The following is a 64,810-nucleotide window of genomic DNA, read 5'->3' as shown; positions in this document are numbered from 1 at the left end:
TATGGAAGGGCTCTGTTGGACTTGGGGCATAGAGCAACTGAGGGTATTAACATCTATTCCCTGCTCACCAGACTTACTACTAAGGCAACTTTGGGCAAGTCTGCTTCATCAGTGAAATGGAGATAGGATTTTTCTGCCTCATAGGCAAGAACAAAATTAATGCCTATAAACTGCCTGAATAGCCAGGAGTTTTATATTAAGTATTTTTATATTAAGTATTAATATAAAGATTTTTAAACAGGTGAAAGACAAACTTCCAGTAACAAATCCTGAGCTATTACCCACACCATACATAAAATCCCTCTGGAAACAAAGTATGACTCCATTTAATTACTTCCCTAACTCGAGTTTTCTTATTATTTCCTGCCCTGCAGAGTATACGTGCAATTCTGTACCCTTTCCTAAACAATAAGCAAACCAAAAAACTGCTATGACTGAACAACTGAACAAGCAGTGGTCAAATGTAGGATAAGGGCTTGTTTGTGCTCAGGAGCACGGGAGGCATAAAGAAAAGAAATAATTAAAACAAACCAGGTTAGAAATGAAGGCACTTATTAACATAGAAGATTACTTATAAGTAACTTATTTCCTCCTCCTTTAGTTCACAAAGGCAAGCAAAAGAGATTTTCTTGGAATATGGAATAAGGTCAATGAGTTAACTCATAAATGCACTTTGCAAGACCTTTCCAAAAATAATGAAACGCATAAAAGTAAAGATTTGTTGGTGGAGGAAAAAAAAATTAAAGAATCACCCAGGCTGTCATAACTGATATGAAGCAGAAAATATGGAATGTGACTAATTTGTTATAGCACGATGTAAGCCTTTATATGCAGGAATAGAAAGCTGAAACAACCCATAGAGCATCAACACAGGCTAAAAAGGAAAAGAGCATCCAGAAGACAGTTACAGAGCTAAGGAAGACAAACAGGAAACACTGTATGCCTAAGTGTGCACTTGCAGCCCAGAAAGCCAGCCGTATCCTGGGCTATGAGGTTGGTGAGGCACTGGCACAGGTTGCCCAGAGAAGCTGTGGATGTCCCATCCCTGGACGTGTTCAGGGCCAGGTTGGATGGGGCTTTGGGCAGCCTGGTCCAGTGGGAGGTGTCCCTGCACATGGCAGGGGGGCTGGAACTGTGTGGGAAAGGAATTTGCAGGTGACTTTGCGCTGTTTCACACGTCCCTGAATTAGAGATAATGAGGAAACAAGCGGTAGAAACAGAAACTTGAGCAAGGTCGAGATAAAGTAAATTGGCTACAGTGTTAAAGATGAGCTTTGCGCAGTGGCCAATTGCTGGCTGGCTCGAGGCGCATGTCTGAGGGTCTCTAACCAATTGTATGACAGATTCGGGCCGGCAGACAGTGCGTGGGGCTACGGAGAAAGTATATGTAGTAGTGAAAAAAGGGCAATAAACGTCTCCTGTTCAAGAGCCATCAGGAGTCCATGTCTTGCATCCCTTCAGAACTGGATGGGCTTTGAAGTCCCTTCCAACCCAAACCATTCTATAATAAATCTTAGGTTAAAATACTTGGTACGTTCATCCCATGTGAGAGGTTAAAAAAAAGAAAAAAACAGTTTAATGCAGAATAACAAAAGACTATAGGATAAGGGAAGGGTTCAGAGCATTAGTACTTCCACAGCTGTATTCACAATACACGTGTATTACAATAATTAGCAGTTTGATAGTACTGACCTTAGTGAAATACTGAAGAAATCCACTGCACAGTCAATTGCTTTGGTATTAATGTGTGCTAAGTAAATGCAAAAATCTACTGTGAAAGAAGCTACAAATACACAGTAATTTAGGAAACTCCCTCAGTCCTTCAAAGGAGGCAGAGATGGAGGGCATTACAGAGGCAAATAGCTGATATCAATGGAGACCTTGGGCATCCTTAAATTTCAGTGTGAACTTCAATTCCACTGTAACTAGTTCTTACATCACAGTTTTTGTGTGAAGAGGAGAAAGCTGTGTAGGATGTGAATAATTTGTTTCCTATCTCATTATATTTATACAGTAAATTTTATGGTGACATTTTTTTTTCTGTAGTTTCATAATGCCTACTGTGAAGAGTCCAGGAACTAATGAATATAAAATTCAAAGTTATTCCTATCAGCCTACATAACATTAGGAAGGGTTAACCAACACAAGAACATAACTGCTCTCCCATGAAAAATAAAGAATTTACAGTTATTTCTTAAACAAGCCCTTACTCATATTTCATAGACAACACAAAACAATATACATATACAGTACTGAAGATCCTAAACCCAAATTCTGTAATAAGAACACTTGGAGGCCTGTCAGATTCTCTTACTTGTATGTGCTATAAAGCTCATTAAAAAAATACAGCAATTCACTGAAACGTATGTTTCTTTTAAACTTCAATGAAAGCATGAAACTACATAGACCATGACAGGTGACAAGTTATAAGCTGCTCTCACTTTTGTAAGCATTTTCTTTCACACACTTACATATTGTTGAGTAACAATTACTAAACTTACACCTATGAAAATAAAAACCTGACAAATTTATGCTGTGAACACTAAATCTACAGTACTCCTTTGTCTATAAAATCACATTTTAAAGTGCCAAACACCTGTAAAACAAAACCATTTTCTATAGTTAATAAAATAATAAAAATTCCAAACTTCCCTTAATGTGTGCTCCAGTAAGTTAGTCTTGTACACAATCAAGGATAAATTCTAAGGCAAATCATTGTGAACACTATGCTCTCCAGAAAAAATACAAACAAAATTGCACTATAATAGATGTGTGGACATGGCATGAAGGGACACGCTTTAGTGACTGGAGTCAGTAGCTCAGGTTGATGGTTGGACCTCATCTTGAAGGTAATTTCCAACCTAGATGATGCCATGGTTCTATATAAACTGTTCTGCAACCTACATAATATATACTAATTTTTACCAGGAACTTTGGAATTTCTAAAATTTATATTATCTATTTACAGAAAACATGGAAAAAATTCCATATGAATTATAACTTCATGCATGTATGATAGCTTTCACATAATTTGGTTCCCTGAAGTTCAGTAAAGTTTAGCAACAGACAGTTTACAAGTGACAAAACTGAGACTGAAATACAGTCACTGATGCTCAAATGCTAATTACCAAGTTCTGCCAACCTGGACAGTGCAGCCGATGTTCTACTCCAGAACTTTCCTTTCATTGGTTCAAAAACTGCCCCTCTTTTAAGCCAGATAGGTAACTTAACCCCACTGCAGAGAGCAACTTAATCTAGGGAGAAGAATGAATTGGAATAAAAAGATTTGATAAATGTTATGGGGAAAGAAAGATGCATCTGTCCCCTTGATTGGTCCAAAGTACACTCTTGCATCAAATCTTAAGTTGTAACCCTTTTTCATATCTTACCATACAACTTTGGCTGCAACATGAAAATATCAGTGATAACCATAGCAGGCCATCTTTCTATTTCTTTATTTCAAGGTACATCTGTTTGTCTAGTTCATACCTCCATACCTAACCCAGGACACAATACATCATACAGCAGCTAGGAATTCAAAAATGAAAGCTATCACACTCACAATGAAATCTCATAACTTGCCAACAATAGGTGTGTATATAGGTTGAAGGGCTTTGCTGACATATCAGCTTGAGCACTAGAAACAGTACAGTTAGTGCAGCTCAGCACTCGTGCCAACATAGCTACATTATTCCCTGCTCTATTTTATAACACACCTAATATGTCATATGCTAGCCACCAACTCATTAAGCAAAATTTAAGGCACACTTTTGTCTGCGCTTTGATTACAAGCTCCTTGGTAGAGCAATTCTTCCTAAAACGTGCACAATGTTTGCCAGACATTTGATTACTTTCATAAATTAGTATTTTTAGCAGAAGGCAATACATCCTGTGTGATTTTTCAATTTTTTGTACATTCTTCCTGATTACACAGTTCTATCGTCAAATTTACATTTCTTTAAGTTGAATAAATCATTCATTCTGTACGAAAGAACACAAAATAAGATGCATCTAAGGGACACAACAACAAAAAGCACCGTAACTGTGTGAACAATGAACTGTAAAGCAATTAGTATTTTTAAAGTGCTACTGTTAAATACATAAAATGAAAGAGAAGGCAAATGATTCAATAATGAATTGAATATGGAAGTAAGAGAAAAGATCTTACTAAATTCCAACAATCTTTTAAATTCGCAATGAAGAAGAATGACTGGTAGTACACTGTAATCCTGTCATTAAATAAAGAAAATTGTAGTTTGTACCATAATCCTCTTAAATTCATCACAGGACCACACAGAGACTGACACAATAAATATCCCAAATACAGTAGCAGATGCTGTTATTCTTTAGTCCAATACTGAAAATAAACAATTTTGATTTGAAGATATTAATTCAGAGGGCCACCTTTCATTTCTCTCTATACCACTATGACATGGAAGTCCATAGGCCACTAAAAATTTAGTGCTTCACCATAGAATAAGCAAATTACAGCTTGCTACACCACTGCTTCAGTCATGACTTTTTCATTCTGTGTTCTCAGCTGCTTGGGGCCTAAAAACGCATTCCACCCTTGTTGAGTGCTCAAACTCATTTTCATTACTTGCAAGCAATAGCCAAACAGAACAACAGCTTAAGATTTCCATAAAAATTTCAATTATGACAAGAAATATCAAGTTCTGTGATGATCTGATCAATAACTTAAAAAACCACAATATTTTTATTTAAAATGAAAAAGTGACAGTGTATCATAATTCTAAATCTTCCAACTTTAAAACTGCAATTTGGTCAACCAATTGCTGATTAGGTTCCATTAAACGTGAATACAGTATTACATTTAAATTACCTCACATAGACAATTAACAAAGACAGAGAACCGCTTATCTCAAACCAGCCACGTGGCCAATATTATTAAAATGCCCAAGTAAGTCTTCTAGCGTGTCACATTTGGGGTGCAGCTTCTCAGCAGTTTGCCAGGAGCCGCTGTCCTTCATTGACTGATAAAGCCATCTGACAATGGCCCGTAACACCTTTTATGATGAATTCAAGTGCTCACGAAAATGTGCATTTCTAGCCATCTGCAAGCAGACAATATGCCTTCAGCTCCTTTGGTTTTAATAATGTTCCCTTTGGAAAGTGAATCAGTTGGAGACTGTTCCAATAAAATGTTAAGTGATAGTCTAGACCGTAAACCATTGTCTATACAGTTTGTGACAATGTCCTTGTTTTTCTTTCTTCCACACTTTTTTTCCAAACACCACGTAGTGAAGGCAGTTTGATTTTATCCATATTCTTACTGTAAACATTAAGAAATATACCAAGAACAACCAGCAAGCCTGACCACACATACCTAAAGGGGAGGGAAAGGAGGGAAAAAAGTTACCATTAGCACTTTAGTTGTAGTAATTACATATCAATATTTGTGAATTAGATAAAGTTCCAACCCTAATGAGAGGAGGTTAAGAAAAACAGCAACACTTTAGTAGACTTGGAGAAAGAATTTGCTTGACTCTTTATTTCTTCTGTCCTTCAACCCTTTATTTTCCTCTCCAGGCTGGAGAGTTAAGGTGCATTGATATTTAAAACAAAATAAACAGTACCTGTTCTTTCTTGTAGGAAAAAAGCAGCCCTAAGGGGTTTTAGAATGTATTTCCTTCCTACATTTATGAGAACTACTCTCTCTATTACTGGTCCAAAACACATTTTCACTCAATGCCTTATGTCTATACCTCCCAATGTGCATTTTTAATTTAGCTCTCCATTGTTTTAAGCCTCAACATTCTTAGCTAGAATAAATTGTTTTTGGGCATTTGGCTGTAAGCTTTGTTCTGAAGTCTCAAGTTTACATATAGCAATAAAATTAAATGCTATTTTGTTTCAGATCAGAAATATTTAGGATCAATGAAATAACTCAGCTGCATGCCTCAGTGTAAGGCCAAGTCTTCCTACAGAAAGTACCCAAACAATTTATTAAGTGTCTTAAGCACTAGATATTACCTAAGATTTTTCTTAAAAAGCAAGAACAAAAAATACCAACACACGAAAGAGTTTGTCTTCCAGACCTTTAAAAAATTGAAACTATTTTCTCTAGCATGATTAGCATCAACAAGCCAGTCAATATTTACAACAGATTGCCAACATTTGTAGAAGACAGAAGACAAAAACCATTAAAGCCTGAATATAATTAATTACTGGTGTTGTATTTCCATGATCAACATGATAATTTTTATAAAACACAAAATCCCATTTAAAACAATAAATACTCACTGGAATGTGAATGGTTTTGCAAAGAACAAAAAAGAAAGCACAATGGTCGTTGCTTTTCTTCCTGTTGTTACTGCAGAGGAAAAGAGGCATTTACTTTTTTTAATAAATTCTCTTAAAACATAAGAATATCAGACAGTCTTTGATATTAGTAGATATTCTTATTATCCAGTTACGGGTCTGGCTACAATGATTTACCATCCTTGGTGCAAACAAACTGCAGGCACATTCCTACAGTACGGAATAATGCTAGGACCATGTTATGTGAAACAAGCATGTTGTATCAGCTCCAGTCAGGTATCTGTAGCAGGTAAACTCCCAGAATAAGACTTGCTGTTTGATAACTTCACTCTAACCTGCCCACAATACCTGAAAACAATGAACAATCCCTACAAATAACTTATTGTATAAACTAAACGCAGTAGTCTGTTACAGCAGGAAAAAAGCGGCATCAAATCCACGGGTGTTTGGACACACCACATCTCTTGCCATTCCTACTTCACTTTATTACAGTTCAGTGGTCTAGTACGTTGCTTTGGGTCTTTTTAAAAAAAAAAAAAAACAAACAAGTGGAATGAAACCAGCATTTTGTAATCCTGTAACTTTGGTTATTTAGCAGTGCAGAGAAATACAAGTTTGGCTAGAAACCTAAAAGACCAACGACTCTAGACTTCAATGGCTTAGTAAGCTTTCCTAGAATTATTAAAAGGCCTTCTTCTATGTGTGATCTCATCACTAGCAAGAATCAAGGTAGTAAGAGCTGAGGACACAATTCTGTTACCAAAATGGAATTAGACTATTTGCTTGGGTTACTTTCAAATTAACTATAAATTTCAACTATTACTTGAACAATTTCAATGCTATTTGCTATGAACAGTAAAATGCTGCTAGTAAATTGTATACTGGGAAACATACATAGTTTATCATTGAAACATGCAATCAGTAACTGAGTAAAAGTGTTATGAAAACATTGAAAAAAGTAACAAGCAGCCAGGTGTACAAATTCAGCTACAGAGAAGGGACCTGGGAAGGTGTTACATGACAGCACAGGCTTCTCATTTAATAAAGACCATAGTACAATTGTCTGGACCAGAAGAAAACCATGCCTTTTTTTTTTATTAACAGAAAATATTTTGCTTATCAGTACTCTTTACTATAACAGGCTAAAAAACCTTGTTCATATAACTATACCCACATGAGTATTAGTGTAACACCAAAACAAAAGGAAACAGTGACTACTGATGTATTTTCATGCCTTTTTTTGGACAGTAAAGCAAGTTTTATTCTCCCCAACCCTCTCCCACAAAAAAAAAATCTTATCTGAAAAACATGTTTAGTACTAGAATAAACAGCCTTCACCATTGCTTTGTCTGCCCCAGTCTCAACCTCTTGATAATAATTTCTATACATTAAGAAATTTATGCACATCAAATAAAATGATTTTCTATTACATGAAAAATTAAGGTAGAATGAAAAAGGAAATTGAGTTTTAATTAGAAAACATTTTACAGATGAATAATTTAAAAAATGGTAAAATCCAGTTTTTCTAATTACAATTATTTCTGTTCTTTCAAAACAGTTATTAATTAAAATATTTATGTAACCATTTCCTTCTAAATTAAGTGTCTTTTATTCTTTTTCCCAATTAAGTCTGATAATTTCTCATTCTGTTAACAGAAATACAATTTTCATTAAATTCCTTCACTCCACTACACCCAACAAGGAGGAAGGTGTGTGTGTGTGGGGCAGCAGTAATGAATGTGGTGTTCTTCCAAGGCACGATAAACATTTTCACATTGCTACAGGCAAGACAGAAAGGGCTCATGTGTTGGGATTGTCAAGGTCAGGCACAAGGAAATCTGGGAAGAATCTTCTATTCCACAACACTTTTAAGCAATTTTTAGCACAGGTAGTTTTTTTTTTTTAAAGAGTTATTTCAATACATGAAACAACCCCTCATCTGGGCCAGCTTCCAGCCAGTAGATCTCTTGAACTTTAAAACAAACATAAAACAGAAGTGCTGCAGAGGTAAGAATTAATAGGAAACCAGACCATGCAATTTTCAAGTCCAGAAAACAACTGTCTATATTTTCCTCTTCGCTAATGCAAATGAAGTGGACATTACCTGGCAGAAACCAGCTTTTGGGGGAAGAAGGAAGAGAGGAAAGTAGTTCCATGGCATCTTGCTACACCTCCCCACCCCAGTCCCTTGTGACTGATGTTTGTAGTTTAAAGAAAAGGTATCCTGAGGAAGGAATGAGCCTGTTGTAACTGTTCTTGACAGACTACAGTAACAACTACACACAAAACAGCTAGGTAGGTAATGACTTAGTTTTGGAAAGTTCACACAAGTGATGTTTTAAGGTTAGAAGCAATAGTTTTCTTCAGACAAACAATTCACTGTTCCATAGCAGTTACATATACTGAAGAGGAATAATTTTAGGGATAGTCTAGAAACAGATGTATGGAGAGATGCTGAGAAGTGATCAGACGCCTTAGACTTTCCTTTCAGTGTTGTTAGATACAGTGAAAATCTTAACATCACAATTGTTAACACATAAACACATTAACAGCAGGGTCATTTCAGTTTATCCTGACAACTGAGGATATTCTGACAGGTAAACACTTCCAATGACTGTTTACAAACTCACAATGATACAAGTTAAAAGCATTCACTTGCTTGCAACACAGTTATGTCATTTTACTGTAGCTACCTTTGCCACACTCATCACACATTAAAATTTGTCATAGCATCACAAATACTGATGCAAGCCACAGTAAACTAGCGCAAACAATGTGTTGTACCTATCTTATCAGCAGTTCCTTTGATTTAATCGTATTCTATACTGTTCCTTCCATCAAGGATCTTGGGCAGACAAAGTTAATGATAAGCTCACTTCTTTGAAGCCATAGAGTTGTCCCTCCACACAGAGTATATTTAATTTAAATACTTTTCATTGTTTCTAAGGCACATATATCAGCCAATGCATTGGTAAAGACCAAGTATAACCAGATGATGTTACTTGCCAGTGCAGTGCTGAGATTTGCTGTGCTCAGTGGGCTCCTCATTTGTACAGACCCAGAGAGTCTTAGGTATTACAATTTCAGTCTCTCTAGAAGATTTTTCCAGATGACTGATTACTCAACATGAAGGGTATGTCCAGTAGTATATGGGTTAAGAGTAAAGTCTGACCTAAAGACTGAAAAGCTATAATGGTTGTGACTGTCTCTTGTTTCAAGTTCTCTTTTTCCTCAGTAATCTGGCTACACACCTCCAGACTGTCAGCACAGAAAGATCTGACTTGCATTCACTCACAAAAACTGATTATACTGTTACGTAAGAACACCACGTCACAAACTTTTTAATTATATGCAAACTGTCACAAGAGCAGGTACAATAGCATTTAGTGACTTTCTTAGCCTGTAGAGGATCCCAGTAACTTTTGAGGTAATTTATGGATTGATATTTTTCTACATTCATGGGGGGCTAGCAGATACACCACTGATAGGCAAAAAACATTTTCAATATATCACTGATATTTTACATTCATACTTTTTTTTTCTGACTTATGCTTTCTGTTGAATGTGTAGTATAGCATGACTGTTTTTCAAGTCATAGGACAATTACTTCGTAAGTCTAGAAAAGGAACTACAAGGTAAGAAATTCTGCTTCTCTCATTAATAGGCTACTATTAACAATAGTACCTGCGATTTAGAGATTATTCAGCAGCTGTTACACAGTACATGAGAAGTTTCTTTGGTTCATATCCTGACTTCAAAAGCTAAAACTAATACCCTTTATTGTATTTGTTTAATAAAAAGAACTGAGGAGACATTCTCAAATTCTGACAAAAGTCAGAATTTGTTCCACTTGAGTTTATTTTGAACAGACTATGGAGTGTACGTTTAACATTGCTACCTCTTACAGTGTAGCCACAGTTTTCCACTGAAAGTCTATGGACATCCAAAAGCTTCAGGGGAGTCCTACACACTTTTTCTAGCAATACTATTTGTTGGTAATCTCCAGAAATACTGTGCTTAGAAGTAATGACACTGCCTTCCATCCCTTACTTGAATGTTTTTTCCTTACGTGTTTCAAATAGTATTTATCTTTTCCTTATATCTTGCTGTATATTTCCATAGCAATTCCTCTGTTTAGAACAGTGCTGATTCTATATTAAAACACAGCATATGCTAAGTGCATAAGATTACTTAACAGGCTCTTCAACATTGAAACTGTCACACAGAAAGAACCGGGAAGTTCCCAAATATATACTACGAGAGAAGACCCAGACTAAACAAACCAAGATTGGTCAGCACAAAGAACAGAAAAAAGGCTAGAGAATTATTCTCAAAAGCTGTCCTACATAACAAAATAAGATTACTTCATGTTTTTATACCAAAAGCAGTAAAGATATCATTTGTTCATACCTGTTACAGCCAGAAGGGCACCAAAGATTTTAATCAAAGCTAGAACAAAGGATATGCCAAAATACCCAGTCAGAGAGAAAAGGAATGCATAACCGTAAGTCTGAACTGGATGCTGCAACAACAACAAAAAAAGCCTGTTAGGAAAATGTAAAAACAAACCCTGAGGTATTGCAAAATGACATAAAACTACAGACTTTAATCAACTGCTTGAGCGATAATAACCTGCTCAACAATGCATTCATGCAAAGATCCTTATTTAATTTTAGTTAAATAATGGAAAAATAATTATGAAATTATAAGCTCATGAGTCTGGTCCTGTGATTTTGTTTTGCCTTTTTTTTTTTTTTTAAAAACATTACCCTATCTTATACATCAAAGACTGTAACAAGATACTAATGTATGAACTACAGAAGACAACCAAGTTATGTGATGAAAACAATGTTAGAGAGTCGGTGACGTTTTTTCCAGACTATACAGAACAATGTTTTCCAATGATGTTGTTTGTAGAAAAAAAATGAAATCTTTACACCTACCTTTGAGCAAAATGTTACTGCAGGGCTTAATCCACTAGTGCATGTTAATCCAAATAAAATATACACAAAACCTATTGAATAGGAATATAAAACCTAGAATAGTTTAAGAGAAAATAATTATCAGGTGATACCATAAAAAGCAGAAAATTAAAGGCTTTTGAACATATGTCCCTATTAATATTTTTCAGTTACTGAGTTAAATTTGCAGTGTTTGAAGATATTTTTGCTAGTATTTCTTTAACAGCTGACGTACAGTGAAAAGTGAATAACAAGCATTCTTTCTACCCACAGCTACATAAGGTTGTTGTTTTTTTTTTTTAAGCTAGATAGTTAATGTCCTGAGGTCAATGTTGACTGTTAAACCCTTCAAATTCAGGATTTCACAGCCTAAATAAAGCTTCAAACAACTATATAATTAGGTTGAACAATATGTGAAAGGTAGATAGATTTCTGCTATTTATCCCGCACATTAAAGACCCATTAAACATACAAAGTGCAGCACTTAATCACCTTGAACTGCCAGAATGTATCATGAAGCATCATCTGTGCCACTTCAGTTCACCTACAGTGCACACCTGCATTACAACTATAGGATACCAAATCTTCACATATGACCAGCTCCGGCCTAGTTCAGTACTCACAACACATCTTACTCAGCAAGGAAGTGAGCTCTTCATTTTGTCTGTACCCTAATAGAATTCCTAGCTTCATACAATGACAAAATCTTCATATTCTCTCTTTTCATGTCAAGGCAACAACAGAAGCTGGAACTGCCGACTGATCTATACACCAGTGCAGTGGGAGGCATTCAGCTGTTTGTGGCCTTTTCTTGTAGGAAAGGGAGACAGCAAGCAGAACTATTCCACACATTACTAGCTAGAACACAATGATTTATTACATTTCAAAGCACAGCGTCAATTACAGACATCTTATGGCAAAGTTTTTTAATCAACTGTTTCCTTGTAATATCTCTATTATCTGCAAAGATAAGCCTATTAACAACTGATAGAAATGCCATGAGAAGACAGAACACACAATACTGCTCCACAATAAAGGAGGATCGATAGATGTTCCAAGAGCAGAACCGCTTTCAAGCTCACATAACAAAAAGTAAAGGTCTAGAGAAATCAGAGGCATTGTAAGGCAGGTAGCAATTGTCAGAAGACTGTTGGCACGATGCAAATTGGGCAAGAAAGCCGCTATGGATGTACTTACAGATTTCAGAGATTATAGCTGTAGAAGGCTACTCTGGGTCAGATAATGTCCACCTAGCTAAGAACTCTGCCTCTGGCAACAGTCAACAGTGGATAATGAAGAAAAGCACAAGCAAACAATCAAAAAGAACACAGTGATACCTTTCAGGTATATTCCTTCTACTTCTCAGAAACCTGCAGGTCAAACGTTTGAGCCAACCTAAATGATTTTCAGGCATAAATGAAGTTTGCTCCTAACCAATTTTCTCTCCATTTATAAAGCTATTCTCATAAACAAGGAACTAGATTGTCCTGTCACGTCAGTCAAGTTAAACATCAAATACAATTTCAAGACTTGTTTTTATTTGTGGCACATTCAAATAATATTGGTTACAATAAAAGATTTGCTCATATTGATTCAATTTTAGAGAAAAAGATGCCAAATGCAAACATAAGTTTTACATAAAAAGTCATGGGATATGAACAAATAATCCTTGTTTCAAAGAAGTATATAAAAATATTGAGCAAGACTTTTTCAAAATCATTTATTTTACTGAATCAGGAACATCCAAAAGTCAAAGTTTTACTGATTTCAACAGAATAAGCTCCACAGAAGGCTGCCTCTCAAATGGTAGCACACTCTAGAATCAGAAGTCTATCAAGTAGGAAAAGCAACGTGTTCGTGTAACAGACATTCATTTATACCAGAACTGTAAACAATTTTTTAGAGATTAAGTGCATGATCATACAGAAAACACTCCACTGATTTCAGGCCTGCAGGGTAGACTCTTCCCTCTATGTAAAAAAAAAGTGCTGCTAGAAATAATGTGTTTTTGTAGCTGCAATATACATTTGCAATTGCATACCCCCGAAAAGCAGCACCCCTGAAAGGTTAAAAACAGAACATCACAAAAAAACAGAAAACAGAAACAGAAGGAAAAAAGAAGAATACACCAAGAGTCACTATTCACATATGAAAAACAGAATGAGTTTCCTACTTTGTCATTGGATGCGTTGCCTGTGATAGAACATGTTATTTTAAAATTGCAAAGGATTTCAAAGTCTGTATTAATTCAGGCTTTTATCCCCCCCGCCCCCCCGATAGCATTATCAGTATGACTACTTAAATACTTTCAAAGTGTGTGTGTGAGAACACTAAATTAAAATCTGGTATTTACCATTTCAGAATTAGAACCATTGTGCAACTTCATAGCTTTTTCCTGTACATTTCCTATAACTGCATCTGCGCAGAGGGCAAGGGATATTAGGATCACACCTAATATAAGGAAAGAAATAAACAAAAAACCTGTTGAGAGTATTTATCAGCAAAACAGAGCAGTGAAAAATCCTGAAAATTCTCAGGAATAGAATAGTAATAAATATTTGTATCGTTCTAAACATCAGCAGAACTACTTCATTATGCTAGTATAAGTTTTAGCAATCTATAAAGCAGTGTCCACTCCCATTCCTCCCGTGAGTTAAGTCCTGAACCATGCTTGTCTATAGGCTTGATGGGAATATCTGAACATTACTAGAAAGAAGCAAGCTGTAGTTCTATGAGTTCTATGTAGTAACAAGAGTGAAAGAATGTCAATTGTACTTATTTAGGTATTTTTGAATCAAGATAAATAACCGGATACCATTCTATTTTAGCAGTTAAGTCTATATCATTTTCCCTGGAAAAAGGAAAATAGTGTTAGATGTAGTGATAAAGCAAATGTAAAAGGATTCCGTGAAAACCTTTCATTACAGAAACACTTTTTTTTTTTAAAGAAAAAAGTACTGTTTAGGTATAAAATCCATAGTTTTAACATTAACATACTTGGTCATAACAAAGTCACTACCTATTTAATAATGTAATCAACTTTCCAGTAACAAAAATTAATAACTATTTATGGCAGTCACAATTCATTTCTCAATCTCTAAACTTCGATTCTCTCATGATTGTAGCAACTGTTACATTTAACGTTGCAAGAGTAGGAAATTAATGATGCATACAGGTTGAAATACCACTTCTCTAAGAAGACTATTTAAACCTGCAGCACAGAAAGTATCAGACACCAAAATCATGTTTATTGCCTGTCCTTGTCTTGGTTCCTGAAAAAAAAAAACACTGAGTGTCAGAAGAATGAGGAGTGGAAGACTCGAAAGAAGCACCATTTTATCTTCCTAAGATTATGCTCTTAAGTTCAGAGGTCTCAGAACAGGTATTCCGATGGAGCAAATGATGGATAAGCTCCTGACAGAGAAGAAAAATCCCACTTCCTAGAATTTTCAGAATTGAAAGATTTTATTTATTTTTTAGAAAAAAGACCAGTGTACTTTAAGTTGGTATCTCCTTGGTAAGCTTCTGGATATATGCAAACTTCCAAACCCGCATTTTTAGTTTGGGAACCACTTCCTTTTCCATGCTAGACATATGCAACTGAAACAACACAAAAGACTGTGTGGACAACAATTGATTATTCCAGTTATCATGCACTAGAAAAAGCATGAGTGAACAGAAGTGACATGACAACCAGAATAGTATTGGTTATACTAAAGACCACAGTTTAGAGATATTAACCACATGGATTCAGCTCCGATCTAAAGGTATAGTAACTCCACCTGACCAACAGCTTTGCTGCAGATCACTTCATACAGTGATCAAGCACATCTCCATCTGTACTCTCACTCATGCCGCTTCCAAGCGGCGCTTAATGGCCAAGGTACACCACAGGACAAATGCATGGGCTCAGTATTGGATTGATATGATAAAAGTTATCAGGAATCTGAAGGGCAAGTGCACATGGAAGGGAGACGTGGGGACAAGATACATGTTAATATTACATGTGCTTTTTGGGGTACGAACACAAAAATTGTTCCACTTGTGACAGCGTTGCATCTGCTAAGAAGCAGCAGCAAAACATGAATGAGAGCAGTAACATTGTGTAATATGGAAAACATGAGTAAAAAAGACTGGAAGAACTGGTCCTAAGTTCTGAAAGAGATGAGACCTGTAGATCATGCTTCAACAGCATCACATCATACTGTATTTGACCCTATTAATGGCATGCTTGAAGACATTACAATACTAACCCTAGGTATACATTCATAAGCTACCACACACTTAAATAGCTTCCTCAATAACACATTCCCACATTTGCAATCCTCACCATGCAAGTGTGTTAAAGATGAGTAAGCCGTTTAGAGCTTATCAGCCCCTTGAGATCTCTTCAGTACTCCACCTTCTAGAGGTAGGTAACCAACCAATAAACAACAGTGAAACTAAGGACAAAACACCTCAGTCTGCAAAAGGCTAGACTGCGCCAACACATACAGTCTAGGGTAGAGGAATGGGCACACAAGTAATGTTTTTACTCTTTGCTGAAGATAGTTAATTTCCATTTATACCTGTAATGCCAGAACAGCAGAAGCTTCAATAGCACCAATGTTTCAAGATCACCTCCTTCTGGACACTTCCCTTCCGTTTTCTCTGTTTTGAAGGTCCTCTATTTTTCATAACTATTTAGGGTACCTACCACCACCTCTCCAATTTAATAATGCTAGGGGATGTCTTGAGCTCTTATTACCAACTCCATCTTGAAAAACACACTTCTTCCTTAGTTACAAATAGGTACCTGTTCTGGCAGAGACAGTTTCTCTTTTCTTTGCTGAACTCTTTCATATGCAAAAAAAACCTGTGTAGATTCCTTTTCTGAACCAGCAATAGCGAGGTTGGATTTCAATAGCAGAAAAAAAAAAAAGACTTGTAAAATTCTTGAAGGCATGATAAGGGCAAAACTTATGTCTGCTCATGATCCATTTTTAGTATTTGCATTGGACAGCAAGGACTGTGTGTTGTTTGACTTTTCAGCAGTTTTGTTTTCTTAGAACAGTGATATGTAAAAAAGTTTTGTCTTTAACAAACAAGTTGATAGAAGTTCTATGAAATTCTATGAAATCATACTAGAATCATACTAGTCTGCATGGTAAAAGTTCTACATAAGTGTGCATATATTACTAGAACAAAAATTTAGGGGGCTGTAAGTAGGCAGTAACGAACATGCAATTTTATAGAATAATCATTTTGAAGTTTATCATGTACTTTGCTGCTTATGCTTTTAAAAGTTTTAATATCCTCAAATACTTTGTTAATGCTGTTTCCTCTATGAAGATAGAAAAATGTTTACCTCTCAATTTTTAGTTCTTATCTTGTGATTTACATTCTTTTGAATAATTACCCTTTTAAATGTCATTTTGCAGAGTGAGCATAGTTTTTTTTTTTTTAAATATAATTCTGATCACTGGTTTTTACACTTTATCAGATATGTATTGCTACAATACTAAAAATCAGTACGTTTCTTGAAGTAAGGGACCATCTAGTTCCTTAATTCATCCAAGAAAAGGAAAACCTTCAGCTTTTCCATTAGGAAACTTTTTTATTTTCTGATTATATTAAGTGGCACAGAATAAAATAATAAGGGTAATAGGGAACAGAGAAATGGAGAAAGTACCTCCCCAGAAGGTGCAGAGTAGCAGAATTTTGAATCATCTTCTGAAGGGAAGATCCAGACTTTCAAATTCTAGAACTACATTCTAATTTCACAGAACTAACATCCTCCAAAGGGTAGTGCTCTAAGCTTCAATATATACAAATTTGTTTGAAATGTACAGAATAAACTGATAATGAAAGACGCTGTTTATTCTCTGAAGATATTTAAAGGTTATCTTGCATTTTGGCAATCTTTGTGGGCGTCAGGATTTTGTTACATTTGCTGCACTTTACCCTACCCCATTCAGTTTAAGAAGGAACTTTTCAAGTCTTTTCAGATTAAGTCACAGCATATATTTAAAATAATTCATATTTTACAAAGAGAATATATCAACATGTGAGTGCAATTAACAGGAATAGTCTAAAGTAGGTGTAAAGGTAACATGCGTATATATCAGAAAACACTAGAATATAATCATATGCACACCATCTTCCTTCTATAATCAAAATACGTGTATTTTGCTCAAGCACCCATCCATTTACACTGCCAACACATTAATGCACAGCAAGTTATATACTTCACTGGATTATACTGAACAGCATGAGAATTAATTTATGGGCAAGGCCAAAAAATATAGAGTTTAGACAACATCATAAGTTCTTTCCATTTGATCATTAGTAACAATAGATGAAATAGCATTGTGAGGACAAAGCTTTTTTTTTTTTAAACCAGGAATTTATTCATATTTTTAGGAACAAAACTTATAAAAGCGTGCCTGCACTATTGAGAAATAAAGATTTCACACTGAACGTTTCTCATAAAAGTTATTATAACTCATCCCAGAATTTCAAAGGAAGAACACACTAAAAGTTGATTATTCAAATGTTTTTCAAGGTTCAGTATTAATACAAACACTGACCAAGTACATAAAATGCCTTTTAGGAATAACCAGTTCTCCTGTCATTTGAGGTAGAAACTCAAGTTTTTAAACCCAAGGGGGTTAAAATATTTTACTTCTGATTTTATGTAGTACAGAAAAGTTAGAGTGTGGGCACTATAAATAAGAGCTATAGTAAATCTAAGTGAGATCATCAAAAAAAAGTAAATGGTTGTGAAATGGAAAAGACTGAAAGTTTCAACTAGGAAAAAATCTTTTCAAGTTTTAAAATGGTCAGACTGTATTTTTTCATATTGATTTTTACATATCTACTGGACAGTAAATATTTCTTAAGGACAAGCTTGTGATATTTCATCCTAAAGGGTGGTATTTCCAGAAGTTTTAAGAAACTAAAAACTAAGGCTTAAAAGAAACGCCTCTACTGCCGCAGATACAGTTCTGCTAGTGCAAACAAAACCAAACCCGTGTTTTCAGTTTGATATGAGGCACTACACCAAGAACTCTTACAACTTTTACGCAAGGCTTAGAGTAGAAAAAAAATATGCATTTTAATAAACTAGAAAATATGTCTTTACCTGTCAAATTGAAGTTTGGTGCAACTGTGCTGTCAGCTAAAGTAAACCATATTAATCCAAGACTCATACACAGGGCAGCAGACACATCTGCAATATTATAACGTTTTCCTACAAAAGCAATAGAAACAACATGAGACTGCAATACTCTAACCATTTGGTGCTTATCCTGTCAGTAGCCTAGAAGGCAAAGGAAAAATTGTTCTAATGTCTGTCTTTTACTTTAGCAGACGACATAACGTTCTGGCCTTTTGTGACTGGAATCAGTTTCTTCAGAAGCAGCAGTTTCTAACACAGAGGAGGATCTTAACAGATACTATCTGATTCTGGTGGTCAACTTTAATTTTACACCTAATGACAGAAAGCACGTTCTCCCTGACAAATCACCATCTCAGCAACTTCAGGACAACTGTGATGTTACTCGTAAGTTTTCTCTTACGCAGGAGACTTTGCCTTTTTTCATTAGAGAGAAGACATTCCCAAATGTTAATAGATCATTTGGGAAATTTTAAAACCCTAAACTGTCTTTGGGTTTGTGAGAGAAAGGCTGTAGAGAAAGGAGGTGGAGAAAGAAAGGGAAATAAAAAAGCAGGAGTATTGATGTCTTGTTTTAAACAACATATTCCTCTTCTAGGAGCAATACTTTCAATATAAGCCTTTTTTTTTAAGCTGAAAGTTTTAACTGAAGAAATAAAAGTCACAGCTTCTGAGAATAGACTACTACTATAAAATTTACAGCTTTGTGAAGTTTCATGGGAATACCAGTTTTAAGGGAATTTGAGTGATACAAAAAGATTCAATATATGATAAATACTGTATGCACATACGTAAGCTTGTAAAGTTGTCGAGCCTGAATAAATGTTCTTTTCTGAAAGAAAAATGTATATGCTGGCCCACAGTCCTATAAAAATAAAGTTTTCTATTGCAACTAGGAGGTCTAAACAAACACACACTTCATTCTTGATTTTGTTCCATAATACATTCATACTCAGAGTTTTACTGACTTTCTTATTGTTTGGTACATAAAGACTCATTATAATATACTTTAACCTACAAACTCCAGAAACTCTGTAGTTTATTCACATATCTACAGTCTTTATCTGGAGTTCTCCAGAACCCTTTTTCTGTTCCTCAGATACTAACTATAACTCTAGAATTAGCCAAGGCCAATTGAAGTCAGATATACTTCCAATTAAGCATATGAACTAGGAAAAACAACAACAAGCTCTTAATAAAAATCAAACTTTTCAAACAAAAAGAGTGGTGAATCACAAATTATTAATTGTGGCTAGATTTTTCCATTTCAGCACTGAAAATTGTTCATTTATGAACTGCTTTTGTTTAGAAAACAAAGTTATATTACTTGAAAATTAAGAAAGTCTATATAAAACTGAAGTTTTGCAAGTAACCCGTAGCTTTTTTGACCACATTTTCTGAGTAGATGCTTTAGAAATTCACATTTTTCCTTCTATAGAAGAAATGCTACCTGCTCCTCCCTAGTGAAGAACCTCAGTGGGATTTAAAGTACAGGATTCCAAACAGTATTGTCTCCCAAAAATAAATAATCTAACAGCAAGACACTTACCTTGTATAAAAACCCCGCCTACCATAACTGGAATCAGTTTACAGCACTTGAAGATGACTTGAGTAGGATAATTCAGATATCCTAAAGAGGTATTTGACAAACCCATTGTTCCCACTGTTAAAAATGCTATTATCATGTAGGTTTTGCCAGGAATTCTACAAAATATAAACATACAAATCTTGGTATTACAGACACATCTAGAAGAGATTTAGCTTGGAAAATTTAGGTAAAGGAATATGTTCCTAATACAACTTGATCATTTTTCTTACTGATTTTCATTCCACGAAAAAATAAAAACACATAAATGACTCTTTTCAAATTTCATTTCTTTCAATTTCTGCTAATAAATAGTGTTTAAATGCAAAACAAAAAATTTCATGGCTCACAAAGTATTGAAGAAATAATACTCCCTCAGAAAATTAAAGACTTACAGAGCAATCGAGACACAGACTTTTGGCAAACAACCTAAGGAAACGCAGAAGGTTGATATACCTGGATACCCTGAATCTTAGTCTTGTCACAATCATTGTGATGATTTTTTGTTGAAGTTTTCATGTGAACATTGACAGCTTTAGAATGAAGAAAGCAGAAAAAAAGTACCATTGTTTTTTTAAAACTCAACAGAAAGAAGTCATTCAGATACCATAAACACAGGGACTCGAACTTTTTCACATGTATTGTTTGCAGTTTGATGAAGTCATCACCTGACAACAAATGATCCATCAGAAATTCTTACTGCGCTATTTGTGATTTTTTTTTTTTTAAACAGTTACTGCTGTGCACACGTTCAACTATTTTTTGTGTGTACTCAAAGCCGCAATTAACATAAGATGTCGTCTTGTGGTAACCCTGTCTTACCCATAACTCATTCTGGGATGCAGGCATGCAGGAAGAATTTGTATAATAAAATTTGCGAGAGATTCAGCATAAAAATGAGGAAATAGATTTTTAATGTCTACAAAAATATTCCTAGATTACAGAAAAACAAAACATAGATAATACTAAAGATCTACATTTCCAACATAACTTATTTACTGCACCGTGTACTATAAGCAATAGTTTTAGTTTTAATTACCAAAATAGTTGCTAGTTACATAATGCCTAACAGGCAGCTTACACATTATCTGATGCATTTCCAAAAGACAGATAGCTTGAAATATTAGCTGTCATTGTTTAAAGTAATAACAAAAGATACTCAAAGTTACATAGGAAAGGAATCTATTACCTAAAAATCAGAGTATGAAAAGTCAGCTGAGGGTAACTACAAGTAAGCAAAAGAGGTTACGCTCAACTAGGAAATAAAGCGTCAAAGAATTTTAAAATGTGTGTACACCACGATGACCTCCCTCCAAGCTTCCAGAATGCCTCAATATAGCTTGCAAAGGCTGTATTAGGGCAGGAAGCCACAGAATGGCCACACTGAGTCAGAAGGAACTACCCCATGTCTTTAGGATTCAAGACAGCAAGAATCCACTTTGTTGACTGCAGTGAAGACAGAATAATTTCATGACAGGGTGACACATTCTTTCAAAAAATGTGAATGCCATGCGGCAGAAAGCAGAGCTTTGATACTCTCCAAGATGCATAGCATTTCAGAGGAACCTGTTGGTTAGGAAGAGAAAGTCTGAGGAAAAGGTATTTGGGTGAGAGATAGCTTCAAGTGCTGTGAAGTGCACTTAGGCTTTCTAGGCATAATAAAAAACAGCACAAACAAGACTCAGTCTATATCAACTACCTTAGAGACAAAACACACTCCGTAAGCAGAACAAAGTGACAGTAAAGACAGTCAACAAGACTGTTTGCAGGTCTGAAGCCTAAGTGGGTGCTTATGAAATATTTTCTAACATTGTCTAGTAAGTCCAGATTATTTTTTTTTATTATTTTATTTTTACTACAGATCTGCTACCAATACCTCACAAAATTTACATACAAACAACAAAAATTTTCCATAAATATCAAAATACTTCCTTGTTGATGGATAGCGTGCAAATGTTTGGAAAAAACACATACCTTCTCCTTTTGTCCTGAATCAACTGTAATTCTATTAGTCCAAAAATGGAATAAAATCCAAATTGCACTAAAGTGAGGTACCAACCAAAAGGCTTAAAACCTTCCACGGAAAATATCAATTCCTATAGAAACAAAAACCCACCAAGGTCACATACATACACACACCAAAACATTAAAGTCAACACATTTTTTTTCACATACATGCAAATCTAGCCTTTGCACCTGCCGGTTATTAACTAGAGTTCAGCTGTCATATATTACTTGCAAAGTACTGAAAAAGACAATTTAGTTTCTGCAAAATACTAGAAAATTTACTGCTGGTATAAATCTACTGAAAATAACAAATTGATTCATTGGGTGGTGGTGTGGGGAAATACATTTGATCCACGAATATTTATCACAAAATATAGATGGTTTTCTGTCTGTTTTTCAGTTCATTTACTTAGAGAAACACTTTTTGCTGGAATTTGTAAATAACTCACAATAAATTCAAGCTTTCTCTAAGAGACATATTTACCAGTAATTTTCATCTCTTATAAATGTGGACCTAAAATTTTGAGTGCTGAAATTAAATAGCATTTGTGAGCTTAAAAATTTGTAGGTTTTAGGGATATTTAAAAGTGGAACAATTTGCTATGGAAAAATACATGCACTGCATAAAGCATTATGTATGTGTGTCAGTTAGAGAGGGCAGAAGAACTATATAGTAAAAAAAAAGCTGCTTGGTATTTTCCTTTTAGAGATTCTGTTTTGCTTTCTGTTATAAACAAACTTGCTCTTTGAAAGTACCCACTTTCCATTTAAACTTCTTAAGCTGTTTTTGAAAACTACACTGGAAATGTGATTATTTGAAAATATTTTTTTAATCACTGCTTTATTGAGAAGACTCATCTAAACTTCTAAAGAAAGGAACAGAAATGCAACTTGTCAAGATAAGAGCAAAAAGGTTGGCAGTAAAAGAAATTCTTAACTAAAACAACGTAAAAATCTAGCATTTGCCCAAAGATTACGCTTACACTTAAAAAACGACCATAGTCTCTGTTTCATCCCTGTACTAAAGAAAATACAGAGAAAACAGACTACTATTACACTGCTACACTCACAGAACTCAGATGAATATGGAGGTTTCAACACCAGTGGAGACTTGCATGTCTGTCTGTATCATTCTACTTTTTTTTCCAGAAGACTATGAAGTCACATATAAAAACATACATTAAAAACAATTTTGTATAGCACAGTGTGCCTTTGACAGAGAGGTAAAAAAAGCAAGTTATCAAAGTGAACTGAACCAAACCTCATAGCCACATTCAACTGTGGTAGAATCCTATATTATACAATGGCTTACTACTCTTACAATTCTGAAAGCTTCATGTTACAATCAATATCTATTTTAGATGTCTACATGGACTAAAATACTATCTTACTACTCTATTGAAAACTAAAGAAAAAGGAAAGTAGTATTAGACGAGTTCATAGCATTTACCTGTAAATATCCATAGATTAGATAAAACATAAAAACTCCAGAAACACAGATGAAAAATTGAGTAGGTTTGTTAAATTTGCTAAGATTGACACCAAGAACTACAACATCATCTACTGATTTGATATGAGGTGACATAGTTTGAGATTTGGAAGGTACACTGATGGAAATGTATTTTCTTGAGGAAGTGAATTTCAGATCCATGACTCCTTGTTCGCTGCATTCGGTGCTGCTGTTATCTTCTTTCTGTTCTTTTTCCTTGTGTTCTCTGTCTGCAAGCTGAACAGAAACACTAGAATCAGACAAGACATAACATACAGTCTTCCAACAGTAACAGTAAACAAATGTGGAGTTTATACGGATAATACCAAGGGTTAAAAGTTTTGCTTGGTTAATTTTATTTGCAGGCTTTACTTATCTTTTCTAATGTCCAAGACTAAGAGGCCTCTCAACACTTCTGAAAGCATTTTTGCTTGATGTGGAAAGTAGTATTCTTACACTTTACAGAAAAAAAGACAGCAACAGAAAATTAGCCTCAGTTCCCCAACAGTTCCAAATACTCCTGTGAGTTCTGGCATAAAAGGGCTGACCAGCTGGGAGATGAACGATCCCCAAGATCTAAGCCCAGTGAAAATACTGGTGTGGAGGCACTGCAGTTCTGCCTAGTTTATTTCTACAGTGAAATATACTGCACTAGCCCATGGCCTGTGAAAGTTTTCTAAAAGCTACAGGCTTGAGCCTCTGATTGGTTAGAAGTGTTGAAGTGAAAGAAATTACCCTCTCATTCTCACTATTCACTATTTCTCACACACTTCTGAGGAAAAGAACTTCAAGATGAAAACAAGGTTAAGAAGCCAGTCTCAAAAATGAATCTCGTTATCTGATAAGGTATATGGTATGGCAATCCCTTTAACATTAACCACATGTAGCCATTTCCATGTGAAATAGGAAACAAAATTAGGCGAGTCTGGAGAAGAAATTTAGCAGCTTACTAGACTGACAGGCAAATAATTCCTCTAGTTCACTAGAGAGTATGATTTTTGAAACTTTTTTTTCCTTTTCAGCCTCAAGACAAACACACTGGTCAGTCAGTAGGCCCGAGATTTTTAAGGATAGCTGAGAATCTAGTTCAATCAGCAGACAAATTAAATTATGTTGGTCTCAACTACATAATGGGTTGTGATCCCCAGCTCAAAAATACTTTTCATCACACATCTATGAAAATTACTCTTCCAACCATCTTAAAAAGGAAAATATGCTAGTATATGAAAACCAGATCATATAATAAGTACAGTAAGTAATGTACAGTCATGCAATAAGTACAGTCCATACATTCTGCATGGACATTGGTCATTTATTATTGCAATATAAAAAAACAACAGATTAGTATAAAACTTACATTGTGGTTATGTTTCCCTTTATTTGATACAACCTGCTACCATGCTGGAACAAGATTCCTATTAGAGTTCTGAAAGAATAGCTTGGGGACTATAATAACAATTTAGGGACTGTAATAACTATTTCTGTTTAAATTCAGAGCTCCTTAGATGAAAACCAGAAGTAAGAGGCAGAAAGCTTACCCTTGTGGATTGTTAGTTAATCACAGAATGAGGTCGCCATAAAACAGAAAAAGGAAAAAGAAAAGGTTAAGTATGCTTTTTCAGCAGGGGCAGAAAAGTACCCCTGTCATCCTATAAGGCGCTAGTCAGCCTTTGCGTACAGTACCACACACACTTATACCTCTCAAAGAGGAATTTAAAGAATGACTGCAGGCAAGGTTATCAGGATGAAGGAACAGAGTCCAACTTATGAACGGAATCAAGATCAAAGCTTAACTTACCCAGCCTAGTGAAACCCTGATGCAAACAGAACAGACTTGCTTTCAATAAAGTGATCACCACTGAGGAGGAAAAATAATTCTAATTTTAAGTGTGATGGCATGAGAGTAAATTGACGTGACCTGATCATGAAACTTCACTAGAAATTCCTTTTGCATCCCAAAACTATCAGTATTCTAGAACAGACTACAAATGAAAGATGAAACAATTAAATTGCTTATAAGATGTCTTTTATGAAAGTGATTACTTGGAGCTGTTAAGTTTGGATTTGATTACTGGGCAGGCCCTTTCAGTCCTGTGCTTATGGCATTCCTTCACCATGGAAAACAGAGCAAAGGTGTCTGCAGAAGGCACTTGGCGATCCTTACTTCGTTACCAAGAGAGATGACTAAAGCAGAATACAAATTACTACCCTTGCTGAAAGAATTGTGAACATAGGTTAGGACGAAATTTCAAGCCTAAGGAGCAGATCATTACCACGGAAAGGCAATATACCCATTGCTTACACTACAGTTGAATTTTTAGTTTCATTACTGCCTGTTCAAATCTTTCTTGACCATTTGTTAATGACACATTTTCTAGCAGGATCACAAACTGCAGAAATAGAATCTAAGTCTCATTTTTCACCTAAACTTCAACATGGAGAATAATGTACACGCAGCACAGCGCACAGCCATGTGCTGTCATCCATGCTTCAAGAGTCCAGCAGTGGGACGAACTGTACAACTCACAGTTTTGTACCCAAGTTTTCCACTTTGGCCACTACTTTAGACATTATTTGTATGATACCTGAATGAGGAAGAGAACATCAGAGATCAGAAGTAGAGGGAAGACCAGACCGTAACAAGCGCACTTATTAGCACACTTCTGAATTTGCAGCTGTTTATACGCAAATTATTTCCTCTGCAACAACACCAGCTTTCACGACCTGTTCATTTATAACAGCTTACTGAATCCACCACTGAAGTAGTAACAAACAGCACTGTTAGTTCTAGTCATGCCAAAGGCCATCCATAAGATACAGAGCAACTGTTTCTTTTGTATCATACTCTAAATGAAACAAACAAAACAGTAGTGAAGAAACATTTCAAGGAACATTATTCAGCAACTGGACAAACACTAAGCGTACATAGCCACTTGAAACACTCTCCACCAAATAATTTCATTGACAACAGCACATGAACTCTTCCAAAGTCTACTGTGACTTCTCAAACCGTTATTTTTGCCACTATCAAAAATGTTATTTTGTTCTTACCAAAACCCCTCAAGCAAGTGATTCACTTGTTGAACAAACGCGCAACAAGAAGTTGTTTCATGAAGTGCCGAGTGGCATAGTGCCATCCTGCCTTGTGTAAAACAGCACACCCCTCCCTTTCTCTTCCTGTGTAGGAGCGTAAACAAAACAGTCTTTAGGTCAATGATACCTTCTGTTCCTATCTCTATTCCTTTGGAAAAAAAAAAAAAGTCGCATGCAGCGCTAGTTTTAACATAAATAATACATACTAATTATTACATGAAAAAAGAGAAAAACACGCAAGTAACTGGAAAAGCAAAACGTCTTTGGCCTCCTAAAAGTTCATGACCTGTAAGCATCATGGAATAAACACTATGAAAGAGCTGGGGCATTTTTATTTAACCCCAGCGAGCACCCTCTAAGAACAGCACTTTAGCAGAAGACAGCAGCTCAGTTCTCTTTCAAAAACACCCTGCTCACACCGCACCCCGAGGCCAGCAGATGCTTCCCCCGAACAGCCTCACGCCCCCCAGGTGCAGCCAGGCCCGGTGCACCCGAGCACAGCCCGCAGCGGGGCCCAACGCCCCGGCCCCGGTCCCTTCCCCCCGCCGGGCTCGGCTCGGCTCGGCCCGGCCCGGCCCGGCCCGGCCCGGCCCGCTCCGCGCTCCTCACCGCTGCGCCCATGGCCGCCTTCCGCCCCTCTCCCAGCCCCACCTGATACCTGCCGGAGCAGGGAAGAAGCCAAAAGGGAGGGAGGCGCGACAGCCCCCCCCCCCCCCCCTTCTTATTCTTCTTCCTCTTGTTCTTGCTCTTCCTCTTCCTCCTCTTCCTCCTCCTCCTTCTCCTCCTCTTCCTCCTCCGCCGCCGTGCTTCTCCCTCCCTCCCTCCCTCAGCGGAGAAAATGGCGGCGTCTGGGCGCGAGCGTCGAGCGCATCGATGCGCGCTCTGCTCTCTGCTCCCCCGCCTGGGGCGGCGGACGGCGACTCCTGCCTGGGCCCTGAGGGGCTGAGGGGAAAAGGGGGTAGTGAATGTGTGTTGTTTGGCTGATAGTCGGCTGTTTTAACAAAAGTAATAAATCACCGATAACACTGCCCCACTAAAAGCCGCCAAAATGCATTTTGCTCCGCAGGGGGGGACCTTCTTGTCATCCTCCCCTGGGAGACCGCAGGAGGAAAATAATAAAAATGTGTAATAGTGACACGCGAAAAGGCAAAACAGGGCAATAACTGCAAAGCACACAGAGAATGTAACGTAGGGAACATAACATCAGGTAAAAAGCTTGTGAGAAAGGTAGCTGAAGGCGATTTTGTGCAAATACATAAACTGGATATAATTTCAAAACACATAAAATCTAATTATGAATCATCCTGGGCTATAAAATGGAAATGTTGCGCTCCTAGAAGCAATGTGCAAAATATTTAACATTGTAACATTGTACATAAATATTTATCTATTGTAATGTAGCATTTGGGAAACTCAAGGTTTTATGTCTGTAATGTTTTAAAAGTTTTCCTTCACTTTTTTTTTTTTTTTTTAAGCTAGCATAGTAAATCAGTATGTATTACGGATAATATTGACAAATACATCAGCCTTTGAATTTTTTAGCATATTAATTAGTTCGCAGACATGAAACAAAGTGTATGCTTCAAATTGACTCTATATGACAACCCTCCCCCCGTCCCTGTCCCCCCCCCCACATTTCCCCAAACCTTTCAGCAAAATAGTTGTTTCTGAAGAAATGAATTAGTGATTTTCTTAAGGAAAACAAGCCATCATCTTCAGAGGTTTCAGTGCTTCTTGGTTTGTGTTTCCTTTATGTGGACTGAGGGATTTCACATTTGCCAGACGATGGTGCTTTCTGTGCATGTGGTCAGTTGGGATTTTCTAGTTTAAGCAGATTCTAGATTAAGTAGATTCTAGATTAAGTAGATAAACAGATTATCTAGACGTGTCATCTGTAATGACCTTTACTATTATAAGTGAAGTGATTACTTCTCTACGTTTTTTCTTCCAGCTACTACTAGATGGGAAATAGGTATCAAAAGGGAGATCAGTATCAGCAAAGCTCTCATCTTCATGAAGTTTGAAGGCAAGTTAAAATACATAGCAGGCAGATTTGAACTTTGCACAGAAAGGAGTAGAATGTGCCCGAATGACTCGGTGGAAGCAGGCAGGTAGGAGGAGAAATCAAATCGTGCCAGTAAGTGGGGTAGGCTAAGTAACCTGTAACTGGAATGAGGAACATGGAGCTTTTGAGTAGGAAGAGTTGAAGAAATGCACACTGGCAAATGTGACTGATATAGAGTCATAGAATCATAAAATCATTAAGTTGGAAAAGACCTCCAAGATCATCTGGTCCAACCATCCCCCTATATTCCCTCATATTTGAGACTTTGCAGTCTTGTTGCTGTCTCACTATAACTTATTTTTTTTTTTAATTCAGAAATGTGTAAATTAGACTGCTTGATTTTGTCTCAGAAGGTCTCCTGCCTCTTTGTAAAGAATGTACATTTTTTCATTTATAATACATTTTTCTATTTCTGTTACCCATATTCCATCATTCAAACTGGGGGAAGTGCGGAGTAGGGTATGTGCTGGGGAATGTTCTCTTTAAATAAAGCGGAAGAATAAACTATGAGAAGGATGTTTATTATTGATCTCACAGATGTTTCTGCGGTCTGCAATATGAGCACGTATGAATTACTGGTAAAGCTGAAAAGTAAATTACATTTTCTTTTATCGCTTTTAAAAATGAAGTTAGGGCTTATGAAAGGTACTGGATTCAGACTCTGGAGACTTGACTTCTCTGTTTATCCAGGAAATAGATATTGTACATCACAAGCAGAGGCAGTGGAAGTATTAAAGATCTCAAAGTTGTCATGCTACTTGCTTGAACTTCTCATTCTTGACCAACTCAAGGTACCAAATGGGAAGTTTACTCTTGCACAAACATAATCCTGTGTCTTTCAGCTGGAATATATAAGTGAAGATACACAATGTAGTTCTGTTATCAAGAACTTTTTTTCACTACAATCTAACTTAGAAATGACAACTTTATGATATTAGCTTACATTGTCAACCTAGCCTAGATTGTTATCTGGCTTCTTCAATATGACTGTTTCTAACTACTCAAATGTAAGATGGTACCCCTTTATCTATACCGTATACAATAGGTTGGGAATTAACCAGGACAAAGGTGTTTTTTGTTTCTTGTTTGCAGGAGAAAAAATAAATATGGAATATATTTAACAAGTGCACATCTTACTTTTTGCTAGTTAATTAGGGGCAGTAATGTCTTTGTAGCATAGCATATTTTCTTATTATGAATTCAAAGGAGTAAAAAAGTCTCTCCTATCTGTGTAAAAAATACCCACTGATGCTTCTGTTTCTCCATGAAACATGTAAGTAGACACAGTGTTAGTGACACAAATATCAACAACGATTATCACCTGGCTGACAGACGAAATTAATGAAGCAAAACAATGTGGGTTTTGTTACATTTCAGCATAAAATGCAAACTAATACCACTTTCAAAAGCTTGAACCCTCCTCTCAGAGCCGAGTTTTTTAGCTTTGTATAGATGATTTTAAATTCTACTGTGTTGACTAAAACATGGCACATGCAAATGAGGATGCAGTATGTTAGAAGTTACATGGCTGAAAACAGTGTAATTTAATGTTTTATTGTCATTACCAAAAATAATGGAGAATTATTGAAAAAACATCGTATTTTTGTATGAATTGTCCTTTAGGGTTGTACTCAAGACAACTACAAGATTAAGTATTTTGGTTAAATGAAAGTTCATTTGACATCCACTGAATTTGTGGGAGTTAGGTGAGCCTAAAAACTCGATTCACAAAAAGAAGTGAGGATATTTATCTCTGTAGCATCAAGAAGGGAGGGAAGAGCAATAGTTCCCTTCTCCCATTGATAACTATAATGCTATTACTGTTAACTTAGTACTGTATGTTTCACAGTGGGATTTTCCTGCCAGCTTTGTACTTTTTTTTTTTTTAACTGTTGTTATTCTTGTAGTGAGCTGCTGGGAAATGAGAACAAAATAAATAAAGGCACATGTAGAAGAGAGACTCGACTGGCTTTTTGCTAGGAATATATTTTAAATTAGGAATAAGTGCCTGTTGATGCTGGGGATGGAAAGTTAGGCATCACAATGGTAATATAATTAAACAAGGACATTTTACCTTAAAATGTATGTTACTTAGGTTTCTCTGTTATATGTTTTCTGAATCCTTTCCTGTTGCTTTCTGTACTTCAACTTCAGCTGAAATGATTTTTCCTAGCCTAATTTTTAAGAGCATTTCTAATTCCTGCCACGTAGCACTGCATTTTACTGCCTCAGAAACTGAATTGCAGTTTTAACAGTATCAAAAAGCTCTATGATTATAGAATACCCTGTTTGAAATGTCTGATACATCACTTCATATTCAAGGAAAAGCTATTGGATCTGGAATTATAAAGTTAAATTAAGGTTCTGCCTCTCTCATTACAAAGTACTGTAATACTGATATTTAAATTTTAAAGTTGCACTTAAAACATGTAACATATGAACAGACAGTTAATCTGTCAAGTGTTGGTAACTCTCCAGATACAAATTCATTATTTCTGTCTTGTCACTGGTGCGTATACGTACTAGTACTTGGAAATGCAAATAGCAAGAAATTTTTTTCTAGAGAGCATATGTGCATATATGTAGTCTATCACTGGTTTGGAATTAACATCATAGGGAATTTTGCACTTGTAACTCATTGATATTAGAAAAATTGTGCTTAAGCTGGAACGCATTCAAATTAATTTGTGCTTTTTGTTCTGAGGTGGTTAGTAACGTAACCGGTCAGTTTAGGTCACAAACAGCCTTCTTTAGAATAACTTTTTTTTTAATTCATAAGCAGCTGTGAACAGGTGTTGTGACCCCAAATTGATTGTGTTACACTGGTGGCATTCCACAGTGTGCTAATAAACGCTGCCTCGCTCCTGCCTGCAGGTCTTTTGTTACACTGGAGACAATGGCAGAGTAAGTACTACTGAGGCAGGTTGATTGATAGAATGTTCTCTATATAAAAATTTCTCACCGTCCTATTGCATGTTTTTTTGAAATAGTTTAGGGCCTTCTGCACTGTAAATAATAGGGTGTGTCATGGCCGTGCAAAGTTTGAATTCAGGCCCTGCTTCTGTGAGTGATGATGGATGTTTTTCTTGAAGTGTAAGACCTGGGAAATTTGCTGACTTAGGATGTGGCTTTTTATACATCCCAAAGATATGTGATGCATACTGTGAAGAAATGTCAGGGGATACCTATCTGGGTGTGTGAGCCAACCTAAGAAAAAGTATTGGATCAGACCAAACATCACTCACTCTGATGGGGTCTAGAGAGCGGTGTAGAAACTGTGGCTACATTAAGCTGTCCTCCTCCTGCTATAGCCCCCTCGTTTGTGCTAGTAGCTTTTGTGGAGATTGTGTCTAGATTGTTTAATGGCCACTAGTAGGCATCTCCTCCCTCACCTTGTCTATCTTGCTTTGAAGTCATTTAAATTCTTGGTTTCTCTATAATGTCCAAGAAAAGAAGCTGCTGCAGGGAACTTAAACAGATTCTTAACTTGCAAATGTCTGGCACTGAAGGGTATGGTAAAGGTTATGGGATGGGTGAGAGATGAGTACAGTATTTTGAGGTATATGAACTTGGAAGGTAAATGTTTGACAAGCAAGGTATGTTCCACAAAGATATAATATGACTAAACAATGAGAATAAACAATGTTGTCGTGTTGGTGTCGAGTGGTACTGGAAAGGAAAGAAACCTTTGTTATTCTGAAGTTCACTCATCATTACATTTTAATTAACCTTAAAAGAGGATTGAAGCAATTTTTACATTTTAGTGGTTCTTTCTGCTGAATTAGTTAATGATATTAGTTAATAGCTTGTGTTAAAAGCAATATACTGTATTTATTACTAAAGACTTGGTTTATGTGATAAATAATGAAGTTTATACATCTTATCAAATTTTCTGAAGGCCAAAAAAATTGTGAAAAACTCCATTCCATAAAGCAATCTGAGGAAATTGACATGTTACACATGGAAAGGCTTTTAAATGTATTCTCACATCACTTGTTTTGTACTCACGGGTGTTTTTGTGGTACTTTTATAGTGGCTTATAAGTATCTTGCAAACATGAATTAATTGTTAAAACAACACTTATGTGAAGTAAATGTTTTGTTACTGCTGCTTTATGAGCATTAGGGCTGATATGCGACAGGATACAGTGATATTTCCAGGTTTATATTGATTTAAGTGGCTGAGGTGAAAAGTGAATGCAGTTCTCCATGTTTCAGTTCTTCTTCTTTATTTTCAGTGGTTAAAATCTTGGGATTTGTGTGCCAAAATACTTTTACAAAAAGTTTTACATTGCAATTAGGCTATCCTAATCTCAGTTATCTGAATAGATCCATATAGCACTAGGGCAGAGTCTCCACTGAACATGTCTGCAATTAAGCTTATTTTTCCCTCCTTAAATCAGAACAAAACTTTGTCTTTCGTGCATGAAAATATATTTTGGAAACTTCAGAGAATTTCTTGGAATAGCCAGAGAATTCATCATCAAAGATTCTCTACCTTTCAGTGGAAGGAGTCTCTTTCAAACTGACATGTGCCAGGTTTGGCTTCTTCTTGTCATGTTGCTGAGAATGGTAGTTTGATTTCTGCCAGAAACAGGTGATCAAAGATGTTGAAGCCACAGGCTTCTGTAACTGCCAGTTTCACCCTCTGGCATCTTTGCTTTAAAGTTCCATACCGATTTGGTTTGTAGCATTTGGTGTAATTGGTACTGTTTTCTGTTATAGGAAATTTCTCATCTTTGTTTTCCCACAGTGTGGACCTTATGATTTGTGAGTGATGTATTGAGCATATCTATTCTTTTTATACAACCTCAGCATCATTTGCTCTGTGTTAAGTGGCCACAGGAAAAAATTGGTTAGCCTGTTGAATACTAAACAAGTATCTGGACCAGTGGTGCTGGGTCTGCAAGAGCTTTGCTTCTAAGTATTTGTAGAACTCTTGAGACATTAATATTCAAGGTCTTACTTGCTATGAAGACAACGCAAATGACTAAAACACCTTTAGAAATGTGAATTATTTAAGTTTCAGAGCCGTACAGAAGAGGAATAGGGGCAACAAAAGTACAGCTGATGTCTTTTTAATGTTTTATTTTTTAAAGAAAAGTATCATTATTTTCTTTGGGAAAGTTGTGCTTGTAGTTAATCTCCAAAATGCTGTATTGGCTTTTTTGTGTTTGTGTGATTTCAATGCTATGATGTACAGAGACAGCGAGCAGAGTTACTTGATGCATTTCAGTGTTCCTCTGTCAGCGCACATTTATTGGCATGGCCTACTTTCCACTACAGTGAGCAGGACCTCGTGTTTCTTGTGCTAATGGTCTGGTCAAGCCAGTTGGCAATACTTGAGTGAGGCAGCAGGGTGCTGCGTGCTTTCAGATATGCGCGTGGCCACTGTGCAGCTACTGATTACTAGGGACTCCAAGAATCATCTCTTTCCCATCTAATAGCAAACTGCTGCATGTGTTTTCTGACTTGGTAAAGCCCCATGCATTGGAATAAATCATAAGCAATATTATCAGAGACTGCTGCCTTAAGAAATTTGTAAGTGACTGGAGTGACAGGTTTTGGTATTTAAAACAAACAAACAAACAAACAAAAACTCCACACATGTTTCAGAAATTTAATTGTAGCACTGTTAAATGTAGAAAATATTTATTAGGTATATATTTAAAAGTATGAAGAATCTATGTCAGAAATGGCCGCTAAGCATTTTATTTCCATAATTGTCCTTTTATAGCAATATTTTTTTTCCAGAACACTCAGATTTTTTCTGAACTTGTAATGTACTTTCTCTCCTGATATTTCTGAATGTTCCAATAAATGGCAAATTTTCACTGCAACAGAGAAACAAGCATTGTAATTGTGCACAGTTGCATAATAAGTCTCTTCTTTCCCCATCGTTAAAAAAGTCTCCTAAGCATGTTTAGATACTCTTTATTATTATTATTACTATAGTGTCCAGATTCTTCGAGCATGATAGGGCTTGAGTTGTGCCTGAATTTGCACAAACTTACAGTAAATTAACGTACTTGGCCGGGGGAGTTTAAAATATGGAAGAACTTGGGTAAATGTGGAATTAAATGTTGTTTCAAATGATTTGATATAATACACCTTCTGTGGAGTCACTTTTTATGTGGGCATCTTTTACTGGCCTTGGAGAGAGTGCAGGCTTATTGGATACAATTTTCTAGAATGCAGCAATTTTTAACTGCTAATAGGCATAGCAGATAGTGAGGGCTTATACACCATGAGGTGAAGCATTAATCTCACCACTTATGAATGCAGACATCTGATGAGGCTTTCCAGAAGGTGTGGAAGTTTTGGTTTCCATTGTTTCTCATAACAGAGTGGTCCTTTCTGTTGAGCGTTGTTACTGACTCTTCAGGTTTTTTGTTAGGCATTTGTAGCTTTTAGTGTTGGCGTTTTTCACTTGAGCTCTTGAGTTACTATTTCTATTTCAACAGTTTCACTTAATTTTGTGTTTTCACTTTTCAGCTCAGTAAACCTGAACTGAGATCACATAATGTGCGGCTCAAAACGTGGCTTTGACTCATATATATCTGAGCTCAGCGGTGGATTACAGTGGGAATTTTATTGCTTCAAGGAGTATCCAGATAATGAGCGTGGTTAGATCCTTTGATGTGCCAACAAACATTACAGCCCTTAGCTTGGGAATATGCAATTTAAAAACCAACCAAACAGAAATCAACCTTTTCACATGTTTTGTTAAATAAGTAGAAGGATAAAATTTGTACATATACCCTTGGGGAAAGAGCATTGTGTCTTTGAAGGTTGAGCTTCATCAGCATTATTCGTGTTATGTTGATTTCATTTTATTAGGAGTAAGTGTACTGGTATTTTTTCTTTCTTTTCTCCTAAAGCATTGTCTGTTGACTGTTTGAAATATGGTAAACTATGATGTGTCAAGAGTCTAAATGCTTGAACAGAAAAATATTTTGTGGCATAATTAATGCAGCTGACCAAGATAAACTGATATCTAGAAAGTTATCATCAGCGTCCCAAAAGCTGTCCTATGTGGTGTCATTGTCTTAAATGGAAATCCCTATGGATGCATTCATATAAGTACACAGAGATGATGCCTGACTTTGGGCTCAACTCAAATCATAAACATTCATCTTTTTTTTGGATGATAACAGGACAGAACACTATAGAAACTCTTAAGTTCCAGAACATAGCAATAAGTTGGAAAATCATAGATGAGTCAAAACATTTGAATATTATTTGTATTAAGTTTTGAATGTTCAATTTTATAATTTCATTTCCCTCTTTTTTTTTTAAATTATTTTTTATTTCTTTTTTAGCAATTGATAGGCAGCTCCTGGAGGTATTAAGTAATTAAAAAAGCATTACTGCATTCCTTTGAGTGGTTATTGAGTCATCATAGTTACTTCATTTTTTATTTCATTTTTATTAACAACTCATGCAATAAATAGAAAGAAAGAAAGAGTTTACCGATTTTGCATCAAATTGCTAATTCCGCAGTCTGTGAGTACCCATTACACCATGAAACGAAGAATGCAATTCTTCTCAACCTTCTACAAAAATGACCTTCTACAAAAAAAAAAAAAATCACCACAATTTTTGCTTGTTAATTTTTCACTGGAAATAGTAATTGCAATAAAATAGTATACTGTCTCCAAATATGCTGAAATGTCAGACTATTTACTATCATAATAGGTATATATATAAAAAAAACAACAGCAACAACAACAACAACAAAAAAACACAACTAGTTTTGCTTTACTGAGTAAACAACCAAGAACTCTTTGATTATGAATATGTAAGCATCATTTATATGTGAGATGACTGACTTTTTCCTATATGTCAAATCTATACAGATTAAGAGTCTGATGTAAATGTCAATATGAATCCAGGTATGACAGCTCTATTTGTTACTAAACATGATGTATGGTGTAGTGCCTGTTTCTGTAACCAAGTGTGCCTGAAAATTAAGTGTCATGAATTCATTTAAAGAAACAGCCTACAGTCTGCTAAAGACATCATATAAAGAAAAATATCCTTTTCAAGAAGGGAATTTGTCACTCGGCTATTTTAATGTGAATTGTTTCTTCTTTGCAGCATGTCTACTATGTCTTTGGTAGCCAACCTGATTACCCCATATCATAAAAATTTAGTACCTTTCTACTGCAGTAGTTACTGGGTTATTGTTCATTTTGAAGGTATAATCAAGTCCATAAATTGCTAACTCTGCTGCTGAACTTAGGCCAATAATCTAAAGTCTTTTTTTTCCCCATGGTCCATCTTGCAAGCTTTTTTTTCCTTTGCTAAGCAGTTTAAACTGGTATTTACAAATAAGTAAAGTAGCATTAAAAGATGCTTATTATTCTCATTTTTTTTTACAATTTTATTCCAGTTTCTTGGTTATGTTGAAGGGTTGAAGTTTTTTTTTTTTTTTTTTTCTGAACCTACACAGCATTATTATTTTGGGTAATCCAGCCAATTCTGCTAAGGCCTTCAGCATGCTCTTTATAGACCCAAATCACATTGCAATGTCGCTAGGTTGCAGTGTAGTTGGGCTCCATTAATTATATTTTTTAGTGATACCTGAAGCAGTAGCTATATTAATGGTGTGTGAGAAAGATGAAAATTACTTGGGGCACAAAAACTGGTGGCAGAAAATCCTTTCCCATGAAAGAACCAGCAGGATTCACTGTAAAGAATTAAAGGTAGCATTGAACAATTTTTATTTAGTTAGAAACTAGTGGCATTTAGTTCCCACGTACCCAGTGCATTTAGTCATGAAGATAATCAATTGCTTTTTTCCCCTAATGTTTTACTACAGGAGAGAAAAAGAAATTAAAGGGAAAATAAATTTTGTAGATTCACTGAGGTTAGTAACTGCTCTTTTTATGTTTGGGGGCAAATACCCCGACTGGGAAGCGTGGTTAGTACTATCTTGTCTGTGTGAGCATTAATCATAATATGCCATTCTGAAAACATCCTATACAATAATAGTATATAGGTGCAAGAGCACACAGATGAAATATTCATTTCATGGTCCTTTGCTTGAAAGATATTATGCTTCAACTATCTTTATGGGAAGCAGCTAAAACTATGCAAGTTTTGAACCTCCCTGCTAAGAACCCTTTGCTAGTTCACTCACCCATGTTTTTCCCAGGGCTCACCAATGAATATCATTGCTTTTTTCTGAGATATCTGGTCATATATTTGTGAGTCTTCCAAAACCAACAGATACTTATTCTGAGATTGAAACAAAGTTCTCTGTAACTTTCCATAAGATTGTTCAGTCTCTTGACGTTCAGTCTTTCACATGCCAGAGTGCCCATGTAGATGTTTAAATTCCATGACTACAAAACTGAACTGAGTAGCAGTTCAGCTTAAAGTGGTTGTGTGTGGTGGTAGGCATGACCTTAATAAGCAATGAATAATGATGTTACATGACTTGGAAAATGTTATAAATGGATTATTTATTATTGAGGAATGAAAACAGTTGCTTGCTTGTTTCCATGAGGTCGTCTGCATAGAAATGTAGTCTTTTAGTCCAGCCATTTGTCTATAATATTTTGAACTAGTGTAGTATTTGATAATTTCTGATCATATAAACTCTTTGCAAGTAGTCTTACCGCACTATGCTGCTTTTACTCTAGCTCTTGTTTACAGGTGAGAAAACTGAGAAAGCGAGTGAAATATTTATAACACAACAGGCAGCAGTACTCTTCAAGCTCATTAAGTCCTTTCACAGTCCTATGATCATTGTCCCTGAATACTTCAGCTTTGAGGAGAGTTTGATGTAGAGTTTTATAATCTAAAAAGTAGGCTGCCTTTCTTCCTTTTTTTTTTTTTTTTTTTTTTTAACAAACAAAACAAACAAACAAAACAAACAAACAAAAAACCAGGTACATTTTGTCTCTTTTCTCAAAATTTTGCTGGCTCAGTGTATTTGTCACTTATTATTTGCTCATATGTGTATGTTTCTGTTCTGGAAGTTCTTTTAGAAATCTTTAGGTAGGTAAGATGTTACTGTAAAAGCTTAAATAACTTGATTTTAGTTGGATGAAATTCAAGAGTTGATTATGATTGGGAAAGTTGCTGTGGTCATGAACGTTAATACCAACAGTGCTATGAGTTACGTAAAGTTTCCTGATAATTGTTTGTGGATTGAAGTGCCTGTTTCATAAATGGAAGGTGAAGCCTCTGGATTAAGTCATAAGTTTTATGGAACAACAAATGCAACCAAACCACTAAACAAGCTTTTCAGATAGATGCCATTTTTTGTAATGTTGAGGAGCAAAGTGTCTGTTTTCCACCAAAACAAAAAGAGTCAGGAAAATTGATCTTTGGTCTTGCTCCTTTTGTGGCCATGTGCTCAAACGTCATTAGGCTCAGCAAATACTGCCTGAATTTAATATTCTTTGGCAAAACTATTTTTCATTTCAAGCAATTGGATTATCAGTGTGAGGTTACTAAAAAAGATGAGGTGTTTTTACCTGATACTGAATTGGAAGTCTGGGAGTAGGACAAATGGTTTCTCTATCCCTGCTGCACACAGTGCTTGGCAACCTGTGCATGGACTTCTGCTAGATTTAGCTTGCTGTACTTGATCCTTTCTTGGCACTCACGGATGCTCTGTAGACCTGGAGAGAGACTTTTTTGTTCAGCTGTTTTGTTGCAGATCTTATTAATTAATTAATTTATTTATTTATTTTTCCCTCTCTAAGGGAAAAGTGCTTTTTTATCTGCATAGTGCTGCATGGTCTGATTCCATGTTTTCTTGGGCAGTAGATTTGGGTCTACTGTTCTTTGTTCTTCAGAGTTGGGAAGTGACTGACCTAATTTCTCCTAGCTGACAGGAACGTACTGTATGACTTTCACAGGCTCTTGGTTGGCTAGCATGTTACTAAAGATGTTTGGGTCAAAGCAACTGTGTTAGACTTGGTATCACACAAGACATAAGTATAAAGGTAACATGGTGCAAAAGTCTTCTATCCCTTTTTGAGTATTACTTCCCCAGAAAACTGTCCACGCTCTATCACAAGGATGGAAAAAGAGAACATTTGTAGAAATTAATGTTGTGTGGTTAGCCAACATCACGACCCTAAGAACTTAAAAAGTGTGAGTAAATGTATTCCAATTACCGACTAATGCAGGTAATGGGTTTATGGTAGTAAGAAAGCCGGATCTGTTCAATGACAGCCTGCAGACATTAGGGGCCCCTCATGACCAGCCTACAATGTAGGCATTATGGAGTGATTTTTACTTTACTGCCTTTTCCATCAGATCATCCCCTTTCTTTGACACACAAGGTTAATTCACTTCTTGATCACATTATTTCCTCGCTGCTCTTTGACAATATAAAAATTCTGAGTGGACAGCTCAATCCCTCTTCCATCTCAGATTTGATTGTTATGGTATTGCCTGGCATCCCTCAGAGGCCTCCAGCAGCCTTTGCTGCACTTTATGACACTTAAATGGCTGGGCTACAATTTCTCAATCTATTCACGAAATGCTGTTAATAACTCATTTCCAAAGAGGCCCTTCTTTATGTCTTGGCATTAAAGGATTTTTTATTAGGTGCCAGGATAGGTGACACACAGCCCCAGTAACCAAAGAGTTAATTAATCTGTTGAAATTTATTGCCTTTTATACTGCACTCAGTGTGACAGTCCCTAAGAGAAACAGATACTATATTTACAACCGAGCTGAAATATTCAGTAATATAGTCTGCATACTGACCCACTCCATCAGTGTATGCCTTTTGCTGGAGTACCCATTAATCAACTAAGATGGATTTGTGTAATCTGTCTTCTTTCTTATTCTGAGATTCCAATAAATATTGAAATAATAATTTATTGATTACCCTGCAATATAAATGTGTAGTAAAGGCACCCGAGATATTTGCATAGTAATGCATTTCAAAGCTCTTGGCATTCTGTAGGTATGAGGAAGAGAGAGATTGTAACTGTGCGTAAGAGTGATGGAATCCGTTCAGTAAGCAGAACACCAAGTTTTTAATGTTAGCAGAAAGTGGTGGTCCTCTAAGGTCGTTTTGAGATCAGTGAATTATAAATAACCTTACGATGTGTTAATGGCCTCTCATTTAAGTAACAATAAATACAGGGGTGTTTGTTTTGTTTTACAGAAATGTTTCAGTTCCTTTCAAGTGAGGTTTTTATCAGAAGATAAGGGCTTCATTACTTCCAGAAGTAAGTGTGGGCTGCCCACTACATGGAAGTCCTGCTGTGAAAGGTATGTATTCCTACAGTGACCCAGTAAAGCAGATTACTTTATGCTATTCTCCATGTGCTGGCATAGTTTCTGGGGATTTCTATAATTCATAGCAGCCTTTCTTAGCCAGTGGGATGCAGTGTAACATATTCTCTGTAGGACTGAGATGCAAGGTTTCCATATCTAACTATGCTCTGTACTAAGGCCCTGCATGGAGTATAAAGCAGCTTTTGTTGTCTCTATGCTGCCTTCCTGGGGGATTTTCTCCCTGCTTCCTTGTGGTTTACTAATTTGTCTTGCTTATCACCTGAGTGGTACATAAAGGCCAAGGAAGAACCCAACGCAGTTCTGCATAACTCATAGAAATGTCATCTGGAAGTAGAATAGTTTACATTCATTTACAGAGCAAACCTCTTTGTCATTTATGACGTTGTATGGTACATGGTACTAAACAGGACTAAAATGTGATCAGTGATCAGTTTTAATCCTGTTTTTAAAAAACTGCTGCATCAAAAAGTTAAGGATGGACTGTCTACCTGGGATGTTAACTGCTGAATAATCATTTAAAGATTGTCTCAATTTACTTCTTTACATTCTTCCTTCCCAGTTTCTTCATTTCTTTTTCTGATAAGAGCTAGAAGCCGCCTTACAATAAACAGTGAGACTGTTGTAGTTTTGCAAGAGAAAGCTGGAAGAGAAAGGCTGAGCAAGTTTTCTAGATCACCATTGGAGAGGTGTTCTGTTACTTACTCCAGTTAGGATTAGTTAGGATTTTTTTTTTTTTTTTTCAGACAATGGAGAAATAATTATATAGAAGGATTTCCTGGCTCCCATTTACAAAAAATAGATCATTTTCCTTTCTTTAAGAGTGCCTAAAGGAGGGTGGGGTGGGGTTGGGGGTGTCTACTCAGTGCGTCTGGTTTGCACTTCACTTCCTAGCATGGCCTAACTCTCATATGTATATGGATAACCATTGTGTGAGTCTTTCAAGCTGTTACTCTGCAGATTGTATAACATGTACATTTTGCCCTGAAGGCTTAAATACAAAATTTCATCACTGGTTGATTTTCCTAGAAATCAAATAAGTTACCAACACCTGAATATTTGGATTTTTTGTTTGTTTGTTTATGAAGGACTTTACCCTCCTTATTGGTTCTTTGAGATCTGCTTTCCCAGTATCTTGGTGCCAACTGATACTATCAATTTTTCTAGGATCTAATATAGATATTCTCACTCACCAAAACCACCATCATAAGTGGAGTTTTGGTAGATATTTTTTTCTCAAAAAGTGCAGGATCCGTTAGTTGAATTCAGTTGCAAGTGTTTTATGCAGGACATTTCAACACTCCATAACAATTTTTCATGGTTTTGGGTAACTGTCTGGGATCAGAATAATGGAGGTATAGATAGAATTGTACTGCACAGGATTTGTTTTCTAGTGTCTTTCTGATAAGGTTAACCAGATGGTGAAGTATAATCATCTAGGCAGTACTATAGATCATCACAAAAAATGACAAAAATGGAGGAGGAGGATGAATTTTCTGTTAGTTTTCTTTGTATATAAATTGAAAAAGACTCAAAACCCACAGAAAGCCAACCTTTAATAACTTAAATAAAACCAGTGCTTCTCTACATTTCTCTGTATAGCACAGGGTCTAAACATGTTGGTTGCACTTTTTTTTTTTAATGGAATTTCAATGGAATTTCATCTATTGTGAATTTGATACCCATTTTAAGGAGTGCATATTCTGTTCTGTGCTTTTCCATAAGTCATGTTAAGCATCTTAAGATCAAACACATGGGTTTATAATCTAAACTACTTCATATGATTTTTTCACCATGTCACTTTGACTCACCTGAAGTCATCTATTGTAGGAGGATCAGAGAATTAAATTTTACAAATATACAAATGATTTTTAAATTTGTTTTTAATATATTTATAATTTGACCACTGTTCTTAGGAACAAGGACTTCAGTGACAGAGAGATTCTGGTGATAACAAAAATACCAGCATGGTCCTAGGGTATCTAGTCCGACCTCTTATTTTGAATAGTATGTTATCTGTTGTTTGTTTAGTCAGTAGCGTTCCCCAGGGCTGTCAAGTGATTCCACAGGTTTGATACAAAAATGAGTGCAGCATGCAGTGTTGCAAGATGCTCATCACTTAGTAATTGTGCTGCTTCTGTCACAAAGTTTTATTTCACTTGGCTGTACTGATTGGATATGATAGACTTGAGGTGTTACAAGATATTGCTGCTTCTGCTCAGTAATGTGGGAACTGTGGTTCATTGTACTGCAAGATAAGATCTGATAAAAAAAATTACTAATGATGTTAAATATTGTAAGACTGACAATTGTAAGTTTTTAGGAGTTATAAACTTGTTTTTACTGTAGTTCACACAAGAACTAAAACAAACTGCTGTTTCAATGTGAATGATAAATAATGTGAATGGAAACAAACTACAGTGAAGTGTTGCTTATGCAAGAGGTTACATGACTTGGTTGTTAGGAGTGTGCTAGGATTTGACTACAGGAGAGGTGTTGTAACAGAGCAGTGTTGCAAATGTGGATGTGAGAATCTTGCAGCTGCAGGGTTGTCTCCATTAGCGTACTGACGATTTAGTTTGTCAAAGCATTTATACAGGTTTAAGATTTGGTGATTTGAGGGATAGGGATGTAGGTGAAGGATTACTTATCCTTCTAGCCTCTCTTTTTGAGAGCTGTGGTTTAACCTTGGTAGGGAGCTAAGCACCACCCAGTTGCTAACTCACCCTCCCCATGTGTGATGGTGGATAGAATTGGAAAAGTAAAACCGTGAGAACTTGTGGGTTGAGTTAAGAACAGTTTACCAGGTAAAGCAAAAGCTGTACATGCAAGCAAAGTAAAACAAGGAATCCATTTGCTTCTTCCCATCGGCAGGCAGGTGTTCAGCCACTTCCAGGAAATCAGGGCTCAACACACGTAATGGTTTATTGGGAAGACAAACGCCATCAGTCTGAATGCCTCTCCTCCCATTCTCTGCCTGGCTTTTATTGTTCAGCACGATGCCACATGATACAGGACATCCCTTTGGCCAGTTTGGGTCAGCTGGCCTGGTTCTGTCCCCTCCCAACATCTTGTACAGCCCCAGTCCCTTCCTGGCAGGGTAGTACGGGAAGCTGAAAAGTCCATCACTTAATGTAAGTACTGCTCAGCAACAACTAAAAGAGTGTTGTGTAATCACCACTATTTTCATCAAAAATCAAAAAGACAGCATTATATGAGCCTCTAGGAAGAATATTAACTCTATCCCAGTCAAAACCATGACAGCTGGAATTGTAGCTACTAAAATGACTAAAAAGTAAGATCTCTCAACATTATTAGAACACTGCAAGCAAGCAGTTACTGTGAGCAAAATTATGGTCTGCGTAAGACTTAAGCCTATTTTATCAGGTATGCTAGAAAAATCATATAGTTGAGTTTTGTATATTGCAGATACTTATAAATTGAGTAAGAATGCAAGTGTAACAAGGTATCAGGGAAAACATGAGGAATAACTGATAAATATACTACTGCTTCATGATGTTTTCAGGGAGTCTAATTATTTAAATTCCATACTGATTGTGTTTCTGGAAATACTTCTTGAGTTTTATGTAGGACTTTTCTTCACTATCTTTTCTATTCCAATTAAAATATTATCTGCTGTAGCTTCAGATATTTATATATCTTCTAATATTTTTTAGCAGTTGCCATCATTCAAATTCTGGCTGAAGAACCATTTTCTAGCCAAGAATTTTTGCAGAAAATTTACTATTTCTTTTTCCAGTTGAGTTTCTAAATACGACATTTTTGGTTTTGTTTACTTTTAGAGAAAATTACAGTCTGTAAAGAACTGTTGTAGGTGATTGAACCCATCACGTAGGCATTGAAATATCATATATGTTCTGAGTGAAGATATTCAGGAGAAAGCATTTGGTGGCCTAAAGGTGATTTCTGCTTTACTCTACTTCAAATGCTTTCATAATAACCCTGAAAGAAATGAAGGTTATGTTGCAGTTTAACTTTTTTTTTTTTCTTCTTTTTTTTTCTCTACTTCTTTACTGTTGTCTCTGATTAGCTCAAACATGAAGAGTTTATACATGGATAGTGATTTGGGACCATGTACAACTGTGGTGTAAGGAAGTGTTACACCATCCAAAGTCAATGGCAGTTCTGCCCTTATATGCCAGGCCTGAGTACGGCCTCTGTCTGTTTAGCCATACTATATTAATATCATTTGGGTATTCCAATCGGTTATGTTTTCCTAGAAGCTACATATTACATATTATGGTTGGCAACTTGTGACAGGTGTGCTCTGGTTCCCATATGTCTTATGCAAAACTGCAGAAAAATGTATCCATGCTCTTCACATCAATATGCCAAAATGTCAGGAGTCACCTCTCAGCATAAAAACCATCAGAAATACAAAAGAGAAGTGCTTGGCATCATCCCTTGTAAATGTGGGCCTGTCTGAGAAGCTGTCTGTAGAAATATGTGTCAGTCATTGCTGAGTGCTCTGTGTGAGGGATCACCACGCAGTGCTGTCGCGGTTTAAACATTACCTCTTCTTTCCACGTAGTCGTGCATCTGGCCTGAATATCAACTGAGCGCAAAACTGAATGACGCTCAAGGTGAATCTGTCATTTGCTGTTGGCTTTTATTAAGCCACCATCAAAAGGCATAGAAATAAAGTCAGGCAAATTGTACTGAACCATCTGCGAGCCTGCTGATGATCTATGAACAGATTTTTCACCCTGCTTATGTTTACCTCTAAACTTTCATAAATTTTGATGTATGCTTCTGAACTTGTCTTTCTGGCCTTTGTGACCTTAGAGCTATATTAGACCTCACTGGAAAACAAACAAACAAACCCTAAGCTGTTAGTTGATCTTCATATTTTACCCAACTCTGAGTTATTTTTTGTTGTTTTTCTGTATGGTTGCTACTAATTAAGAATGCTTTGTATTACATTTTACATAGAGTTTAGGAGGCAAACCTGAAAGGCTGTATGAGAATATGCATAATACGTAATTTACATGTTTGTCCAAAGAAATTAAACTAGTGGGATCAAGTTATAGTTTATGTTGGTATTGAGAATTAGAAGTCGAATTGTACCAGAGTATAATATTCCATGAACTTGACAGAAAGGTGAACTCCTGACATTTAAGAGTCAGGAGCAAAGCTCTTAATGTTATCTGTAGATTTTTATTTATTTATTCATTTATTTCTTCCCTGAAGGTATGGTTTAATTTTTTTGCTAGAAAACTATGAGAAACTGATGTATGGAACATAAGGGAAAAGTAATGTCATGGCTCTTTAACAGAATGATTAGTAATTTATTTCAGAGTAAATGTTGATTGATAAAGTCTTTTCTTAGGAAACTACTTTTCTAGGTGTAGAAGTGGATCTAAATGATGAATTTTTAACTTTCTTGGAAATTTGCTACATATGTGACTCAGTTTTGAGCCTTCCACTCATGAGGTCTGTCTCAAAAACAAATGATGTGAGAAGTAAAAAAAAAAAAAAAATAAAACTTTTGCTTCCACAGTTTTGTGTTCTTCGAAATGTTTGACTAGTGGTACATTGATTTCTTTCATTATTATTATTATTATTATTGCATGCTAAAAACTGAGTGCTACTTGTAAAAACTGGATATATTGCTTGAGGATAGTATGGGGAAATTTCAGACTGTTCAACTGCAAAATTTTGTGTTTTGGGTTTATTGTTCTTATTTCATTTATTGTATTTATTATTATTATTATTATTTTGAAATGGCAATATCAGCAGTAGAACATTCTGGTTAACTATTTTTTCCTGTACTAATAAAATCCTAGAAACAGAAAAGTGTGAAGCTACCCATAGTATTTTATATAACATGCCTTATACATTTAGAAACTTAGAGAATTGCAGTTCAGTTTGCACATTCTTACTTTTGCTAAATCACTTTCTTGCTTTTATTTTTTTGTGAAGTAAATGCCTTAACTGAAGTACTACTTATCATCATTGAACATGGCAGAAATTTTCTATTATTGTTTTATTTTATTTTCTATTATTCTATTATTCAGGTGGACTCAGTGCTTGGGGAAGGATTGTTTGTTATACAATAATGTATAACTTGTGCAGTAATATATAACTTGTTATACATTATACAGTATATTATTATACATTATACAGTAATGTATAACTTGTGCATTTTTAATGCAAGAATTTTTGGGGAAGTGAAGATGAAGTAAGCGAAATACATGAGACAAAAAAATTTTTCCCAACGTTGTTTGAATATTCAAACATTCTGATTCTCGGTGCTATGTCCAAACTTTGCGTCATTCTTTCATATAATAACAAGCGATAAAAAAAATGTAAGCTTATGGAAAAAGTAACATTTTGTTTATAAATTTATTCCAAAAAGGCTTATTAGGAAAACCATGCCATTATAAGAAAATCTTTGTGCTGTTATAAGTAATATATATTTTATGAAAACTTTTTAATGTTAAATCATATATTAAAATTCACTGCATTTCCGTTCAAGACAAGCACAAAACTAAGTATCATTTAAGTCCCATTTCTGCCTGTGACATAAATTTCCCTGCAAAATGTTTTTCTCCAAATGTGTCTGAATATTTCATTACTTTTTCAATGACAGGTGATTGTATTTTTATTAAAAAATTGATTGCCTTGAACTTCCAGGACAAGATTGTTATAGGAAGCCAAGTAGGGTATTTTTTTCTCCTGACTTGAATTTTTTTCAAGGTAAGAAACTGATGTACTATGCACTATTCATAATTAGAGATACTCCAGAACCAGTTCTAACTGAGGATCTCTCAAATAATTTGCTGATATAAACATTAATAAATTAGCATTCGCAAACAGCCTTGTGAGTGTCATGTTAGAAATGGTTATAAAAACTGCAGCTGAATAGTTTTATGTCAGAAAATGCAAGTCTTTTAAGATAAAAAAAAAAAAGAGGTAGTTGGATAATGGCAACATCCTTTTATGGTAGGTTTATATTTTTCATCATTTTTTTCAAAGATTTTTTTTTTTTTAATATGAGATGTTATATTTTAGGGTTTTCTTTCAAATTTAAAAAAGAAAAAAAACCTTAACTCCTAGCTGGTGAGTAGATTTTGAATTAATCTAATTTTAATGGTAGAAATAAGTCACACAGGTGAATAATCTGGAAGTCCACAACTCAGACTCTCAGTCACTCAAAACTAAAGTCTCTAACTGGAAATACCAGCTACACTCAATCAGGACAGGTGCTCTTCTAGGGAGAGAAGAAAGTGACTGTGTCTGTGGAATCGTTTAGAGGTGAGTGCAACCTGAATTACAGAAGAGCAATTCAAAGCATGGAAGTTCTTTCTTGTACAAATGATTTTGGATGTCTCCCTCTGATGTTACAAGAGGTAGTGCCTCTGGCCTCTGTGCGGTACCAAGCTCCCACATTTCAAATACCAGTACTCAGGGCTCATTGATTATGTTTGTATTAGTAAATGACGTAGAAAAAGTCCCATTCTCTTGACTTGATAGTGTAACCCTCCTCATAACCTTGGTGGAAGATAATTCCGAAGCATTGACAGGGCATTGTAATGTTGGCTTAGACTTTAGAAAATTTATGTGTTGTGAGAAAGCACCTAAACTAGGGCTGTGCAAGATGTGAAAGGTAAAATTGCAAAGAGAGGTAAGATCACTGACCTGGGATTAGTTGAAAGTTCAGAGATTCAAAGGGAAAAACACTAACATGAAACAACAGAAAAAAATGGGAGACAGCAACACCAAGGAGCAGCTATTCCATGGAGTAACAGGGGTCAGCTTTTCCTCATCTGACTGACTGATGCCTGCCTACTTGGCAAAATACTCATAGGGTGTCTTATGGTAAGCATATTAATGTTTAGCGTAGTATCTCATCTGTCTTAGCTGTCCTTTGTGTGTGTTAGCCAATAAATAGCTGTTTTATACTTGAGTGTAAGGTGACACAGAGAAAGGAGGGTTGCAAAGGCAAATGGTATGGTATATGTCCATATAGTTAAACTCATCCTTATTCCTGCCTTCTCCTAGAAAAGGCTGCCCTTATCTACACTGTGTATTGAGAACAACCCCTGTACAGTGTTGGCTCGCAAACCAAGACTGGGCATTGGCTCGGAGTGTGCTCCTTGACATGGCATGAAGCCATAGTAGATAACTTGCCAGCCACTAGGTAGTGTGGGTGATCATGGGTTAGTGCTCAATCTTGTGCCTTGGCCCTTTGCCATATATGACTGTAGATGGAGCTCTTCGTTTTATGCAAGACTTTTTCATTTTTACCATGGTTCTTTACGAACTATTTCAGAAGCAACCTTTTTTATTTTTATTTTTTTCCTCCCAGCTGCATGCATACAAACTAATGCCTTCTTCAAAATCTTCCTTTTACCCATCCATATTCTTGGATCACGATTCTCTGTGGACTGCTGTGGAGCCAAAATGGTATACTCTGAGTTTAACTGTTTGTTGCTACTGCTTCAACACTAAGCTTTGATTGGTTTGCTGTGGTTTACCCTGAGTGAAAAAAAGCAGGATTTGAAACAGAGCTAGTAGACTCCTTGTCTGAATAATAAATTAAGTGAAGCAAGTAAAGGAAAGGTATTAAAGGAATTCAGTTATTTAGCCACTTCAACTTGATGGATGGGAGGAAGATCATTTTACAAAGAACTTCAGTGCTTTGAATTCATATTGAAATCTAACACTGTAAGTCCTAAAACAAGAGAACAGAATAAATATTTTAGCAGGTCCTTCCCCAGTATGTCATCATTAACCAGGTAACTCTTTGGCTTGAGTAATGTGTGCTGCACAGTGAGATCTCTCTATTGTTTTTTATTGTAGCAGTTAGGGCTGATAGGATTTTCGGCAAGTGAGCAACTGAAAGTCTCCTAGGAGAGGGAATAGAAAGTCTGAGAAAAGTATCAGTTTGGAAAGCAGGTTGTCTCAGCTTTGAAATTGAATGTTGTCTTTTGTCAGCATGTATTACAGTAACTGGGACTGAAAGGAAAAAAGGGGGGGAGGGGGTGATACAATAAGAGGGATGAATGTGGGAGAAATGATGTCCAGAAACAAGTAGACAGTGTTCAAAGTAGGCAAATGACTGAACATAGTCTGCTTAAAACAAACTAATATGAAGCATCATATACATCTGGTTTATGTCTGTCCTTATCTGTATGTGCATTTCAGTAGAAGAACATGACTGTCATCATCCCTAAATTCTTTGTTACCTGTCAGAGCTTTGGAATCAGAATAAAACTTAGGGTCCTGTGGAAAACTTGTCTTTTCTAATTTCCCTTCAATTGATTGGAGTTACTTAGAAAGTGTTATGTTGCAGCTTTTCAGCCATTTCTTTCTTGTTGGCCACTATTTTGCTAGATGTGTGCAGAAAGCCCTATGAATCGTGTTCCCATGGTTAATGCCAGCAGTGTTCTGAATGATCTCTCAAGCAGCTTTAATACCGTTCTAAACTATTGTGGTGATTCTTAAGATGAGTTTCTTTCTTTGGTACAAACAAGTATCAATAGTTCTTGCATCTTCTTTGTTTTCTGCATTGTTTATTTTACTGATCTCATTTCCTTGGATGAGATCCAAAATAGCCTCTGACCATAGAAAACCAGACAATTATGTATTCAACTCTAAAATTATATTATTCATTTAAATATTTTTTTTTACTGATTGCCCTAGGAGTCACTCTTTCAGTTCAACTTGGTATTTCCTGACTTCTCAGTACAAATCCATATATTAAATTATTTTTGTATTTGCCTTGTTGTGAAAAGATAATATATGCTATTAAATGAGCATGAGCACTCTTAGCAGAGAAGTTAGGTTCTCAAGTGGAATATGTAGAAATGAGATATTCAGTTTTGGGGCCTTTTGTTTCATTTTACTGTTTTTACTTTTTCTGAAATTTATCCTTACGAAGTCTGCATTGCCATAGATTTTTAAAGTAGATCATCCATCGTAACTGGAGATGAGTAACAAAGGTACATTTGTATAAACTATATGCACAGAACGGCCCATTGTTTCCTGTGTTTATCTGTGAACACTACTGTGTCTTCCTACTGATACCAGCAGATGCTTGTATTGGAGTGCTGGTGGCACTTACAAGGTTAGTCAGGGCTAGTGGAGAAATGACTTTTTTTTTTGAAATATGCTGTTAAATAATCTTTCAGATTGGCTTCAACAGTTTCTTTCTTTTGAAGAATGCATATTCATTAAGTGAACACTGATTTGGACAACTTTTTTTTCTTTTTTTTTTTTTTCTGAAATCTATGCTAATATTTGCTTATTAATAAGGTAACCTAAATGTGAAGCACCACAGACCAGGTGTGTAACCTTTGCTAAAGAGTTTTCTGAAAATGACTTTGTCTCTGAACTAACCTCAGAAAATATATTGTAAAAGTGTTTACATTATTTTGCTGCAAAGTAAGATCAGAGTTAGTTTTATTTTTAATTCTATGGATTATCTGACTGCAACTAAAAAGTAAAATCAAAGTTTAGTCTCCTCCAGCTATGGCCAGAAGAGGGAACCATCTCACTGCATCAGCTACTTCTGCAACTCCACACTTTAAAACTTTTTTGCTTTTGCTTTTATTCCTACATTGCAAGCACCAGTGAATCTAAGACTGCCTAGCCATCTCAGGACTCCTTGAGGATCATAAATATATTTATTTACCTTAGGGTATATTAACACCTTGTAAATCACGTTGGGCTTATTGTGTTTTGTATTTACTACAAGAAAAAAAAATCCTGTTGCTTAATATAGGCTTGTTAACTTCATTGCCTTGCATGTTTTGAGTTTGCTTCTACATTGTTTATGCACCCTGAAAATAATGTCATTTTCAGTAGTAGTGTTTTTGAGAAGTTCAGTGAATGGGAAAAAAGTGAATATGATAAGTTGAGTCATCCAGGGTGTGTATTAATGTGGTCTTTGTTATACAACTAATTCGTACATCCAGAGGATTTCCAGACTGCAGAGAATGCAAAGTACACAATCAGGAATGACCTGTTTAGTTAGGGGCTTTGGCAGCCAGATTCCCATGCTTGGAAACAAATAATTCCTCTTCACTGCACAAAAACCTTGTAGATAATTGCAGCTATTAGGTTTCATTAGTTGTAAAGGGACAATAATTATATTTTCCCTGAGCACACAAACATTATTTTTAAAAAGATATTGTCATCCCATTTACTTTTCTTGGGTTTTGGCACAGGAACCTCAATCCTATTCCTGCAGTTGTTAAGAGACTGACAGGCAAATCAACACCAAATATGATTCTCTGGCTTCTGTCAGCTGCCTGAGATTGTTGCAAGTGGATGGGTGGAGGGAGAATTAAATGGGGGGTGATTTGGAATACAGATAGACAGAGGGATGCTGTATTGTCTCCTTGCTCCTTTTCCCAATATCCCAGAACCCTCTGCAAAGTAGTTTTGGAACCTGGGAAGTGGAACGTGCTGCAGAGGAGTATTTTGCAAGCTTTCTAGCTCTAATCCACAGCTTAGGCAATGCTAGCGTGTAAATACCAAGGTAACATTCTGTAAAAAAAAAATAAAATAAAAAAATCAGCTTTGAACTGGTCTTTACTTGTTGAGTTTCATTCTGTTCCTGAAATTATACACTTGTCAGGATGCCACTTTGGTCTGAGATGAGTAGCAGAACCCCTTGTACGTTGTGCCCTCAGGGCAAAAAGGCTTTACATTTTGGATGACACTGGAATGTATTAGTGCATTATGTCGAGGTGTGCTTTGGTTTTCATTTTGTTTTCAGGCTTCTGTTTACTAGATTGCCTCAGCTAATTGAAAACTGCTGGTAAAGGTGAAATAAGAGGTGATCAATGCTACAATGTGTGATTCTACTGATCTGCTATTTTGTAGCATCAGTGGCTCTGAACTGAAAGCAGACGGAAGATATCCTTGGCTGATAAAATTTTGCCCTTGCATTCATAGTAACAGAACATCCCAAATTCCATGAATAAATGGCCTTTGGACTGAGATTTTGTCATTCAACATGAGATACTGTTCATAGTACACCAAAATCAGCAAACCGTTTTCAAAGAGAAATTTAATTTTTCAGCTAAACTGAGTACACCATCTTCATGTTTACTAAAGTCAATTGGATCTGTACTGCCTCACATTCTGGGCAATAAAATTACTTTTAGGTCCCTAAATGTGAATGTAAAAGCGTACAGCTTTAAACACCTAACTGTATGTCTTAAACATACTGAAAGACATAATATTATGAAGTGACATAGGAACACTCTTAGGAGGACCATCCACTTTAAGGAAATGGAGGCAAGAAGAGGTTATGACCAACTGAAAATGCTGTACTGAGCATAAGCAGGAGAAAATTTAATTGTCTGAGATGTACATTTCCTAGGGCACATGATTAATTGTAGTAGAAATGTTCAATTGCTTGTAATTTTGCAGAAAATTCCCTCCTGGGCTCTGAAACCTTACATGCTTAGTTATAGACTAATGGAGCATTTTCTTAGAAAGTTCAGCTATTTATTTATTTATTTTTTAGTTATACATGTGGGAATTAAAACAGTTTTTGGGGACAACTAGGAATGGCTCAAAGTGACAATAAATATTTTGGATTTAGATGAGACTATTAGAAGTCACCATTTGGATTTATTTATTTATTTTTCTTTAGAATTTGATGTGTGATGCTTTCTGATTAAAGGCTGTAGATGTGGTTTACCTTGACCTCAGTAAGGCTTTTGACACAGTTCCCCACAACATTCTCCTCAAGAAACTGGCTGCTCGGGGCTTGGACTGGCGTACGCTTCGCTGGGTTAGAAACTGGCTGGATAGCCGGGCCCAGAGAGTTGTGGTGAATGGAGTCAAATCTGGTTGGAGGCCGGTCACTAGTGGTGTCCCCCAGGGCTCGGTACTGGGGCCGGTCCTCTTTAATATCTTTATCGATGATCTGGATGAGGGCGTCCAGTGCACCCTCAGTAAGTTTGCAGATGACACCAAGCTAAGTGCGTGTGTCGATCTGCTCGAGGGCAGGAAGGCTCTGCAGGAGGAGCTGGATAGGCTGGAGCGATGGGCTGAGGTCAACTGTATGAAGTTCAACAAGGCCAAGTGCCGGGTCCTGCACCTGGGGCGCAACAACCCCAAGCAGAGCTACAGGCTGGGAGATGAGTGGTTGGAAAGCTGCCTGGCCGAGAAGGACCTGGGAGTATTGGTTGATAGTCGGCTGAATATGAGCCAGCAGTGTGCCCAGGTGGCCAAGAAGGCCAACAGCATCCTGGCCTGTATAAGAAGCAGTGTGGCCAGCAGGTCTAGGGAAGTGATTGTGCCCCTGTACTCGGCTCTGGTGAGGCCGCACCTTGAGTACTGTGTTCAGTTTTGGGCCCCTCGCTACAGGAAGGACATGGACGTGCTCGAGCGAGTCCAGAGAAGGGCGACCAAGCTGGTGAGGGGTCTGGAGAACAAGTCTTACGAGGAGCGGCTGAGGGAGCTGGGCTTGTTCAGCCTGGAGAAGAGGACGCTCAGGGGCGACCGTATCGCTCTCTACAGTTACCTTAAAGGAGGCTGTAAAGAGGTGGGGGTTGGTCTGTTCTACGTGCCTGGTGACAGGACGAGGGGGAATGGGTGAAAGTTGCGACAGGGGAGTTTTAGGTTGGATGTTAGGAAGTACTTCTTTACCGAAAGGGTTATTAAGCATTGGAATGGGCTGCCCAGGGAGGTGGTGGAGTCACCATCCCTGGAGGTCTTTAAAAGACGTTTAGATGTAGAGCTTAGCGATATGGTTTAGTGGAGTACTTAGTGTTAGGTCGGAGGTTGGACTCGATGATCTTGAGGTCTCTTCCAACCTAGAAATCTGTGATACTGTGATACTGTGTGATACTGATACCGGAATACAGTTTTGAAGAAAAGGAGATTAAGCAAAAAGTAATATATTTATCTAAAAAGCATAATATATACTTTAACATTTAGTTCATAGCAACAGTGACTTCTCATAGTGTTAATATGATATATGTTTAACTGTATGCTGTGATATGTACTCGGTTACTAGAACAGCTTAAAATATTTACATTATGTGTATATTAGCGGTATCAGTGTGTAGCTCTCAATGTTATTTGCTTGAAGAATGTCTCAGGAAGTTTTGCTCGAGTAAAGTTACAGACTAGAAGAGCATGCCTTCTGTATGATAGGTGCTTCGTTGTGCTATTGAAATGCCAGCGTTTGTTTAGTAGAATACCCAGAATGATGACCATGGGTTGAGGTGTAGTATCTGTCCCTTTACTGACATGTTCCATTTTCAGTTTATATCCCATTGGAATTAAAGCTCTGGTTATTTAATGATTAATATTGTTTTGTCATTAGTTCATTTCTACTCCTGAAGATTTACATATTTAACAAACTTTTCTTTCTAACATATCTTTCTCACAGAAAGAAACATTACAATTGTGTTAGTGATTTTTAGAAAACTGATCAAGTTGAGATGTACATATTTCCATCTTATATTTTGATTTTGCAAGATATTTTCAGCCTCCACATTGAAATGTTTTTGATCTTTTTATACTGCATGCAACGAACATTTTTAGTCTTCTATTACATCTACAGTGTAAACATTATACGTTTTTGCAGTTTTTCATTGGAGTGCATTCAGAGTAGACTTGCAGAGAAGCTGTGTACCCTTAAAAGTGAACAAGACTTATGTTGTATAAGCTGGATATTTTGAAAATAGAGAGCTTTATAACATAGAAGTCCTTCTATTTGCAGTGTATTCTATCAGAGTTTATTATTTGGTATTATGTAATTCTTCTCTTCCTCTGAGAGTATGCCCATATGGAATAATTTTTATTATCTGCTTTGGAAGTTTTCACAGTAATTTTGCTACAACTTAGTTAAAAATGACCTTGGATGAAGCTAGTGGTGTTTTTTTTTTGGTCCTCCTGTGGTTACCTAAGGCAAGTTTCATCGTATATCTTGCATCAAATCTTGGTGGCAAATCTCTAGTTAATATAATAGAGAGTTTTGCTCTAAATAGCTATAACCATAGTTGTTAAATACACATATATTAGTATATAGTTAGTTTTCTGTTCCTCCTTTCTGGTTGTAAAACTCTAGTTAAAACTCCTTTATCTATTTATTTATTTATTTATTGAATTTAGGTAATCAAGTTTTTAGACTCAAAATTGTAAGTATTAATTAGAGAAGTTAAGAGTGGCTGGATTTGCATAGATTAAAGATAGACTAGCTAATTTCACTGTGGGGTTTATTTTGCCTCTCTTTGGCAAGTTGCTTCCTTCTCAAGTGGGGAACTGTAAAATAAATTTTTACCAGATGAGACACTATGATTCATAAAGCCTCTGTCACCCTCACCTCCCTTCACCATCTTCTTTGTGGCTTTGCAGTGGACACAGCCATAAATACTCAGCACCACCATAAATACTCAGCATCATTAATCAAAATATTATTTGTTCAGATTCTGAAAATGCAGGAAATGTTCTTCAGCTGTGGCTAACATTCGTGAAAGTAAAATATTATTTAGTTTGGAATTCATTTCTTTCTAAAATTTGCAAAAGCAGTTTTGCTGGTTTAGAGTGAAGGTTCAACACCTAGGTATATATAAAACTGTCTACACTCTACTTCATCTGGGCTTAAATGGCTATTAAAAGAGTCATTAGCACAAAACAAAGTTCTTTCCCCTTAGAATGTTTGTTAGGAGCTAACCACTGCTGAGAATGGAATAAATACAGAAGAAAAAAGAGCAAGTAAACCAGACTATTTACAGTTATGTGAGTTTTGCATTTATTTTTAAAATAAGGAACTGTGATAAATAACAGAATCGGAAACACCAACATGCGTAAGTAGTTATACTACATGCAGATATATGGTTTAGGTGTTCAAACACAGCATTTACTTCTTTCTGTGTTGTTAATTAAGTTCACTATTAGAGTGGCTAGCAGATGTTTTATTTTATAAGCCAGTAATTCAGGAAAATATGTTCAAAAGAGCCCACTATTTTTTTGTGCAGGACTGCGCTGAAATGTGTTCAACATGGTTTTCAAAAGAGGTGAATAATCTCAGCTCATGTTGAGCTCAGAGCAGCAGGTACTGATTGCATTTTGAAGTTAGGCTTTGGGAGTCCCATAACAAGAATCCAAAAACTGAATTATATTAATTTAGCAAATGGTTTTAAATGTGTAAACTCTAATACCTGTCTTTTGGTTCCTCCATTACATGGAGGCAGAACAATAATTCCCCTGTCTCGTTAGACTGTAAGGTTTAGTTGCATGTCTGTAAGATACTTTGAAAATGTAGAACATCATCAGGGAACAATTGAATATAAGCCAAAATCAGTTGTGTCCTGCATGCTGGTGCCAGATGAGAGCTCTTCTTCCTCTTCCATTTAGGAGCTTCACAGTGCAAATGATGTGCCTCAATTCAGAATCCCAGTTAACATACTGGTTCAGGGGAAATCTCTGTGTTAAGTTCTGATTTGTTTCCCTCCTTCTATGGAGAAACAGACACACAGGAGGAGACACCATTACCTCCAATTATCCTGTATGGCAAACTCCTTATATAGCTTATATATTTTCTATTAATTCACATTTAGGTTGACCAAGCTCTAAATTCTGTTAAGAGCTCAGGGTGGAATTCATGTTGTCTTCAGGCAGCCACAGTACAGAACTCTAAACCTGCTCTTACTCAATGTAGAGAAATGGGCACCTCTAGGATACAGTTCATCTTAACCTTCACCTTAAATATGAGATAGATCAAACCTAGAACTATCACTGACTTGCTTATCTGCAGATATCTGCATTTTAAATGTCTAAAATTAGAGAAGACGAATCTTATCCTTACTTTCTGGCAATCTCCTAGAGCTGATAACTGGAAAAGTGGATTCATGGATCTCATCTGGGCTCAGGCATAGTGTGAATGTTACCCTGCACAGAATGTGACTGGTCTGTGTGTGTGCAGAAGCAGAGCCATGGTTGTCTGGAAAACTTTAAAGACTAACAGCATGGCTTTACTGAGTTTAGGCTAACTGATGAGTGGGACAGAATTTCAAATTAATTTTATATTGGAGTGTCTTTGTTTTGTGTTTTGTCCTAGCTGCTTACATCTTTTACTGGATTTGGACCAATATGGTTTTAATTCATATTTGTAAGCCAGTAATTGCATATCAAAACCTAGTCTCACTTGAACACTTTCAATGTAGTCTCTGAGCTTTCTCATGGTCTAAGAGTGTCAAGCAGTAGCAGGATTCAGTTTGTGGAAATCCTTGTTTTTCATAGTGTATATTGGTAGTTTTTATATCTATTAAATGAAGCTGCCCACTGAATGTGTTTACATTCCTTTAAATCTTCCCACCCCTGATGATTTACTTAAGCAAAATACTCCCTTGAACTCAGCAGTGTGGATAAGGTTGCTATGATCTGGCATGAGTTCTTACTGTTTTTGTGAATGATTCATGACAAATCTACACTCTCTCAAAACTTCTTTTAATAGTATACAGATTCCTAAATAAGTATGTAAATAGATACAGTCAAGAATAACTTTTTTGCAGGACTAAGACTGATGAAGGAAGAAAAGAAAACCATAGGGTTGTTGAATACTTCTGTAAGTTTCTTTCCACGGATAGAGTACTATTCAAAATTTCTCTGAAAATACTCTTACACTCTGAAAGTTGCCTAAGAGGCTCTTCTTTTAAAGGTCTTTTGTCTGGTAATCAATTAAAAAACCAAACAGACAAACTGCAAGCTCGTCTGAGACGAAGAAACTCTAACATGGGAGGATATTCTGTGTAAGGTCCATTGGTGCTGTTCGAGCAGTAGTATGTGAGAGGTTTACCTGTCATTAAAGCAATCATACAAATTCTCCAATATGTGATACTAAGTTTCTAATTTTCATATTTTTATAAACAATCAAGCTAGTATCAGCCAATATTGGGAATACCTATGCAATATTTTGTGCTGCTTGTTTAGTTAAGAGCTAGATTCTGCTACGTTGCCAGGTATATGCAACTAATGAAAGCTACAACTCGTAACAAGGTCATAGTGGTAGTTTCTACCTCAGCAGAAGTCTTGTTTCTGAAAGAGTCGTAAAGTCCACATAAAGTCCCTTTTATTTCAATGCAAAAATAACTGAATATGTTGTTGTTTAGTGTCAGAAAGACAGCATCTTTCCCATGGAGGACTAAACAAAAGTAATTTTGATAAATCAGGTGAGAGTTGATGACAGTGAGCTGTGAAAAGCAAAGACATTTGTTAACTGTTTAAATTAGATCAAAAGAGGAGTAAAAAGTTTGAAATCATAAAGACTTTTTTCCACTCCTCTGATACCTTATGCTGAATAGCCAGATCATTTTATTATTGCAAATACCATGGCAGTAATCTTTTACTGCTTGCAGTATAGGCCTACAGCATTAAGTTAGTATAAAATTACATATAGTTTAATATATCTGTACAACACCTTTAAACAAGCTTCTCTAGGCAGGAAGGTTATCCGTCTTATAAATCTATTATTTCATTGTACATCTTGATAGCCTAGCATTGCTCCTAGCCATGTTTAAGCATTAAATAGTGCATTATTATTTCACATAAATCAACCAGAGATGTGTGAATTCATAAATTTTGCATTTGCACAGACAGTATTTTAAACGTTTTATGGCTTCGTGGGAACTCAGTATAAGAGCCTGTACACAAATCAGTACTGGGCAAATTTCAGTAAAATTTAATATCACAATTACTGCTTTTCAAAGTCATTGCTTGCATATTTTAGAAATCTCTTAAAAAGGGTCTAATAATAAAACAAAATGTGGAAACAAGGTTTTTGGTAGGAGTTTGCTGGATAGCTCCCTTTGCTGCAGTGAAGTGGATGACTTTTTTTTTCTTTTTTCTTTTTCTTTTTTTTTTTCTGATGTTCCCACTATTGTTATCTGTATTTTTTGTTGTTGTTTGTTTGTTTTATTTGCACTTTTTAATCACCAACTTTTTGTTTATTCTTGTCTTTCATCTCAATTCTTAGCCACTATACTGTGAAGAGTTGTGTGCAAGCCTATCTGTATTCATACAAGAAATTCTACTGATGTGAACTTAAATGTATACATGAGGCTTTTCAGATTCAAATATTTTTTGATTAAAATAAAAAAAATAATTCTCAAGACATTTTGTTTTAATACAATATGTTATAAATTAAATGAAACATAAATATTCTGCTGTTAAAAATAATATCAAGAAAGCAGGGAAAAAATGAAGTAAAGAACAATACATAATATGCTATGACATTTTATCACATAATAATCTAACCTTGTTTTACAGAGAAAAACATGGATACTGGGGCAAGATGTCCACAAAAGAGCAAAAATGTTTCCTATATCAGGTTTTCAAAACTCAACCATTGCTTTATTTATCTGTAGTTAAGCTTAAATTTGTGAATTCCGCATTGCATTACAATTGCACAGTAACTCAGTATCCTACACCTTCATAGGTGGGAAACACAGAGAGGAAAGTTAAATGGTCCCATTCTTCTTCTGTTGCAGGAATTACTTTTAGTTCTTTAACATAACCCAGACTACAGCTGAAAGGGCACCAGGAAGTAGTCTATAGGGACTGAAGCACAGCTAGAGATGGGAAGACCATGGGAAATCACTTATTGTTCTTGCCCTTGCAGAGAATGTGGATCTCTGTTCCTTCCACCAGTTGGCTTCTTTCTCTTGGTCCTTGAGCGTATGTGGAAGGAGAACTCTTTACAAACCTCAGCTCTAAATTGTACAACTTCAGGCTGAACTCTCTCTGAGTGTTTTACTTACAGGTTGCACAGATAACTTGTTGAAGAGGTAGGAGTAGAATCTTCAATTAGAAAGATTTTTCTGTGTTTTCTTCGTGGGTTCATCGTTTTCTTCCTATTTTATGTTAAAGTGAATGAGAATTTTGCCATAATAGTTAATGCGAGCAGAGTAACATCTCATTGTTATTCTTTGCGTCTATTTGCTTAACTAGAGCAATTTTGAACTTTGTTTTTCATTTGCACTCTTCCTTATGGCTTGGAATTCTTTGTGTTCTTTGGAAATTGATGGAATTGAGTTGGAAATACCTAGACATATAAATTCTACCTTTGTGTAGTAAACTTTAAACCTTCTAGCTTCAATCATTTTATCTATGACAAAAAATGTGGTTAGATTTTTCTCTCATACCGAGTTGGAGTGCATTTTGTCTTACTTCCCAATAAATAGGAAATATCCATAAATAATTTGATCAAATATTAAAATATTTCAACTTTGTGTAAAGACTGAGCATAGAAAATTTTATCCCACGAAACAGGTGATTTAGAACACGTTGGAAACTGTTTTGTAGTGCTTGTTAGAACAGTCACAGTTGAGCATATGGTAAATTATTGGCTTGTCTTGGAGTCCAACATACAATACACAGTTAACTTTCTACAGGATGGAAATTACGGGGCAAATTTGGTACAAAGTTTGGTAACTTCTGCCAACTTTTCTATGTTCTACTGATTAAATGGACAATAAGAGTGACAAAGAAATCTTTGCTCTGAGACTTTGCTTTAATCCAGTCTGTCTAATCTGAGAAGCAGGAGCCTTTATTTATGCTATTTGGGCAAAGTCAAGTGTGATTGCTTTGAATGTTTTCTCCTGACCACGTTGATCTTTTCACTTTTCCCCAGCAGGTGTATTGTTGCTGGTGAGGAGAGAGAAAAGGTCATCATCTGCTTGTAAGCACTTAATGGAGTAAGTTGTCCTTACTCATAAGAGAAAGCATGTAATGTCTGTGTGGGTGTCACAGTATGAGAATTTATCTAAACGTAAAAGTGGATTTAACTGGGAAGCTATTGAGGGAAATACATGCTGTTTGAGGAGAGGGGCTGTGAAGGATGGTCTGAAATTAAATAGTGAAAATTATAATACCATAAGTTTAGAAAGTTCTCGTTGCTATTAAAGTTTCATTACCTTATTTTTATTTTTTTTTAAATCTCCCATAAGTTTATGTTGTACTGAATATACTGAAGATGATCTGTGCCTATCTGACATACAGATTATTACATTCAGTTCTCCACTGTCTGGGTAAGGAGCTGAGAGATACTGAGTAGAAGAAAAATGCCATTAATAGTTTTGCCATGCACCGGCTCAAATGTATTAATGCTGCATCACCATAAGTTCAGAGCAGTACTGCACTAACTCATGGAAAAAGCTTGGTTTTAAAAGCAGCATAGTTATTTCAATTGGAGTGAGAAGTCCCCTGCTAGACCTCAGGTAGCAAGGGTGGAACAGTATTGATGTCTGGTGAACTGGATTTTCAAGTGAATTTTGATTTTCATGAAAAAGTGTTTTATACATTAAGAAAAAAAAAACTTGAAAATGAAAATTTCAGTCTTGTTTTAAAACTTTAGTGGGTTTGAATTTCTGCTAAAAATAAGTTTTTTTCTTTGGAATACACAAAAATGCTTTGTAAGCATTTTATGGATCAAGGAATATTTTTTCTTATTTCTAGCAGAGATTATTTTCAAACAAGGGAAACAAAAGGATAAGAATAACAAGTTTCATAGAGAGGCAAGTTCTGGATTTTTTATTGAGGGGAAAAATGCAAGCAGCTGAATGTTTGTGCACTGTTTCTAGAAAAAAAAAAATACACAAAAAACCAACACCCTTGTCAGTGAAAGATTGTCTTTCTGTAACATGAAGGTGAAAACTTCTGTGCTATTTTCAGATATGCTATTGACCTGCACTTTGTGCAACACCTTGTATTATAGGGTGATACAGACGTTAAACCCTGACCTTAGTTTTCTACTCTGACAGCAGCTATAATTGTATTAACATAAAAGGAGTTGGCTTGGTGTAGAAATGGGGCAGCTATGTAGAGAAATAAGTTGTCTTTCTATACTGTGTGTCAGTGAAAAATTATTCTAAGTGCAGGGTCCCAACAAATCAGGTCCCTATTGTTTCTGAAGGCAAGGCGTATTTTGTGGTACTGTTCATTACTGGGCAAGAACAACAAAGAAGTTCAAGACTAAGATTAATGGTATCAGCGGATCATTGTCTAAAGATTAATCTTTTTAAAATGATAAGAAAGGGATAGACATAGTGAGCCTCTAGCTGCCTACAGCTATGAATAGTAATAATAAACATTTTATGGCAGGGCTGGCTCTGGAATACTAACAGAAGCCTATCTAGTTGTCATCAATAAACACTAATGGTGGTTTTGTGCTGTTTTTTTGGCTGCTGATGTCTGTTGAAGATGGTGTGGCTTTTTACCCCTCCTAAAGCAACAATTGTCTGCTTTCTTCTGATGTCTGACTATTTAACATTCATTTGTTTGGGTTTCCATTCTCTCTTTCGTGGTATTGCCACAGTTCTACTTTCTCTTACTAAAACTTCTACATTATTGCCTGGGTATAAACTATCAGGGATTTAAAAAAAAAAAAAAAAAAAAAAAGCTTCATTACATTTCCTCAGTAAGCCCGGGAGGCATTGTCCTTCCATTAGCTTCTCTATAACTAATCCTTAGTGCATGTACACTTTTTCTGTGTGCATTGCTTTTATAGTTAGAATATGTATTTATACTGCAAAGGAAGTCCATGTAGCAATTAAATTAATCTCTTTATTCTTCAAAAATGATCAGCAACTTATGGCATAGGAAAAGTAAACACAAGCTACAGTAGTCTTTCTTTTTAATCTCAGCACTATTGGTGCATCTCTTGTCAGTATCACAAACCTGGTTTGAAAAAGCATTGGGAATGATTGTTCAGAACAACTGGACATAAGTCTGAAAGTTTTGAAATTAATTTATGATAAGTGGTCTTCTCATAAGCTTAAAAAGGCAATTGATTATAGAAGCAGTCCACTCTCATATCTGACAGTGGCAATGACAGTGATGATCCATGTGTCAGCGTGATTCAGATTCTGCCAGCCTCACTGAGGGTGAGCAATGTGTTACTGCAAGAGCAGCCCCCCTAATTTCAGTGAAACTCCTGGAGTAGTAAAATAGTAGTACGGTTTAATAGTGTATGTAGTTAGTGTTTGTATAATAGTATGGCATGACCAAACATTGAGATTTTGTTCTTTTACTTGCATGAAAGCAGCCTTCTTTTCTTGCAGTAAGACACAATTTTGAAAAATACAAATTAATATTTTATAAACCCAGGGGAAAAAGAATTTTTAGCACAGTAAAAAAAAAATAAAAATTAAACGTGGGTTTAAAGTCTGGGCTTGATGCAACCAAAGGTTTATGTTTTATATACTGTATATTATGAAGTTTGAGTGTTATCTACTGTGATGTCCTGGTGGCTGAAGAGTGCTCACCATCTTTCAGAATTAGGCATAATGTTAGGAAAGAGAAAGTTGAAGCATGATGTTCAACTTCGAGCTGAGTATAGGAATATGTGAAGGAGTATGGGAATATGAAAGTAAAACAGTGCCTGTGTAAATATAAAGTGTCGTTGTATATTTGTCAGGGCTTGCAGTGTTGCCCAAATACAGGAATCCTGTTGATAAGGACAACAGAGTGGGAAAACTTCTATACTTGTTTTGGAGGGGTAGTGTTGCAAAACCATCTCCTGTCCTCAGGTCCTGATGAAGGCTGTTACTCCCTTTGAACTATTCTGAAGGCCAGTTGCTCTGCCTTTGAACAAAGAAAGCAAGTTTCATACTTAAATTTGAATTCTTATAGCATGCTGAATGCTTAGATATTCATGATTAACTTAAAGGAGGTACCTGATCAGAAACTTTATTTGTTTGAAAACTCTGGAAACTTATTTAGGGTAGAATTGGTGCAATGCCTTTCCCCTGTGGCTAAAATTTGATTCAATGTTTGTTTAAATGTGGATATGGGTGCTAATGAATTCAGTGTGGGGAATTGCTTCCAACGAGGAATGAGTAAAATTGGCTTGGAGGTCTTGCCTGGCTTTATCACAGGTAGCCTTAAAACTGAAATGGATGTTTCATT

The 64,810-nt window shown here is 36.1% G+C and overlaps 1 protein-coding gene across 3 annotated transcripts; it reads right to left on the bottom strand.

The window, feature by feature from the left end:
* Positions 1 to 4,698: 4,698 nt before the first annotated feature.
* Positions 4,699 to 27,392, bottom strand: SLC35B3 (solute carrier family 35 member B3). Of its 3 annotated transcripts, none has more exons than XM_080579260.1 (10): positions 27,232 to 27,392; positions 23,442 to 23,717; positions 21,959 to 22,080; positions 19,949 to 20,103; positions 18,367 to 18,474; positions 13,597 to 13,694; positions 11,226 to 11,318; positions 10,693 to 10,804; positions 6,265 to 6,334; positions 4,699 to 5,347 (listed from the first exon to the last, which is right to left on the bottom strand). In XM_080579260.1, exons 2-10 carry the CDS (start codon positions 23,640 to 23,642, stop codon positions 5,197 to 5,199), a joined length of 1,110 nt encoding a protein of 369 aa, XP_080435386.1. In that variant the 5' UTR covers positions 23,643 to 23,717; positions 27,232 to 27,392; the 3' UTR covers positions 4,699 to 5,196. The 3 variants fall into 3 exon arrangements, with proteins under 3 accessions (XP_080435386.1, XP_080435387.1, XP_080435385.1); XM_080579261.1 differs by having other exon boundaries at positions 27,225 to 27,385; XM_080579259.1 differs by lacking the exon at positions 27,232 to 27,392 and adding an exon at positions 27,183 to 27,207.
* Between the last annotated feature and the right edge of the window lie 37,418 nt (positions 27,393 to 64,810).

The sequence above is a fragment of the Anser brachyrhynchus genome, assembly GCF_964034855.1.
Source record: "Anser brachyrhynchus genome assembly, chromosome: 2".
NCBI classification, from domain to species: domain Eukaryota; kingdom Metazoa; phylum Chordata; class Aves; order Anseriformes; family Anatidae; genus Anser; species Anser brachyrhynchus.
The sequence above is the reverse complement of the archived record's forward strand: the minus strand, read 5'-3'. Positions and strand labels throughout refer to the sequence as shown.

Excerpts from the sequence above, each read along its gene's own strand:
- SLC35B3 (XM_080579259.1), bottom strand. Across the intron at positions 18,475-19,948 it reads AGGCGGGGTTTTTATACAAG|GAAAACGTTATAATATTGCA; the intron begins GTAAGTGTCTTG and ends TTGCTTTTGTAG. Across the intron at positions 10,805-11,225 it reads CAGTAACATTTTGCTCAAAG|CATCCAGTTCAGACTTACGG; the intron begins GTAGGTGTAAAG and ends TTGTTGTTGCAG.